Below are 72,089 nucleotides of genomic sequence, written 5' to 3'. Positions count from 1 at the left end.
AATCATTGAGTGGTTTCTGAAGTTCTCTTTGACAACTTATCTATCATGGCTCCTCCATTGAATATTCTAACACTGTGCCTGTTTAATCTTCTGATGTAAACAAAAGTTTAAGTTTTTTTATTGTTTTTGCTTTTTTTTACATCTCCTTCACTCTCTGAGAAAAATCTGAGACTGAATGTTGATTTATATTTGAAAAGCAACAATCCAAAGTAATGCAAAATACCCCCAATAAGCAAAATGCCCATAACATGATGGATTCTTTCGTTACCTTAATTCTCTCTTTCAATCAAGACCAATTCAGAAATATTTATTTAATAGTCACTATAGATAAACACATTGTTTGGCACTATGGGGAGAAACAAATGGGAATAAAAAGTGCAATCTGTTTCCAGATGTGATTTACTTTCTCCTGAGACAGATTAACCACACTTGCCTTTCCATATCTGCCTTATTAATATTATTTATATTTAAAAAGTGTACTATGTTGACAAAATCCTATCAACATTGTCTTCATAATCCCTATTCCCATTCCCCTTAATAAGCTCTTATTTTCTATTGATGATCTATGGTACTCTATTGTGTATAAACATGCAAACAATTGTAGATAATATCTATTCCTGCCTTTAAGTAGTTTGCAATTCGATAGTCTCGAAAAACATCTGATTATATAATTCAGCAACTAAAATAAAATGAAAGATTACCTAGTTGAGGTCCCCAAGCTTCTTAATCACAACAATCCCCAAAGTTTTCTGAGTTCCTCTGAGTTTGAAGTTACTTATCCATTTCACTGTTAGGTGAAGCTACTAGTTCATTCGCCACACTCTGAGTGCCAAGACACAAAAACATACTGAATCTGATTTTGTAAGAAAAAGATCCAATAGACTCTATTTTTTATAAGGACTCCAGGTTTGATCATTCAAGGTTCTGTAACTCTAACCTCATTTTTACAGATGAGAAAAAAAAATTGCTTCAGGCTCATTAAATCAGTGTTTTCCAAAGCTAGCTATAGATCAAGGTGGCTTTTTGAAAAAGCCCTACTTTTCCATACTGAATCATGCTCTCTGGGGCGGATGGCCTGAGAATTCCGTTTTTCGAAACTTCTCAGATTATTGTTAAGCATAATCAGGTTGGTAAATTGCTCCAGGATTTGCCCATGTCTATTATAGTGAGTCAGAGGTTGAGCTAAGGTCTTTTTCTCATGTAGAGGGGTAGTGTGCTAGGGTGCTTGGAGCCCATGGAGAGAAATGTGAATCTGAATCATGACTCAGCTGTATCATCTTTGCTAAGTGTGATAGTTACTGCTACTGTTATTCTTCTAGGCACAGAATGGAATTGCATTTCCTAGATCTTGGGACATGGGTTGGGCAAAATGACAAGCTATTTTTGTAGAGGAAGGAGAAAGTGAAATGTCAAAGCATTTTTCTAGCACATTTGTGTGCCTGACTGGTGAGATCTAGAGTAGGTAACCCCTTTATTACATGTAGTGTGTTAATAAACTTTCAGATACATATGTATGTGTGTGTGTATATATACATATACATATGTACATATATACACATATACATGTGCACATATGTACATATATACATGTATACATGTATACATGTATATACATGTATACATGTATACATGTATATACATGTATACACACACATGCTAGACACTAGACATGGCAAAGAATTCGAAAGTAGAAAGCTAAACAGCTCTGCATAATCAAAGAAGAGGGACTGATTTGAAAACACTAGACCATCTCTACTAAAAATACAAAAAATTAGCCGGGCGCCGTGGTGGGTGCCTATAGTCCCAGTACATGGGAAGCTGAGGCAGGAGAATGGCGTGAACCCGGGGGGCGGAGCTTGCAGCGAGTGGAGATCGCCACTGCACTCCAGCCTGGGCGACAGAGCAAGACTCCGTCTCAAAAAAAAAAGAAAAGAAAACGCTAGTGATGAGGAAAAAAAAATTGCACAGAAAGGAGAAGCAGGAAAATGAGTAATTTAGGTATCTGCCATATAACCTTTAGTAGATGGTACATTAACTACCTGTATGTGTGTATAGGTGTGTGTGTGCTTGGGTTTGATAGGTAGGTATTGGAGACTTGAGTCTAAGGAAATTAGCTCTAAGGACCAGAAAATATACAGATTGATAACTTAGTTCCAAATCTTCACAAAATCAAAGGAAATAAAAATTATCTTCTTTTCCTGCTGATTTCCCTGTATAATCCAACTCACTATGGCCTATAGACCCACTTATTTTCTTTCCTCCCATACTCAAAACAAACATCTGTCAGATATTCTGGGTCTTTTTTTCTACAACTTAGTTTTCTATTGTTCTGAAGTCACCTTTTTTTTGGGAGTGATGGCGGTTGAAAGTTTTTGTATTACTCCTCCAAGGGGATTTTCATATTGGGAAATTCATGAACCAACGAAGTTTTACAGCATATGGGACTTTGAGGGTGATATTATAGGTACTGTGACAGATAAGACAGATTGATACTTTGGCTTCGAAAAATATAACACAAGAATATCTAATAAAATTACTATGATGAATGAACTATTTTAAGGGCCAATACTAGAATCTTGGAAGTGGAAGAGAATGTCATTTCTGTGTCATCTCTGAGGCATTTTGCCGTTTATCACATGTAAACTTCTCAACGACCTGTGAACTTGGTGAGCTAAGTATTCTATCACCAATTTCTATATGAAAAAACTAAAAAACCTCTAAAAATGATGTGAAGAGTAAAAATATTTGCCACACAACATACTGTAGATGGTAAGGGGTAGAGCTCTGACCCAACATATGACAGCCTGTTTCTGAAGATCATTTTTCATTCGACCTCAGTCCCTGGAAGTCTGTTTTGCACCAGAAGGCAGATCTAGGAACCTGGGTAGAATTTAAAAGGAGGACGGTTTTATTAAAACTTTTTAAACGTACAGCTATCCAACAATGAAATAGGTTGCCTCAGAAGTAGTTTCTTCTGCCACACTGAAAGGATTCAAAGGGAAGAGAGATGACAATCAGCCTGGGGTATTGCAGAAAGGACTCCTTCTCTTGTCTGAAGTTGGATTAGATGTCAGCTAAAATCCTTTCTAAATCCCCAATTCTATGCCTCCAGGGCCCTAAATGTTCTGTAGTGTGGTGCAGAATATAAATGAAGTAAGAGAAGTGATCAACCAACAGATAGATATTTATTAGTTTTCAACAATGTACAAGGCACCAGGATTCTCATCTCGCACCGTGAAAACAGCTACTTTTCCTGCTTCCTCCCTCCTGTCAGTGCGTGAGAATCAGCCTTGGTGTTAGGAAAGAAGTAACCAAGAGGAAAAGCTGTCAGAAAAAAGACTTCCAAAAAAAAGCCAAATGTTAACTTCTCACCACTTTCTCAAGTCTGGTTCTTCCATGAGCATCTTCTTGGAGTTCTATGATGACCTCTTCCCCTCCCCTGGGTGTCAGAATGTGTGGGAAGAATCCGGCTGATTGGCTCATGAAACACATTACCAGAAGCTCTCTATTTTGACAGTTAAGGCCACAGAAGCAATTTGTACTTTACTTAGAAGTTTATTGCATTTTGATAATTGCTTTTCCCCTTGAACTGTAGAGTTTTAAAATATAATTTTTGACTGACTATAAAAAAGGAAAAAAAAATCCATATAACTTTAAGAGCATTTCCAAAGCTTTTAAAGTCTCCACTAAGCGGAAGCATCCCAAAGTTACCTTGTTGAGTTGTGTCAAGTTAGCAACGTAATCATTTTTTTAACCCTCTAACAGCTAAAGCATCCAAAGGAAAGGAAATTACAGAGACAGTATTTTCTTAAAGATCATTCGTCCAGAAGAACACAGCAAAGAGAAGAGAACATCAATGAGTTTGGCAGGACTGTACACACACAAACAATTAGTCTGAAGTGCTCATATTTATAGAACTCAGTAGTTAGTCAAACAATACTAATGAAATAAACATAATGGTTACATTTTCCTGTGGATGGTCGTTTTCCAAGCATGAAAATCCATATGGGCTGTTAATCAAAGGTGTATGCTGGTTTATAAACATTATGAAAATAACTTACCCAGACCAACCCCCTTACAGATTAAAATTACTGTCACAATTCTTCCGTATATATTTTCCACTGCTATGAAATATTTGCGTCGTATAGATCCAGGCAAACACTCAGGGATAATGAGTACTTAAAACACTGTATACCATTCTAAAATGCTACCTAGGATTGCTTTTGAAATTGCCCACTTAACTCTAGCCATGCCTGTATTAGACCTATATATAATTAAGTAAGCTAGCTGTTTGGTTTCAACATAGCAAATCTACACAAGTGTTGGTTAGCAAACAACCTGAAAATCAAGAGAACCATCAGGTATTTGTCCCTAATTATTTCTATTCAGTCAACTGTTTTCACAGTTTATTTATTTATCATAACAGTCTTTTATGGTGTTAATAATTCTGTTTTCTGGAAGAGGTCATCAAGTTACCTGAAAGGTTTAATGACTTGCTGAACCACATGGGTAGATAATAATAAAGCCAGAATAGAAACCAGAATTGTTATTTCAAGATTTAAATTAGAAGTACCCATTATGACACTGGTGAGGCAAATTATCTTCCACCAGAGTTGGGTCCACTTCATCCCCATTAGTGAACATAAAAGCCTCAGCTGGGTGTGAATTTACATAGTGAAAAGTTCACACACAGTGAGATAGGAGAGATTTTTCAAGAGAAATAGAAATATTTCAGGGAAGAGTCAATTTATAGAGGGCTTTCATTTTGGAAATGTTTTTTTCTTTTCCCGTGCCACCAATCTCTGGTTTATTATCCCATCTGTACAACAAATTCATGGATGATGACTCTATAATGGGTGATAAAGAAACATTAAGTTAATAACAATAACTCTCATTTATCTAATACTCTATACTTTTCAAAGTGCTTTCAATCATAAGTGGTATTTGATGAAATACCCTAGTGAGGTTGGCAAGGCAGAGATTTGTAGTGTTCTCGCAAGAGTGGAGCTAAGTGACATTATTTTGTAAAATTGAAAGCCTTGTGAATAACATATACCCTATATACATAAATGTCCTAAAAGAGGAATGATAAGCCAATTTAAAACAGAGACAAATGAATTCTTCAACCGAACCATGGTACCTACACACATACATAGTGTGTACTATCTTTATTTTAAATATAAAAAACAATGACAGAAAAGCAGACTTGATTACTCAGGAACTTAGTGCAGACCCACCAATAGATTGCTGGAAGCTTTGAAGCTAAGATAACTAGGGACAACCAAATATCTTTACATTTTACTCCCTACTCTCTCTGTTTGAGGCAAATCTTTGCTAAATGGGCCGTGAGTCTGACCACTGTAGAATTTCTTGTCATTTTTGATAGGAAGCCATATCTACTGGCATAAAATGCTTTTCTTTCTCCAGGGATTTTGAGGAAGCTTTTTCCCTCTTCACATCATAAGGTTGTACAATATTGTATTGGGAAGCACTTTGAACTCCTAGGAAGGTAAGTGCTATTTAATTGCAAAGTGTTATTAGTGCTGTGACTGTCATTATGTTTACCAGAACACTTTACAGTTGATGCATCTCAATATTACTACTGTTGACATTCTTCATTTTTTTTAACTGGTTCAACTGAAGGATTGGATGTCTCATGGGACTGGTTATTGGGAACTAGATTCAGAGTAGCTTCTAGATCTTTAATATTCAACACATTGTTATATTACCCCATGTCCAATGGTATTTTGACAGCCACAATACTATCTTCACATATGATTCACAATGTTGCAACATTAGCCATCAGGTTTACTTGACGGAAAAAGAGAAATTTGCAAAGTGAGGTAGTTCTTGTCCAGAATTAATAATTTCAACATTTCTACCTGCAAAAGTAATTGATTTTACTAATTGTGTTCCTTTTTTTTTTTTTTTTTTTTTTGTCATTCTGTATAAAAGAAACACTTGCAGGTTAAGTGCTTAATCTTTACTAACTTGAAATGCATTCTTATACTGAGACACAGATGTTGATATGGTTTGGCTCTGTGTCCTCACCCGAATCTTGACTCGAATTGTAAAAATCCCCATGTGTTGTAGGAGAGATGTGGTAGGAGGTAACTGAATCATGGGGGTGGGTTTTTCCTGTGCTATTCTCATGATAGTGAATGAGTCTCATGAGATCTGATGGTTTTATAAAGGAAAATTTCCCTGCATATGCTCTCTTGCTTGCTGCTATGTAAGATGTGACTTTGCTCCTCATTCACCTTTGACCATGATTGTGAGACCTTCCCAGCCATTGGCTTTAAGATCATTAAACCTCTTTCCTTTATAAATTACTCAGTCTCAGGTATGTCTTTATTAGCAGCATGGAAGCAGACTAATACAGATGTTCATGTCCAATTTGTCATCTGTTGACAAGAAAGGCAGTAAGGGACATAAAATACATTAGATATTCTTTCCAATTTTACCATCTAACAACTCAGTTTTTTGCCATACTATGAACTCCATGCTCCTTCCATTATTAACCTCTCACTCTGTATCATTAGCAATTATTCCTTGAATTGCCAAATTCCTTATTTTTTACCACACACAGGTCTTGGCTAATTAGATGGTTTAGAATAAGATTACTAGGAGTCAAGGAATTTTGGAGTGACAAAGGTAAGACTTGTGGGCAGAAAGAAAGCATTTACAAAACGGAAAATTAGATGAGCCACAAAGGTAAATATTAAGTCTCCCTCACAAAAGTTACATATAAGAACCACCTTTTATCCTTGATATTTATTTTTTTTTCTGTCTCTAAAAATATGTGCAAAAACTAAAAATATAACAAATTCTGGCAAAGAGAAACATGATATGTGGGGACAAAATATGCTCTGGAGTTGAAAAGAGTAATGGTATGTAACTTTCTTATAGGGATTTTATAATAAAATTATGTTCCTTAATTGTTGTTGTGCAACAAATATAGTTTAATTTCATTTGAATTGATTCATTTCCATATTCAGTGGTCAGCCATCAGGGTATAGCACGGTTCTTTCTATATTTGCTTGCTATCAAGGACCTTAAAACATCAGTGGATAAATAGAGCCTATGTACTGAAAAAATAATAAGTCAAAAGATATGGGTTAATAGATTCTATAGCTCAAAGCACTCTGACAAAACATACAGCATTATATAATTCACATAAGTATTATTATTATGACATAATAAATTATGCAGTAAAAGCAAGCTGTACTTCAGGGAATCTGAAAGGAGATTCTAAAGTGATTTAGATGAGAGTAAAAAAGCTTGAAGAAAAATATGTATTTTTATTTTGACTCTAAAAGTTATATTGGTCTTGAATATTTAGACATAGGAAGTTGATCCTTGTATTAGGTTGGGTTTTTCCAGATATGAGCCCTGAATAAGAATTCAAGTACACAAAGTTTATTTGGAAGGTGCCAGAGTGGAAAATGATATATGAAAAAAAACTTGGTAAATTCAGGAAGTGACCAGACCATAGTTCTGGTGGGAAACTCAGGAAAATATGTTCCAGAATTGTCTCACCCAAAATAAAATGGAGCTAGGTTATGTTTACACCTACTACAAAGAGTCATTGGTTGAAGGTTGCTGGTGAGGGGGTTAATTTTTGGGCACTTCTGGCCAGCCACAAGTTGCCTCTCAGAGTTCCAGAAAAAAAGCCTTCAGATACAGCCAGGCAATTTGCAGCCTGCCAGAAGCACAGACATGATGAAACCAGAAGAATATTTGGGAAATAACAAAAGTTTTTGTTAAGAGATTTTTAAGCAAGAGTAGAGAAAAGCAAGCAAACATACAACGGCAACGAAAAACTTCAACCAAACGAGGAAAGGTAAGGAAACTGTAAGAGGAAGGTGTATATAGAAACACTGAGGTAAGTGTCAATAATTCAAGTAGTTCACCTATATGTAGATCCTTAAAATCTTAGTTTTGAAGTAGCAGAAAATGTGAAACTGCTTTTTTAGAGGTCTATCTGCAGTTGATGCAATCTTCTACTAATTGACCTATTTTTAAAATCATATTTTGCATAAAATGAAATGATCAATTATGCCACATAGTCTATATCATATTTAGAAATATTGTGGGTGGTAGAGAAGGAGAAATATCTGGTTTAGCTAAAGTAAACTGATAAATTATTTTGAAGAAAACCAGAGATTGAATTTCTTCTTAGAAAATTGGTGAAGAATAAGCCATAGGCCTATAAGTGTAATAATCTAGAAAATATTAATCAGTTTCTGAAAAATATACTATGTCATAATTTTCTCAAGGGAGAGAACATTTAATGAGATCAATTCTTGTTTAAAAGAAATCGGAAAGGTAAGAAAAAGTCTACCTCACCTAAAAGGTGTTAGAAATCTTGGTCTTAATGGTAAGATTTACCAAACCTTCAAGGAAAAATAGCCCATTTCATACACATTTTTTGGGGGGAGGCATCTAATTTAACATTGATTCAAAGAAAGGACTAAGGATAGAATAAAAAGGCAAGATTTTCTTGCTTATGTATATAGACATACATTTCTAAATGAAATGTTAGGTAACCAAGTTTCATAAAAAGTACTTAACAATGGCACATCATTATAAAAAATAAAATAAGGGATATTCCAAGAATATAAAGATCATAGATGAGGGAAAAAATAATCGTGTTAGGAGTCACAAAAAAGCATGTGATAGATTCTAACATCACTTGTGATGTTTAATAGTGAGAGGTGAAGCCAGCTGGACTTCTGGGTCAGGTGGGGACTTGGAGAACTTTGTTGTCTTACAAGAGGATTGTAAGAATGCACCAATCAGCACTCTGTAGCTAGGGATTGTAAAACGCACCAATCAGCACTCTGTGGCTAGGGATTGTAAAACGCACCAATCAGCGCACTGTGGCTAGCTAGAGGTTTGTAAAATGGAACAATCAGCACTCTGTAAAATGGACCAATCAGCACTCTGTAAAGTCGACCAATCAGCAGGACATGGGTGGGGACAAATAAGGGAATAAAAGCTGGCCACCCCAGGCAGCAGCCTCAAGCTGCTGGGGTCCCCTTCCTTGCTCTGGAAACTTTGCTCTTTTGTTCTTCACAGTAAATCGTGCTGCTTCTCACTCTTTGGGTCTGTGCCACCTTTAAAAGCTGTTAACACTCACCTCAAAGGTCAGCCGCTTCATTCTTGAAGTCAGGGAGACCAAGAACCCAGCAGAAGGAACCAACTCCAGACACAATGGGAGCAGAATAAAACCTCCTTAGTATTAGTAAAATATCTAACATAAACTTTCCCAAATAGAATTGATGAAGACATCTAAAAGATGTGATTATTTTAAAAGTTGCTTTAAAATAGGATACGTGCTATCAATGCCACTATTCAATATAGATCCTGTGCAACATTATAGGACACGCAAAGGAAATAAAATATGTAATGGTTGCAAAGAAAGAAAAAAGTATATATTCAAATAAAATAACTGTGTACCTAGAAAACTCAACAAAATAAAATGGTAATCAGAAGGGGAATTCTAACTAGAAAATTTAGCAAGATTTCTGTATGTTACTCACAATAATCTATATATTAAAAAATCATCTATGATCAAAAATTTATAATGTATCTAGAATTTAACCCTAGTGAAGTGTAAAATAACTTTAGGCCTAATGTGTTAACACTATTGAAGAACATAAGGAAGACTGGACCAAAAAATTAAATGGAATAAATATATTGAGATATTAATTCTACCCAAATCCACATACAAATTCAATGCAATTCCTCTAGCATGATTGAAACTAAGAGCACTTGACAAGTTTATTCTAAAACATATAAGACAGAATTAAATAGGATGAAGACAATTCAGAAACAGAAGAGCAGAAAGTGAGGGTATGGGAATTGACTTCAATATTCAGATAGTGAAGTGTTTAAAAATCATTACAATTAAATCCTTAGGGGAACTTGTAAATGAATCAGCAGAGCAAATTTAAGAAGTATGGATAACATTAATATTAGTGCATAGGTTAAGTCACATCAAAATCGATGTGTAAAAGATGAATCATTTCATAAATGGCATTGGAAAAAATTTATTCCTTGTGGGGGCAACATAACCTGTCATTCCCACAACATAAAGACAGTTGGGTATTGAAAAGATTTTTAAAAGATCTTTAAAAAGATTTAAACTTTTAAGAGTAAAATTACACATTACGGAAAGAAAGTGGAGGAGAATATCATTATGACCATGGAGTGGAGAAAGATTTCTCATACAAAACAGAAAAAATACAGACCATAATAGGAAATAATGATGCATTTGACTGACTGAAATGAATAGTTTTTACCAAATTAAGAATATCACACGTAATGTGGAAGCTGAAACAGTGGATAACTTTTTCATAGTATTGAGCAGTTCACAAGAGCACCCATTCAAATGTCTCCACAAATCTTTGCTGTGCCTTTGAAGTGAGAAAATGTGTGGGGTTACATCAACGATTACTAGTGGAATTGGTGGAGAACATTATGTTGTATAACATCATGTTGAGTAGCATGGATCTTGCCCTCAAAGAGGCCAGAATTGAAGTCATGTTTCTGCTTCTAACTAGCTGTGAGAGCTTGAGCAGTTCACTTTGGTTTTCCAATTGTTGTTTTAGGGACCATAAGTGCTCTAAATATCCAGATCAGGACCCTTCTTCCTTTATTTCTAAAAAGGCACAGGACTGATATGTCCACAAGAAGGCTCTGCGCAGCCTTTTCTTAAAGTAATCCTACCTCCTGAAGGAGAACTAGAAGGCAGTGACCACAGTCATCTTAAAAATGTCTTTGAATTGGCAATACAGGGAGAAAATAGAATTCACTGGATTAAAATTTCAGTGGAAATGTGAATTGGAAATGGGCTTTATAAAGGAGAGACTGTCAGTTACACTAAGGAACTAATAAACTGATTTTCATCCACTGGGACAAAGGAGAAGGAGAGTAGAATGAATCACCGTTTTCCACTCTAACAATGACAGTTGGAAGACTGTTGTGACTCTTCCGATGATAATAATTTTCATTTCGATGGGCTTCTTTTCCAAGACATCTAAAGTATTTTACAAGTGATTTTTGCCATCCATCCTCATGTCTTCTAAAGAGAAGAGATACAAATACTGCTATCCTCATTTCATAGGCAGCAGATGTGTCTGAAAGTTTCTGAATACACTGTACTTTTTCCAAAGAAATTTTTAATAGGGTATGCTGTGGAAACTGAAGCATTCAGTCATATCTGGGAAGAAAAAAAAAGAGGACAGAAGCATAATATGTGGATATAAAATCTTCTACAATTTCTTATAACACATTACTGAAAGGGAGAAAATTAAAGGCTAAAAATAATATTTTCTGGATACATATTACATTGTAGCTTTTGATTAATATCAGTTTTCCTCCTGTAACATTTAGTCTTTCTATACTTCTCTGGCTTCTGTGATTCAGATGCTTTTCTTTTCTCCCTCATATCATAATAGTTCCTATTTTCTCTTTCATCTACACTAACATCTGGGATATCCCGAGTGTGCATTGGACGCTCTGTGAAGTTATATTTATTTGCTGAGTATACATAATATTAGACATGGAGTGGAGATCTACAAAACCATTCAGCATAAGAAATAAACTGAAGACTATATCCATCAAAGGGAGAGAAATATCCTGTAAATTGAGAGGATTTTCCAGATTCTTCAGTTTTCTTCTACTTTAGAATATGATTGCACCATGGACTTCTCTCTCTCTTCTAGTTTTTCACTCATTATAAAAGGAGGATTTCTGGTAATTATGTGTGATAGGCAGAATAATGGCTACCCAAAGATGTGGATATTTTAATCCTTACAATCTGTTCATAGAAAATGGAAATTAAGGTTGCACATGAAATTAACATTGCCAATCAGCTGATCATAAAATAAGGAGATTATCCTGTATTATCCAAAACAATCACAATGGTTCTTAATATATAGGAGAGGGGAACAGAAGAGTCATGTCAGAGTGATATGATATGAGAAGGACTCAAATCAGTCATTGCTGGCTTTGGCTTTCCATAAACCAAGGTAAATGGGCAGCTTCTAGAAGCTGGAAAAGGCAAGGAAACACGTTCTTCTCTAGAGCCTTTAAAATTAATGCAGTCTTGCTGACATCTTAATTTTAACCCTAAGACCGACTGCAGACTTCTGATCCCCAGAACTGTAAGACAGTAAATTTGTGTTGTCTTAAGCAACTCAATTTGTGGCAGTTTGCTAAAGCAACAATAGAAAACTAATATAGTATGCAATGCAAGTTTAGTAAATGCTTGTATGAATGGATGAACCAACTAATATAAGTCAGATCCTATCGTTTACTCACATTCCAAATCCTGAATAAGGGCTGGGACAACTAGAGCTCATAAAATTTCCTTCTTTCTTTTTCTTTCTCTCTCTCTCTTTCCTTCTTTCTTTCTTTCTCTCTCTCTCTTTCTTTTCTTTTGCTTTCTCCCTCTTTTTTCTCTCTCCCTCTTTCTTTCTCTTTCTCTCTCTCTCTCTTTCTTTCTTTCTTTCTTTCTTTCTTTCTTTCTTTCTTTCTTTCTTTCTTTCTTTCTTTCTTTTTCTTTTTCTTTTTCTTTTCCTTCCTTCCTTTCTTCCTTCTGTCCTTCCTTCTTTCCATCCTTCCTTTCTTCTTTTCCTTTCCTTCCTTCTTTCTTTGTTTCTTTCTCTTTTTTTTAAACTTTTTTTTCCCTCGAGACAGGGTCTCATTCTGTAGTCCAGGCTGGAGTGCAGTGGCATGATCCCAGCTCACTGAAGCCTTGACTTCCTTGGCTCAAGCGATCCTCTCACCTCAATCTCCCAAACAGCTCGGGCTACAGGAACATGCCGGCACAACTGGCTTTTGTTTTTGTTTTTGTTTTTTTTATAGAGACTGTGTCTCACTATGTTGCCCAGGCTGGCCTCGAACTCCTGGGCTCTAGTAATCTTCCTGCCTCAGCCTCCCAAAGTGCTGAAATTACAGGCATGAATCACTATATCCAGCAGTAGTTTCAAAAAATTTAGTTAAAAATGATGGCAATAGTAATGGTCATGCTATGCATTATTTTAATTTTTGCTTATCCCTTCACTTTCATCTGTAAGGAAGAGCATGGTGTTTAAAAAGTAATAAATGGTTATCCATGAAGTATCCCAAATAAAATTTGGAAACTGCTCCAGTGCTACAGTAATCATTATGCTAACCGTGATGGTTAATACTGAGTGTCAACTTAATTGGATTGAAGGATGCAAATTACTGATCCTGGGTGTGTCTGTGAGGGTGTTGCCAAAGAAGATTAACATTTGAGTCAGTGGGCTGGGAAAGACAGACCCACCCTTAATCTGGAAGGCACGATCTAATCAACTGTCAGTGTGGCTAGGATAGAAGCAGGCAGAAGAACATGAAGACTAGACTGGCTTAGCCTCCCAGCCCACATCTTTCTCCTGTGCTGGATGCTTCCTGCTCTTGAGCATCGAACTCCAAGTTCTTCATCTTTGGGACTCGGACAGGCTTCCTTGCATCTCAGCTTGCAGACAGCCTATTGTTGGACCTTGTGATCATGTGAGTTAATACTCCTTAATAAACTCCATATATATATGTGTAACTATATATTTTATATATATAAAGGCAAGTGTCTATGTGTGTGTGTGTATATATATGTGTGTATATATACTATTCTATCTCTCTAGAGAACCTTATTATACTAATATGATGCTTAATCTGTCTTACTATGTGCATTATTCAAAGCACTTTACATATACAAACTAGCTTAGTCCTCACAACGATATGAGAAAACTACTTTTGTTTTCTCTGTTTTATGGATCAGTAATATAAAGAGGCACAGAGAGGCAAAGAAGCTGGTTCAAGGTTACATGGCTAGGAAGTAGCAGTATCAGGACTTGAACTCTTTATCATGAAAACGTATTCCATATCAAAAATAATTCTCCCATTTCCCAGTGCCACTTAGAATAGGCAGTTCTTGATATGAGCATTTATTAATATGGTGTTTTGGTCCATGTGAAGGTTGGACCCAAAGATAATCTACAGTACAAGAGGAAATCGTATAAGAGTAAGAGCCAAGTAAACGTCAGAAAGAGTACTTTGCTAGTGCTGTTGTCTATGGCATATAAAAAACTATTGTAAAACGAAGCTAGAATGGTATTTGGGGCTTTTTTTTTTTTTGAGGTTCTAAAATCCAACATAAAAGATTGAAACTATATTCAGTCTTCAGTAGAAATTTTCATTTTTCTGTTTGCCTTTTTTAAAATTTGTTTGTTATAAGCACAGAAATGAAGCCATATGAATGTCCATGTTAGGAAGGTTAACTCACGTATATTGGTTTATATGAAAGGCTGACAGTAGAGGCAATGAGGCATGGAGTTTACAGAGAAGACTATTATAGCCTCACAAATGAAGGGTGCTCAGGATCCAAACAACAGAGGTGATATTGGAATGGGAAACGGGTTCAGATGTAAAACATGTTAGGGAGAAAGAACCCATGTGCAACTTTCTCAAAATGCAGGGGCAACAGAAAGCTTTGAGCCTTTGAGCCTGGATGACAGGGAGACAGATGGACATAAGTAGAGGGAAAGCTCAGAGAGATTCATAGTTTTGGGAGAACCCCATTGTAGCTGAAGGAATTATATATATGAAGTTTTTAACTTCATGAATAATAAGTACCTGATTTGTGATTGACTTTCAGATGTTTGCAGAGCCTTATGATAAGACGTTCACTTTGAAGCTATTAGTCTAAATCTCACTGATCATAACAATATTTACATCACATTAAAAAAATCACAGGGTCTCTCTCTGATTCTTAGATACTCCATCAACACTTCCTAAGACCTGCCACACTGCTACCTGTTTACACCATCAGTTTCAATTTGGTAGTTTCTCCACCTGCTGAAGGGAGTACCTCCTGATAAAAACAGATGTCTTGGAAATAGAGAGCAACCCTATTGAGTAGGCAGATGCAACCACACAATATACACCAGGAACAGAATTCTGCACTTCTCTCAGAGATCTTCAGAAGGTCCTCTGAATAAGATCTGGCTCCTGAAAAGCAATGTGTCAGCTGTGCTACATTTGATCATACTTCTTACCCATCTACTACAGATGAATCAGACCCAAAAGGACATTAAAATATTGCTTTTCTGTCACCACAGTATTAAAATCTATGGACCTTCAGTGCTTTCCTCTGGGTAGTCAGATGTTTCAAACATAAAAATAGGGGAGTATTCACCAGCTCACCTTACCCTCTGTCTGGCTGGACTCTGCTTCTTCACTGCTTATATCAAATTCCTAAGCCACGAACATCTGTAATGCTGCCTGGCAATCTTCTTTCAATTGACTGCCCCATTTCTATGTAGTTTAAAAATTCATCATACTTGAAAGTCATAATGGATGTGCAAATTCTCATTTTTGTTAGAAGCCACCATAGTGCCTCACAATCCATTGCAACAATTGCACTCAATCATTATAGGAAGGCTTTCACAAAGTTTATTACAATAACTTTAAATACAGCTTCTTCATTGGTCTTTAACCAAAGCAATTTTTTATGTTGGAGTATAGTTTAATGAAGCTTGTCGAATACCAACAGTTCTCTTTTAGATCAAAGAAATTTCCAAATGAGTATTTGGTTATTTGAATCTTTCTTGATCACCACCTCCCCCAATCTCAGTTGAATTATTACCTCTTTCTTGTTTATTCTGTTCTTCCAGTAAACCTTCTACATAGTTCTACTCTTGCACCTATAACAGCATAGTTTTTTTTGTTTTGTTTTGTTGTTGTTGTTGTTTACATTTTCACAGTTATTTAATCTTCTCACTGAACTATAAGATCTCTGAGGGCAACATGGTTCAGTCCATGAATACTGGAACCAGAGAAAGCTGATGTCCAGGTTTCATTAAATCTCTAGAATACATGACCAAATATCTATAATTTTTTATTTTCCTCATTTGAAATGTGGAATTGATCACAATATCCTTAGTCTTGTCTCATAGGAATGTTAGCAAATCAAATAAAAATGCTGCGTTAACTGAAGGTGCTTTAGAGCAACAGAACTGATTTTCACCTGCTAGCTCATTTCCCAGCCCCATTCCAGTCCTCTTGGCCTATCCTGTCCGGACCATTGTTGCCAGATACTAATATGATATATATTTTTGGGATAAGATAGAAGAGACTACTAGGCCAGGCACTGTGTCTGACACCTGTAGTCCCAGTGTTTTGGGAGGCTGAGTCCTGATGATTGCTTAAGGTCAGAAGTTTGAGGCCAATCAGACAACATAGTGAGACTCGATCTCTACCAAAAATTCAAAATTAGCCAGGTGTGGTGTTGCATACCTGTAGTCCTAGCTGCTCAGGAGGCTGAGGTGAGAGGATTGCTTGAGTCCAGGAATTCGAGTTTGCAGTGAGCTATAACTGTGCCACTATTCTCCAGCCTGGGCAACAGAGCAAGACTCTGACTCGAAAAAAAAAAAACAAGAGAGAGAGAGATTACTTAAAATGCATATCAACATTTTTAGATACACAAGCATTCACAATCACACAGTCACACACATACACACACACACGAAGAAACAGATAGCAACTTCTGCCCATAGTATCCTCTCTGAACACAGAGTAAAATGATATAAATAGCTCCTGTATGCAAGAACAGTGATACACACCACTGTCAGACCCTTCCCAAAGTCCACTGGGAAATTAGACCTCATCAGTGTCAAGCATCAACTCACAATCACCACAACAAAGTGGCAGAAGTTGCCAGAGTGACACGCTCTGCTGCTGAGGCCAGGACCCTTGTCACAAAGAAATGAAGAAGGACAATTATCCTGAGATTTAAGTCTGTGTAGACAGCCACCTTGTATCATTCAGGACCACAAATTTCACATTGTTTGAGTTCCCCAGTGACTGCCCCCAACTACTGCTATATCACTTCCTGTAGTTTACGTTACTTTTTATAGAGTAAACTGGGTCTGAACTTGGAATCTAAAGCGAGAGAAGAGCCACCACCAAGATTTACACTGGGTAAATCTTGACAGCTCCAGGCAAACCTGAGAAGCCTGGAGCTGTTGTCCCCCTTGGGGCCCCCATCAAAAATGACACATGTATCTCATGAAGATATCCTAGCAGGTAGCACTTGAAAATAAATGTCTCACTATAGAACACTGTCAGGTAATAAGAATTGAGTGGCTTCAGCAACTAAAGACATCAGCCTCTTGGGGATATGTTAATCTGCTTATGTCTGCTAGGAGGAAGGGTGAACCTGCAGATGAAAGTCTGAGGCTGTCAGTGCCTTCAGGGAAGTGATGAGTGAACATCAAACTTCAATTCAGATGAACATCTCACCGCCTGGGTAGGAATTTCACTGTCAGTATCCGTTGATTGGGAGGGGTCAAAAGAAGGCAAAATTCACCAGCACAGTCACAAGACACACACCTCACCAAGGAAACACGACTCTAATAGCGGTAGTGAATTTTCATAAAGGAAAGTGGAAAAAAAAATAGATGCTGGGGTCCAAGAAGTACATAAGATACACTCTCCATAAATGTTAAGGACAACAGGAAAGATGCTTCACAGCAGTCCCTTATGATTTCTGACCAAACATTAGTACAATACACTATCAAATAAAAATACCACTGACACGATATTCTTGGAAAACAAGGAGGGAGAAATTAACATTAAAGTAAAATGCATATCCTAATACGTTTAATATTCTGGGCAAAAAAGGACATATTTTGAATCACTGTCATTGGGGCAAAACATCTTGTTCTAATTATTGGCCAAGGCAAGAATTCTAACTAAAGTCATTTCTACTCCATTTCTTGGAATCTTTTTTTTCTCTTTAATATTTAGTGGTTGGATTTGTTCTCATTCCAATTTTCCAAATTAAACCTTTAAGAAAAGTGGTACCAGTTTTTAATTTATCACATGACTCAGATGGGAATCATTTAGAGATGTAAACTCTTAAATACTCACTTTTTAAAAGTGTCTTCCTGCTGTTCAATGTTGGATTGGCTACTGGATACAAAACTGTGTGCCATTACCACTGCAGAAATAATAATAAACATGTTTGGGGTGTTTTTTTAAAAAGTTATTATAGGCCTTATGCCCTGATTTTAAATGAATTGTGCCATCTAATTCTTACATTAACCATATAAAATTGGCATTATTTCCATTTAATAAATATATAAAGTAACACTTACAGAGCCTAAATAAAATTACGAAAATTATAAACTTAGTAATATATAGGGCAAGAATTTCAACCTAAGAAATCTAAAACCAGAGACTTTACTCTGGAGACTTTATTTTGTTTTCTTTCTTTAATTTATGTGATCAAACCTGGTCAAATTTTGGGCTGAGTTTTTACTTTGCGAGATGACATACATAGACTGGCCATGCAGTAGGATAGTATACATCATACCTTCCTTCAGACACACTCTAATACATCCAAGTTGTTAATTAAACAGGTTTAAAAGCAAGCAATTTAACAGAAACAACCTGGAGAGCTTTAGCTCGGGAAGTAATGAAAACCACTGTGGTAAAATCAAAAGCTATATTATGGCTTTTTTTAAGCTTGCTTAATTTGGAATGGAGAACAAAATGTATTTCACTGAAGAACTGTAGCTATGTGAAGAAAGGTCGTCCTGCAGACACACCACTCACAGGTCAGGTATTGCTACATATTTCTTGATTTCCTAAGGCGAGTCCAATTCCCTATAGTGTGTCTTTTTGCCTGCATTTTGGTCAGACCGTTTATACCTAAGTTTTATTTAGAAAATATCATCACTGTATATTTAAGAGTATCAATATTCCTTACTTTAAGAAGTTGAACATAATTATATTTAAATATATAGAATTCAATAATGTACACATTAATGCACAGGGATATTAAAGATAAATATGTCTATGCTTTAAGTTGTAGGCAGTAAATTTTAGATTTCTCCTGATTTCAATTATATAATTAAAGATTTTTTTTTGAGAAGCAAACAGAAACACAACTTAACCTGAAGACATAAATATGATGATACTTCAAAAAGCAGCAGATCCTTTAAAGGCATACATTGAAAATAAATTCATTTTTATAATAAAATGCTAATGGTATAATAAATATGTCATATTATAAATGTAAATTAGTTCTTATTCTTTTTATGTTTGGGAATATGTACTGAACATCCATGGGGAAGAAAAGGCTGATAGCCTTAGAGGAGAGAAGAGGAGAGGAGAGTGTAGCTTCTCAAAATCTTTGATCCCTGATATTCTACAAGCAGAGGACATGTCATTGTCTTTCTTACCCAGATCCTTTGCCTAGCACTTCATGAAAGTTACTGCCTTAAATTGAGCTAAACTTCTGTAGAGAGGAAATCTCATTCTCTCTCTCTCTCTTTCTTCATTCACACATACACATGCATATTCACACACATTCATGTATCCATATGCTTTAAAGAAAAAGAACACCTGTTTCTTCCCATATAAAAATAAGTCTGTATTCATGATATATAACCTGAAAATACAGAAAAAAAATGAAAAAAGGCATGAAATATAACCCGTAATCCTGACCCCACATATAATTAATTGGTCAATGTTTATTCTCTCTCTCTTTATGTGTGTTTGTATTTGCTTGGAAATGTTTCCATGATTACATGATGATAGTTTTCTTATGCATGTTTTTGAATCCTGTTCTGGTGTGCTTAATAGGATTTTAAATGTCAAAGAATAAATGGAGAAAGGAATTTCTCCTCTTATGTAGGAGACATGGGGTCTGTGGCAGACAAAGAGTTGTGGGGGACATACGGAGAGAAGAGCAGTAGAACATTCCAGTGTTTGGCAGAAGAGATGCTGTCAGAGACAAAGCAGGTAAAGGGAGCCAGGAACTCTGAACTTAGCTGGCCAGGAGATTGTTTACTGAAAGAAATAAAACTTTTCTATGTATTAAAGAACCATGATTACAGTTAAAGAATGTTCAGATCATCAGAAAGATAATACAGTAGACCATGTGTGAGAGAAACAACTGTATATATTTAGATATCAATAGAATTACAGTGCAATAACAAAATTAATCAGATGTCACTTAGGAATGTCCTTTGTTGTGCAACTAGATTTACACATGTAAATAAGTGTCTCCTTGATAGTTTCACTACATTATTTCAAATGTAATATTTTACATATTTTTCATGATGCTGAATGTATTAATATATTATATTATGCTACCTTTAGTTCCCAAACAAAAACCAAAAAGTTACTTACAACCCTAGTGTGCTACCTCCAAGAACTTTAAAATAAGGGAAGTAAAAATGTCCTCTAGGTGCTAAATTAATAAATACACAATATACAATTTTAAAAATGCACAAATTTCTTATGGCATTAGAATGCGTCCCTGGCTATGTATGACAGAATCATACATACTGACTGAAGAAGTATGTATGTAGCAGAATAAAAGGTAATCAGTGATCAGCAATGCAATCTCAGATAAAGAGAACGTCGACTAGAAATGTTCATCTAAATCCACCCCAGAGTGGAGGGCGCCCTTGTTCTCAGGTCTGATTAACTCTTCCTCACGTAAGGAATATTAACATTTTCTGTTTCCATGTTTGCTAATTAAATTTCTGATTATAATTTGACTTCTGATACAGCAGTACTACAGAGACTGGTGGTCAGGGCACATATTCATCCAGGCTCTTTGGCAGATATTTTACTAAGTGTCAGTTATATTGACAGAAGATTAGAGAGTTTGAATATGCACAGTTTTATCTCTTCAGCCCCAGAACACTATATAAGGTTTCTTTCTTTTCAAGGCTAAGGGCCATATCTTCCACAACATGATTAGTTATATGTCTTGTCTAAAAATACTTAGTATGTATTCATGACTTTTCTTGTCCACTCAAGAATTGATATCTCTGTGACAATATCATAAACTCACCATACCCCATCATTTGCAAGCCCACACAGATACGTTTCAATGCTACTGGCTTTAGTGATTGGGGTGATAAAAGAATAAGAAGTGGAAAAACAAAAATTAAAAATTGATTCAGTTGAGAGTGATATCTCAAAAGGTGAGTGATGTATAAGAAATTAAACAAAATCTAGGAAGATAAACAATACAAGGTTCAATGTACATAACAAGGTTGTACAGGATTAATGTCCATTCACACTGCACCAGCAGAGAAAAAAAGACAATGAAAAGAAACCCTGCTTCTGCTTATATGGGAGGAAAAGAACTGTCTAAAATACCCAGATGTCTGCAATTTAGGGCAAAAACTAATGATGGTTTTGGGCGGAAAGGACACTTGCAATGACAGTGTCCTAAGGCCAAAGGTTCCATGATACCCCTGGTTTTCAAAGACCTTTTTGAACCTTCTAATTAGATGATGCTTCATTATGTTCAACATGCCTCTTTATATAATTTAATTGAGTAAAGTATGTGGACCCCAATTCATTAATAGCATTCCTCTGGCAATTTCATATCCTATTATTATTCAAGCAAAATGCAATTTTTTAACCAGCAAAATCCTTAGGATAATTTACCAATATCTGTTTCTCCATAAAACCTATTTTCACATAATGATACTTATCGTGCTCTGTATTATCAGGCTTTGCTAATCTCACTGACTCATATTTACCACTTAACAGGGACTTGTTTAACATCTTTATGTGCTTAGGCAGGGTCACCCAGATGCACAACTCCTGGGACACCATACTTAAGAGTGGCACTTTGGAGTTGTATAGTATGCAAACTGCTGGCCGCATGTAGCAACTTCTACTTGGGCTCCGCTGGAAGCTCTGAGTGGCCAATGACCTGGGAGGCCTGATTGTTGCCTAAGATGTTGTAACTCATAAACCTCTGTGATAAGTTATGTTGAAAAGGCCAGCAATGAGAGTCAGTTTGGAGAATGAAGGAGGCAATACCACCCCTCACTATCTTATGTGATGACCAGCCTCCTAAATGCCTTGTAATGGTTCAAGAACTTTGCAAGTGTCATAGGAATGCTCCGAGACAGAATTTCCAGTTGTAGGTGAGACAGCTGTTTGTGAAAAATAGTTTTATTTCTCTCCATAATTGGAGTTCAGATATACTGAGACCTGATGATGATGAGTTGAAGAACACTAAAGAAAGTTGGATTACAGTAAAAAAAATAATAAAGAGTCGTATAAATGTATGAACAAGAAAGAGACTGACTAAGACCTAGTGGCGGGCGTGTGTTCAGGGAATATTGCAGGGCAGTCCTATAAGTCCTCACAGATGGCAGGGACATGTAACAATCTATTTGAAAAGAGAGGCTAGGCATTGCTATTCAGCTGCTGGATTTAAACAGCAAGGACGTGACTTGCTGGACATGACTTGCTGGACAGCAAGGACGTTTTATGTGGGATGCTTTGAAAGCAAAAAGATTGTGATTATAGCTAGGAAATAAGGAAAGGATAAACTGTCCTCTCTTCATTTAACCGAATATGCAGTATCACCAGAAAAAGAACTACGCAGTGTTAAGGTGGAGGTGAGCCTGCCTAAAACCCACACATTGGGACCACTGAGTCACATGTGTATACCGATTCTAGGCCTGTTTATTCTAAGATGTGTTGCTCTGCTTCCTGTTCCAATTATCAAGAGGGATGGCTCCGACAGGTTCGGATTTCTAGGTTTTTATTGCAGTTGGATTGCAGCTGGGTTTGGCCAATGTGAAGCAAAAGTGGAAGGTTGGAGGGCAGGAGGAAGAGCATTGTCAAGGTTCTTCCCCCTCTTTTTCCATGCATTAAATGGCATCTGTGGATTTGGCCACGTCTCTTAGACCCATCTTCCACAGGACAGGCTGCTGGATTTTGATAATGCTGTTTTTTTTTTTTGTTTTTTGTTTTTGCTTTCTTGATCCATTGTATGGGTGGCAGCTTCTTCCTAATGTAACTAATCTCTTGGTTGCTTTACCATTTCCATCGGCCTCTCATATCCGCCACCAATTATGTATTGAATTCCCTGAATTAAATTCCCTCCGTTGTAAGTGCTGTGAGAGGTTTCTCTTTCTCTGATTTAGGCATTAACTGAATGTTATCTGAGACTGAACTTTTTGATGGAAGCAAGTCAGTTCTAAACATTCTGAGACTTGGGGTGTTACTATATATTTAACAACTAAGATGGCAAATAAAACCTGTGACATACTGGTTAGAGCACTACTTAATTAGGAACAAGGGAGATTTCAAATTCTCTTAATAAATATCCCAATCCTTTTAGTGTGCTGAGAACTTGGGTGTATTGCCAGGTCAGTACCCTCAATGCTGTTTATTTTGTTGCTATTTGGTTTTTGGTTCCTGCTGCTTCTGAAGATAATCTTGAAAGGATTTGGAATCATAAGGAAATTCCATTTCTGTATATTTCATTTTTGCTTATCATAGTAACGACAACAAAATTTTTCTTAATTTACTGCTCCTCTTTTTTTCTAAAAACTTGAGAATTGGATATAATCTGTAGTTCTATTAAAGAAATAACATTTCTAGAGACTGTATTAGGTACTGTACTTACAAAACTACAAGGTTTTCTATTATTACAGTGGCATCTCTGATATCAAATATACTTGGATAACTTGCACTAAAACTTAGATAAATCTGATTCAACCCATTGTTAGGGGGAAAACCCTGAGGTTTACTGGGCTAATTAAGAGAATCTTCATCTCAACTCAAAACTTTGAATTTGTTTGCCTGTTTTCTCTTTTCCTTGAATGTTTTTTAAACATCAAACAAATTCTTCAAGAGCTACAACATTAGTAATTGACTTTTCACTAGGGAAATACGTCGCAAACAGTTCAATTTTATGATGCATCTACAACTTTAGAAAAATCAAGTATGCAGCTTCAAAGAGATAACAGTTAAAAATAAAATTTCCTAGGGAGGCTACCTTATTGATGGGCAAAGCTCTAAAGTTTTTGAGGTTCAGTTCAGTGAAGTATCCACATGTTAGAATAACCTCTAACTTATCTAAATATGTTACAACTGTAAATTGAATCTGAAAATAACCTCAGGATATTCTTTATTTTGAAACTTGTCTACTACTAGCTTTTCTTCTTCCAAATCTAAAGAGAAAAAACAACCAACCAAACCAAAAAGCCCACATCACTCTTTACTCTCCTCCTATGCTCTCTGGGTTCTGATGAGGTCCTGTTGCACAATTGAAGCTAAGTGTTACTAAGCTTCATGTTCAAGTATATGATTCATGGCATTACATTATACCTAGACCTAGACAGATAGGCATTCAGAGAGGCAGGAAGGAGCGAGACTGAGTTCAGATGTCAAATAAGACCCAAATACATGATTGTTAATTACATATTACAGTCTAGGAGATGGAAGAAAGAGAAAATTGGAAGGGTAGAATGATATGGATTTAGGGGGAAAGATTTGCAAATGAATAGATTTTGCTGTGATGTGCTTTATATTTTATTTTATAGCAAATTGTACACAAATACTTCTGGAAGAGAAAATGCAGTATGCATAGCCTTTTAGATTTCTGCTCATGTTTAAAAAAATAAAACTTTTTTTTTATGAAATGAGGAAGATAAGAAAATACAAGCAGTACATTCAATAAACCGTAAAAGTGGAAGAGATGATCGATTTTGCTATCAGTTCTTCTTATCATGTTAGTAAAAAATCAGTTTTGAATCTTGAGTGACTATTAGATTTGTGACAAGGCATTGGGAAGAAAACACACTGTGTCTCAGAGAAAATCAGTTTTTATAAATTTCATATAAGGCAAGATTGCATCTGGGGATTTAAAAAAGAACAGGTGCTCACATCAAAGCTTTTAAATTCATATTTCAAAATTCTGAAAATGTATGCAATTCTATTTTAAAATAAGAAAATATCTATCTATAAAAATATTGAGGAGTATTCCACACTGGGAAATAGAATGGAAAGTTTAGATTGTGTTATTTTAAAATAAAGATAGGTTGGAAAAAGAGCAAAAAAAAAAAAAAAAAAAAAGAAGATGCAATGCTCTTATATTTTAAACTTAGGGTGTCTAAATCTTGGCTGAAGTATTGAGAAATGAATATAGAGAGTCCAAGCCTTAACCAAGGATTTTTCTCAAAATGAAATGGTATGATGTCTATTTAATTTTTAGGGAACAGAAGAAATGCAAAAATCTGATATTTTTAATTTAAATAATATTTAGAAACTTTTCTGTTAAAACATAAAGCATTTGACTATGTAGAATTATGTCTCTGAAGGAAAAAAATGTAACAATGTCCTTATGAAAAAAACATTTTGGCTACAGGCCTTGAAGATTACCTAGAAGTGGGCTACTTATCATTGAGCTTTTTAAGGAAAAAGTTGGTAGACTTAGTTGAAAATATTGCGATAAATGTTGCTAATCATTTAAAACTGGATTATGTAGGATTTGTTCTCAAGAGAATTAAGTACCTGGAAGGGAATGGCTTGTCCTTTAAAAGGAGGGACAAATGTAGCTTTTAACAGTTCCTCTGCCTTCTTCTGCAAAATCTCTGCTCCTTTGCTGTTTTTGCTAGAGAGAAGTAGATTGTGGTTAAATCATGCTTCGGGTATATGGCAACTTCTTTCTTCTTTTCTCGGAAAAATTATCCAGTCCATAATGGGCCTGGTACAAGGCACTGAAAACAGAATATTTGTATTTGCCGAATTGCATTACCAGCACCATTGCTAACGTGGAAGGGTGTGAAACTCACCCCTCCAAGATGGAGACAGCTGTGCACACAGGTACACAGCTGGGAAAGAGAAGCAGAGATACAAATTTCAACTCTCACTTTTAGCTCAGCTCCTTTGTGTAAAATGGGAAACAATTGTAGGATCCAGAGTGACATGGTAAGTCCCAAAGGGGAAATACAGTATATGTATCAATCAGGGTTGGAAACAGGAATCACTGAGGAGAAATTAATGGACTATTTGCAAAGGCATAAGTAGAGTTAAGAGAAAGTAATGAGGGTTGGCAGAGCACTCGGAGGCGTAGCCCAGTAAAGATAAGGGAAGGGAAGCATGAACAGGACTCAAGTGTAGCAACAGCTTTTACAGTAGTTGCAGCTGTACCCAGCAGGTAGGCATAAGCCTACAATAGCTATGACCTCACAGAAGAACACAGCCATTGACGACTCATGTTCTTGTAGGGAATAAGCTAAGTAATACCCAGAATTTTGTTCCTCTCTCATTCGCCAAACCCAAATAGAAGTGAGAAAGCAAAGAAGCCTGGTTGATACAATACAAAAGGGTCTACCCCTTTGGGCAGAGATCCAAAAACAAGTGAAAAGACACATCCTGGCATGAGGCTATGTTTCATTATATAGAGGAGTAAGAAAATGCCGGTAACATTTTGAAAGCAGTAAACCGTATAGCTGATTTTCCTTCTTGGGACAGTGAAGTTGTACTAGTCAAGATAATTCACATTATTTGCCAAAATACACAAAACTTAGAACTCTAGTAACACAGTAAGATTTACTTTTCCCTTACATCACATTCTGATGTCGGTAAGGCAGTTCTCCTCCATCTTATAGCAATGCCATTCAGAGCACGTGTCTTCTAAGGTTACTATGGCAGGAGAAGAAAGAAATGAAGCTCAAACACTGGTTCTGGACTGCCTTGGTCAGAAGCATCCCTCATGCCCATTGGCCAGAAGTAGTCACATGGCCTCTACCCAATGGCAAGACAGCCTGGGAAATTCAGGGAAACAAACAAAATATTGGGCAAGTAGTGTCTTTTCCACAGATAGATCACTAAACATTCTTTTTCACAATTAAATTTGTTTAGGAAATAGTGATTGAAAGTGAGCTGGGAAATCTATCTTTTTAGGAATAAGAAAGCAATTATAAATTAGGGTTTAATTCTTCCATGGGGACAGCCCTTTCATTGGATACAAGAATAGGAGTTAAGCCACAGACCTAGGTGCAGCAGAAAATCGTTTCTATAACAACTTGACAGAATGCCTGTTTGGAGTTTCTAATTTCCATTATACTTTAGCCCAACTGCCCCATGGGTCATTCTGTTACTGGAAAGGGGTCCTGATCCAGACACCAAGAGAGGGCTTTTGGATCTCACACAAGAAATAATTCAGGAAAAGTCCACAGTGAAAAGCAAAAACAAGTTTATTAAGAAAATAAAGTAGTAAAAGAACAGCTATTCTATAGACAGAATAGGGTGTTCCCCAAAGTAAGACGAGGAACGCATCCACCCTAGGTACAATACTTGTTTATAAATGGGATTTAAAAAATCATGGGGAGATGTGCTCTGCTACAAGAGTTTGTGATATAGGATTAATTTTCTTAATCACTATATTTTGCAAGAATCGATATTATCTTTAAAGCAAAATGAAGAATGCTTCTGTCCTCAAGATATTGGGATATCAGGACTCTCCTCTTAAGTCTGGGTCTGTTTAGTAAATGTTGTCAATCTGTTCCCTTAACCATGAACACCTAGAGGCTAGAAATGCCTGACTTTCTGGGAATGCAGCCCAGTAGGTCCCAGCTTCAATTTTGCTAGCCCTCACTCAAGATGGAGTTGCCTTGGTTCAAATATCTCAGAAAATTCTTCAAACGTAAGACTTCAAGTATAATTTAGTGTAAGTAGCTATTTTAAGGAATATATTATGGATTTTGCTTTAACAGAGATGCAGGTATCTTATTTAAGGAGCAGACTGTAAAAACCATTCATGATCCTCTAATCAATAGAACATGTGAGGATAAATTTGGTTTACTAGTTCTGTAGAAATTAAGACAAAAGTGGCATTATATATTTCAACACAACATGATTTTCTCTTTAAATTGAGTAGGCATATGGCTTTCCATTACAATTCAACAGCCATGTCAAATCTTGAGGTCTAATTGTAGCTCACACTCTCCCCTTTAACATGGCTGAGTTGGGCAAGTGACCAACAACAGAAGCATCAGGCAGGTGTTCCTAAATCGTCTGCTGGTTTCCATTTGGTTATTCTTGCAAGCCCTTTGGCAAGGCTACATGCTGATAAACTCAAACCTGTTCATTGTTTGGGATTCATGGTTCAGGAAATGAATGCTTTAAAGTGGATGGTTTCATGTGCAGCTGATACCCAAGGATTTCTGTTTACCTATGTGACTATGTGGGCACCATTTCATTATGAAACATATGCTGAAGCAGCAGGGTCTGAACTAAAAACAAACAAAAGTCTACCATTTGGCTTGTGCATATTGATAAACAAGAACAAACTCTGCTCCCAGATGATACTTAGGTTACAAATGGATCAATGAAAATTCTGAGGGGTATCTTTGGGAGTCAAAATGGCCCACAGTTATACTCATGGGAGGTAAATTAGCAGGAAAGAAGATGGGATTTGGAGGCCGACTTGAGAGCTATCTTGTTTGAGTAGAATCAAATCCCTCGTGTTTAATCAGCATTAGTGTCCAGATTTGGGTCAAAATAACGTTTTTTGGTTATTTTGTTAAAACTTGCTTTATCATTTTGAAAATAATTTCCATTAAAATATTTATAGATTCTATAGGTAAAAGAAAGTTCAGCCTTTTCTGAGTCTATTAGCTTAAATTGTTTCATGAGTGAAAATTGTACTTATCAGTATGTGTAGGGTTCAGGGTACACAAAACTGTCTGTGTTGTTACTCAAGAGCTGGAAGACTCGCCCCCTTTTTTAACAATAGACTGGACTCTAATGCAGTGACTCTCAATTTTATTTGCACTTTACAATAATCTGTGATGCTTTCTAAAGTTTGGTTTGCCTGAGTACCACCACTCCTCCTGGGTTTAATTGGTCTGGGGTGTAGACTAAGCATTGAGAGTTTACGTGCTCCCCAGATGATTCTAATACACCATCATATTGAGGACCATAGTTCAACATTTGTTGGGGGCAATTCCTTTTTGTGGATTAACAAAATGTCTTTAAAAAAAAAAAAACAATAACAGGGTAGAAGTAGTTGGCAGATTCATTGCCTGGCATGTTTATAAAATAACATTGTTTTATGAATGTGCATGAATGAAGAACTCAATAGGGGCCCAAAGCAGAAGAACAAGAAAAAGTGAAAAGTACATTTAAAAAAAATACTCCAGTACCAACTTTAATCAATTTCATATTGGGATTTGTTCATTTCAGTTTATGGGAACAAGGAGGGTTCCCATAAACTTTCTAAGAAATAGCATGTTGTACATGTGTATACATTGGAAAGAAGACAAGCAAAAGATAAACCTAGTGACATTTATTTGTTTAAGTCTCAGTGTCCTTATCTTAGAAATAGGTTAATAATAAAAATCTCATGAAATTCTCTTCTAGGTTCAAATTTCTGTGATTCGAAGATAAACCAGAGTTACTTCCTGATTTGGATTCTTTCCACAATTCTCCTAAAACAAAATACAATTTTGCAAAAAATTATCCATTTAACCCTTTCTTTTAAAATCACTTGTTGGGCACAGGGAATTGTGAAGTTCAAAGAAGGTGTATACTAGAGTGTAGTTTGTATGTGAGGTACCACCTGGACCTTCACAGTGAGAGGAACTCATCTGGATATAAGCATTCATTATCATCAGTGATAGTTCAGAATGGCCTTAGCTAGGCCGTTTTTGTGCAAGAACCAGTGTATATAGCCCCAGAGAGGCATAATGCTGTCAATGAAAACAGTACAAAACAGCAACAACAAAAAGCTACCTTAAAAAACAATTTATTCCCCTTACAATAGTTGGGATTTTAATTATAAAGTCAGAATTATCCAAAGAAAAGTCAGAGAGAATAAAGAATAAAATGTGTTTGCCATGAAGGTTGCAACAACATGAAAATCATATAATACTGACTTTTGGTTCATTAATTTCTGTTCAGAAACCCTCTTGGTGACATATGTTTATTAACGTATCATTTATTTGTTCAAACACTCGATTTTGTTTAAAGCACTTTCACAAGAGGCCCTCATTAAAACCTTGTTTAAAAAGAAGAACAAGTAATTCACCATTGGATAGGTGAGAAATCAAGATGGTCAACTAATGTGATAATGAAGTTCAATTGGAATCTTAGAACCTAAAAGTGAATAAGTGAATCAGTTGCCTTTTGTCCAGATCTTTGTTCTTTTTAAAAAAAGTACCCTAAGGCCAGTAGAAAGAAGATTTTACCTAATGTCAATCAGCTAGTTAGTTACAGCAAAGGGTGGGAGGTTAGAGTTCAATCCCTTACTCTCTTCAATATTTTATGTTGGTTTCTTTTGGATAAAACTACATACACAATTAGGATTAGTGCTAATTCTAAAATTCAGTCCCATTTTAGGAACATCACTACCTCCCAAGTAACATGAAATTTCTCCTAGAAGTTCTTTTGAACTCCCTTCCTGGAATGTCCACATAATATGATATGATAACAATGTTGCAAACAGAACTTAGGAGATGTTAAAACGAATTCACCATACCATATTCTGGGCAATTTAGACTAGGGTATCTAGGATATACTTGAGAGATAGCTAAATGGTACCTATAACTGATTTAATGATCTAAACAGATCTGAAACAATGTTGTGAAAATATTCATAGGAGGAGCGTTGTTAAAAGATGAATTCTGCCCAGGCCTAGTGGCTCACCCCTGTAATCCCAGCACTTTGGGAGGCCCAGGCAGGCGGATCACGAGGTCAGGAGATCAAGACCATCCTGGTTAACACGGTGCAAACCCCATCTCTACTAAAAATACAAAAAATTAGCCTGGTGTGGTGGCAGGCGCCTGTAGTCCCAGCTACTCAGGAGGCTGAGGCAGGAGAATGGTGTGAACTCAGGAGGCGGAGCTTGCAGTGAACTGAGATCTCACCACTGTACTCCAGCCTGGGCAACAGAGTGAGACTCCATCTCAAAAAAAGAAAAAAAAGAGAAGTGATGAATTCCATACCATCTAAGTGGTAGTATATTTCTACCCCAGCTATCTCAGATAGACACAGGAAGGCAAGCACTTCAAATTTGACTTGTAGAGTTCTAAGTAGACGTGGTACTAACCACAGGTTCTTAGGCTCCTTTGCAATAGAAATTAACTTGAGACCAAGCAAGTTTCCCAGAAAAGACTTTATTAAGATTTATGCTTGAAAAGGTTAGGCACAAGGGACACAATAAAGCGGGAATTGTTGCCTGGCTGGCTACCCAAGAAGAGTGCATTGCAGTGTTTTGAAGAGGGTGACAGGAAAAATGTCTGAGGTAAGTGAGCATCATTACATGTGTGGTAGGAGTTCTGGATGTGCAGGTGCAGTAAGAAATCATGTTAACACGTCTATTGCATGATCAGAAAAGGGTGAATAAGCTCCTTCTTCGGTGGGGCTTTAAGTATTGTAATAAGGCAAAGGTTGTAGTTGGCCCTTTCCCGGTCTTGTGCGCATGAAGGTGGTAGAGTCAATTGCTTTGCGTAAGATTTGTGCTAGAATGTTGCTTATCTTAACTTTTTCAAATAGCTTGCAAGGTCTTAGCAGGTTTGGCACCAGTGGGGAAAGTGGTGCAAGGTCTGTTTGTTAGAGGGTATGCATAGAAAAGTATATTAATGTAGGTGGATACCAGTCTCTCTTGTTTCCACTCTGTCTCAGACATACCAAACTTAAATGTTCTCTCAGCCTCAACACCTGGTCTGACATAAAGTAATTTTCTGAACTCACACAATTAAAATAATAAAGGAATTGAAAATAGATATCTTAGAGCTAATTCAGTTCATTTCCTAGAATTTGGTGATGAGGAAGTGTTATGTCCAAGGTCTCAGATTTAGCTGGTTGTTTACCAGAGATGTGAATCCAATCAAGTCCACACAGCTTATTTTGTTACAGCAATCAAATGTAGACTGGTACAGCCTAATCTATGGAAAGTATGTTTTGTCTTCTTTAATGGTTTACATTTTGAATATGTGATGGTTCCTGTCCTGTTAGATTTTAGCCCATCAGACACAAATTGTCTTCTTTAACAACTTCTGCAGACTAAGACAAACAATGCAAACCTCAGGAGACATCTAAAATCAGTTGGTCAATCTATTTTAGTCAATTAAATAATTGTTTCATGAAGATAATCGAAAGTTATTTTGGGTCAAATGACACTTGTTTTGATCTCTGACACTGCCTCATCCCCATCCCCAGTTATTTCAGTGTCAGAATTGCTTTGGAGCTAACCTGGAAATGAATCTCTGAAGCAAAATAGAAGGAAGGCAACAGCCCAGGTGTTTGGAGAATTGGAAGGGTGTTGGCTTAGTGGGCAGCTCTAATTTGGATTTTAATAATGGCATTCCCAAGCAATTAACTGAACACACAGGAGAAAATTAAGGAGGAGGTGGAGAAAGAACAGCAATTCATGAACAGCAGCATAACCGGTAGCTAAATGGGACTCAATTTGGTTCAACCAGAGGTAAAATAGGCAGGAGCATTAGGCTACAATGTTGCCTTTCATTGATTTAGTAAAAGATGGTTGCATAATCTCCTGCAGATGTTGCAAGCATTTTCCCTTTGTTGAAAGTGAGTGAAAATTGAGAGTCGTGCACATTTACTGTTCTGTGACATATCTGCTCTTTTTAATAGACTACACTGTGCCTGCTTTTTATTTGCTTTTGTCATTAATCAATTAAGATCAATAGAATGATTTGTACATATTTCTTTAAAATATTTGATGGAATTTTTTGCAAGAGCATGACTGCAATTTCTTGTTTCCATGCACAATTAGTAAAGCTTGCCCCTAACTGTGTGAAGAGAAACCAAAGAATAACTGGCAAGAGATTGACTACTGGAGTAAACTTTGTTAAAAGAGAATTGTATAAAGCAAGAAGAAAGTGGTGGAGAGCAAGGAATCTGTTATCATATTGTTCATTTCTTTATAGTTGCATGTTGGAAGCACTTGGAGTCCTGGGAGGTGTGGATGGGAGTGTAGAGTATACATCTGTCAAGAAAGAATGTAACATGCTACTCCCAAATCCTGAAAGGATTGAAAATGATATTGCATTACAAATCTCTCTCTCTAATTCTGGAATGGATTTTTCAATTGTCCTTTTAGAGAATCAGACTTTTAGTATGGTAATTAGCTAGTTTACTTAACTGAGAAGCAAACATCTCTGTGATCACTCAGGCTGACAGAAAGAGAGCAGGAGAACTCATCCATATTCTAATGACTGCAGATGTCAGCGCCATCATACACTCATCAGTTTCTAGGTGGAAATTTTCTTATTAATACCCAAACATATGTCCATTTCAGATTGGTGGTGTTCTTTTGTTTTTTTGGAGTTTTTTGTTCGTTTGTTTTTGTTTTGATGTTGTCACTTCTTTCCCACTGGAGTTGGCAATTAAAAACTCTCCAGAGCAGATTATAGTTGTAGTTAGTCTAAATTAGTTCTTCCCTCCAGAGCTTTATAATAGTAAAGTTACTACATTGATAGCTGTATATACTGCCTCGTGAGCTCATGTTTTATCCATTTCCAAAATAACACTGCTTTTTCTTAAGCTAGAAACCCTACACAATATATAGAAAGAGATTTAGCAAAGTAACAAGGATTGGCGAGCCACAGTTCTACAGTTTGTTTTTTGTTTTTGTTTTTGTTTTTTGTTTTGTTTTGTCAGCAGTATCCAGAGAGTGTGGTCATTTTGGCATTTACTTGTAAGATCAACTGCAATAGCAATAATGGCAGAACTCAGTTGCCAAATTCGTCTTTTGGCTTAGTAACAAATTGCTTATGGCTGTCCAATCCTGACGGCCACCTTTGTGCTTAAGAAACCCATTGAAAATGTGGGCAGCTGAAGCCAAGCTCATTGCCTCATAAAAAAATCAGCCTACCCTAAGCACATTACAAACCCATTTGCTGCCTGTTTTGATGGTCTCCAATGATGATCTACTTATTTGGGTTTAATGCATTAAATGAACATGTTAAGTTCTGTAATTCTGATTTTTAAGACTCTAATGTAGTGAATTAAAAAACATTAAGAAAATGAGTGTTTGTCCTTTAGTAAAGATATTAAAAAGGAGAAATATCACATTTACTCTAAAGAGAGATCCTATTATACTTTTCTACATTGCATGTCCCCATTCATATTTGTATTATTTGTTTTTGTTTTTAAACACTATTTTAATGTAGTTGGCATATAAAAAGTTGACACAAACTTGGAAGCATAAAAATGAGTTCAAATTTGATGGATTTTACACAGGGGTTGATGTTCCTTTTAGTCAATATCGCTTTGAGCATTTGGGTCCCTGATTAAAAGGTTAGTAGTGAATGACTGCTTCTATCAATGTCTTTTCCTTTCTATTCAGAAACATTCTGCTAATCTATCCTCTCTGTTACTGTGAGCGAATAAAAAAAAAAAAAAAAAAAATCTCCTTGGCCCATTCAAGGAAGAAAGGGGCTACTCTCCTTTCTTTCCATAAACCCCAAAACAAATACTCTTGGAAGTGTGAATGGCTCTGTGTTCCCACATCTGAGTTCAAAGAATTCAATTCATTTTCATACATTAAATTATAAGATGTTGTTTATGTATGGAGATGCCAATTCGTGGCCTGATTGAGCTGTGTGTTTTCTATTTTCAGAAAAAGATTTGTGTTAAGGATCATGAATTTTACTCCAAAAGGCACCCCAAAGTGTATAGGTAGATCTGTCATGAGCCATTCTCATAAAATCATTTGAATATCCCTGATTACTTAGGAGATTTTCTGATTTGGCTTAAGGGGGATTCACTTGGATGGAGGGTAGTGGTCCTTCAGCATGACTGAATAACCATCTAATTGTATGAATCCCTCTTCCACTGAACTTAAATTTAAAGTTCTTAAAAAGAGAAAGAGACTATAACACATTTGAGTCGATTTTTTTTAAAATCAACATAATATATCTGGGAAATTCCTTTAAAAAGAGATGAATGAAACTATTATGGTTAAACTATAGTGAGATAATTATTTTCAGGGTTAATTCCTAACCAATGTCAGATGTTCTTTTTTATTCTACAGGATACAGAATATATTAATTGTCCTGAAAGACTTCACATTTTAAATGTCACTAGAAATTTAATCCAATCATTTTAAATAATTTTTTGAGACGTATGAAAAGGGTTTGTTATTTACTAACCAAATGCCTTAACGTACTATTATTATTTTTATCCTTGCTGAATTTTCCTGTGGTCTAGTATTCACACATTGTGACCATTTTGCAATTTTTCTAAATGGTAGTATTGTGTGGGTAAATTAAAATCTTTTAAGGTAAAGAAGATATTTGTATCCATTTCCATGGACAAATATGTTTTGTTTGAAGGCAGATGTGATTATATTGTGGTAGTTCAATTTCTTCTCTTCCACCCTGAATTTCTAGTCATCAGAACTTTGTTTCCTCAAACTCACAAGTGAGTATCTGCAGCTCCTCCGCTTCTAAGTACAAGAGTCAAGAAAGAATTTAAAATAATGGGTAATAATAATACTAATAAATCCAGCAGTTTCCTTAAAACTGATCACAAGGTCAGGAGAATCTGGCTAACACGGTGAAACCCTGTCTCTACTAAAAAAAATACAAAAAATTAGCTGGGTGTAGTGGCGGGTGACTGTAGTCCCAGCTACTCGGGAGGCTGAGGCAGGAGAATGGCGTGAACCCGGGAGGTGGAGCTTGCAGTGAGCTGAGATGGCGCCACTGCACTCCAGCCTGGGTGACAGAGGGAGACTCCCTATCTCAAAAAAAAAAAAACAACAACAACAACAGCAACAACAAAAACCTAATGTTTAGGAGTAGGTTCATCGGTCTATAAAGAACAGATCAGAGTGGGGAGGAGAAAATAATTTTATCTTATATTTGTATAGAATATGACATAACTATTTTATAGCATTCTTACATTACGTCTTTTTAGAAACACTGAGAAATATCATTCCCATGAGAATAAAGTGTAGTAAGTAATTGAATTTACTAGTTGTGTATAAGTTAGGCAAGGGTTATCAAAGTTAAACTTAACAGATAAGGAGAGGGAGGCACAGAATAACTTTGGTGTGCCCGGCCTCAGGGATTGTATATAGCAAACCCAAGACTAGAATCCATATCTTTTGGCCCTAAGTGATATTTTTCAAGAAACTAAAGCATTCTCAAATCAATAATCTGGTGATATGAGCCATTAGCAAAGTAAAAACAATCATAGAATTCCCTTTGAGAATCTCCTGACCTTGTGATCCGCCCACCTTGACCTCCCAAAGTGCTGGGACTACAGGCGTGAGTCACCACTAAAATCAAAGGGGTAAACCATTGAGAAATTCCAGGGACAACTCCTTATGATACAGATTTTCAATTCCAAAGTTTGGGTTGGTGGCATTTGGTTATATGATTTAGGTGCCTAAAGAGCACAAGAGGATGCTACTCTCTAAAGAGAAGAGTTATTTTATTTTATTTTATTTTATTTTATTTTATTTTATTTTATTTATTTTTTTGCAGAGACAGGGTCTCACTATGTTGCCCAGGCTTCTCTTGAACTCCTGACCTCAAGCAATCCTCCTGCATTAGCCTCTCAAAGTGCTGGCATTACAGTCATGAGTGATGGTGCACAGCCTAAAGAGAAGTTTTGAATATCCCATCCAGTTTAAATCTCCATCAAGTTTTTGAAGCTTTACAGAATCTGATTCTGAGGCGGGGCCCAGAAATCTTTATGTTAAACAGCCATTCGAGGTGAAACTGATGTAGGTGATTCCGGGACTCCATTTTGTTCAAAGCTAATCTCAATAGATTATGGATTTTGACTTGATTTAAGGTAGCAGATAATAAAATATAGTATAATAAATTAGGTAGGTGTATTATTAGGCATTGCTTAAGATAAATAGCAGTGCTTTATTTATTCACAAAACAGACTCTGTTAGAGCAGAGGGAGTATGTTTCCCCACATCATCAGACCAGCTAACCTGACCTAAAGGGATAGCTTCTAGATGAGGTTGTAGCTAAATTTTTATGGCCCATTTAGTTCTTGGCCTCTTTGCTTTGCTGGCCAACAAAGGGACCAATTAGTGAAGATGGTTTCAGTACTGTTTTCAGACACAAATCCCTTTCCACTAGGGAATGATGTAAGCCCACCAGCATACTTTGCATAAAATGAAAAATCAGTTCTAGAAGGGGCTGAAGAGTCTGACTGTGGGCTAGAGGAAAACAAAGCCATTAATCTTTTGTAGGTGAGTAAAAGGTCGGCCCATGTGGGTAGGGACTAGCAGGAAGTAGAATCAGACCTTTGAAAGGTGGTCACACAGCAAAGGCAACTTTGTGTTTTAACTATAATGATAATGCTGAATTCTTACATTTTCATTCCCGAAGCATCAAAATAATTCTGTATATATTTATTCAGTGCTGTTTGGAAAATACCACAAAATGAAGAAATCTAGTTACATAAAGAGGGAAACAAACCATAATTTATTCTGAATTTTTATAGCAGTATTTTATAAAATACTTGTGTTTCAGGAAGCTTTTAATCTATCACCCAATTCCTGAACTTCCCACTGAAAATACATGTTCATTGAATTGCATTTAAATGATTTAGCTGTTTTTATGGGCATAAGGTAATCAGATACACTATGTATCACACAGTTCACAAAATGTCCATGATGGAGGCTGTCTTTCTGCTAATTAAATCAACACCACTGTTGAGAGAGGAGAAAAGAGTTTGTGATTTGTTGTCTTTTGTTTTCCTTCCTCCCTCCCTCCCTTCCCCCTTCCCTTCCCTTCCCTTTCCTCCCTTCCTTCTCTATTTTTCTACCTTCCTTTTCTATTTTTTTATTATGCTCAGCCTCTTTTTTTAAAAAAAGAAAGTTAAAGTCAGTTGTTAATTAGCTACTTTTGAAAAGTATCCATTAATATTACATAAATTACCACCTATGAATCCAATTAGATTCTTAAGTCTTACTGGAACTAAATAGATAATTTAATTTCCAGGGCACATTATGAAATGAGGCCTATAGAAGAAATCAATACAGATATAGGAAAGGACTAAGTTATTTGTGTGTGCGTTTGTGTGTGCATCTTCAGGTTTTCTATATATATTTTCAATTGCTAAGCTGCTCTGTGATTAAATGGAAGCACCCTGGATGATCAATTCATCCTCTAGTTTACTGCTAAGACCAACAGCCAAAATTTACTCAGGAGTACCTCAATGTTATTAAAAGATAGTAATAAATCAAGTTATGGAACAAACAAACAAAAAAGAAATTTAGAAATGCTTTTCAGAAATTTAGAAATGCTTATAATTGAGTACAAGAAATGGGCCATTCTCAATATCTATACACCAATCCTCTGATTTAGGCCTTCAGAAAATATTTGTATGCCCAAGGTTCAGTATATATGTTAGTATATATAATGATAATCAAATTCTGTCAATGTAGTAGAAAAATTACATGTTTAAAGGAAAGATACAGAGTAATGAAATTATCAACCCCTAAATCATCATCTACTTTATACATTTCAATAAATATTTTCCTTGTTTACCCACTATACTATAGACCTAGAAAGCATTATTAGTTTGTTAGGCTTTGGTAGCCTAGAAAGCTAGAGCATGCTATTTGACCTCACTGAGTTTGTTTCCCCATCTGAATAAAAAAAATTTTCTGAAGATTTGAAAATTAAATTTAAAAATGTTGAAGCACATAGGCTTTTGCATGAAACAAAGAGGTGGCTAATAATTGGTAGCCAATGTGTTTTTTTGAAAAACAGCTTTGTGGAAGTCTTACCTGTAATGAAATTTGCTTATATTAAGTGTGCAATTCAATGATTTTTAATAAGCTTACCAAATTATGCAAACATCACTACCATTTAGTTTTAGAAAATTGCCATCAGATTAAAAAGATCTCATTCTCCATTCTTGAAGTCAGACCTCTTTTCCATTTACAGGTTTAGACTACTGATAATTTATTTTTTGTCCATCTGGATTTGCCTATTCTGGCCATTTCGTACAAATTGATGCATACAATATATGTTACTTTGTATCCAGATTCTTTCATTTAGCACAATATGTTCATATTAGCACAATATGTTCATATTTTGCATATGTTGTGAAAGATCATACTTTTCTCTTGGAATTACTTTGACACCATCAGAAATCAATTTACCATAATACAAGTTTATTTCTGAACTCTTGATTCTGTTCTGTTAATCTGTGTGCCTAGCTTATGCCAATAACATATTGTGTTGGTTACTGTGGTTTTATAATATATTTTAAAATTGGAAACTATTAGTTGTCCAATTTTTTTTTTTCAAAATTGTTTTGGCCATTCTAGATTCTTTTTATTTACATATAAATTTAGGTCAGCTTGCCAATTTCTGTAAGAAAAATAAGAAAGAAAAGACAAAAAGGAAAGGAAAGAAAAGAAAAAAGAGAAGAGAAGAGGAGGAGAGGGGAGGAGAGGGAGAAAGGAAAGGAAAGGAAAGGAAAGGATGGAAAAGAAAGGCAGACAGGGCGCTGTGGCTCACTCCTGTAATCCCAGTATTTTGGGAGGCTGAGGCGGGCGGATTATGAGGTCAGGAAATCGAGACCATCGTGGCCAACATGGTGAAACCAGGTCTCTACTTTAAAAAAAAAAAAAAAAAAAAAAACCAAAAAACTAGCCGGGTGAGGTGGCGGGCGCCTGCAGTCCCAGCTACTGGGGGACGCTGAAGCAGGAAAATGGCTGAACCCGGGAGGCGGAGCTTGCAGTGAGCCGAGATCACGCCACTGCACTCCAGCCTGGGCAACAAAGCAAGACTCCGTCTCAAAAAAAAAAAAAAAAGGAAAGAGAGAAAGAAAAGAAAACGAAAGAAAGAAGGAGAAAGAAAGAGAAAAAGGAAGGAAGGGGGGAAGGGGGGAGGGGAGAGGCCTGCAAGTGTTTGGATAGGGATTACACGGAATCTATTGAGCAGTTTGGGGAAAAATTGCCATCTATATTGAGTCTTTTAATCCGTGAATGTAAAATGGCATTCCCTTTATTCAGGTCTTATATAATTTCTCTAGCAATATTTTGTAGTTTTCGGTGTAAAAGCCTCACCATTTTTTTCTTAAATTTAATGCTAGTTGTTTAATTTTGTGGTCCTTTTGAATGAAATTATTTTTAATTTCAGTTTTGGATTGCTCATTGCTAGTATATGTAAAACAATTGATTTTTTGTATTGATCTTATATTTTGCATCTTCACTGAACTCGTTTTTTTTTTTCTTTGTTTTTATGTGGTTTCCTTAGGATTTTCTCAGTATAACGTTATGTCATCTGTGAATAAAGACAGTTTTACTTCTCGCTTCCTGGTTGGTTTGTATTATATTTCTTGACTGCAAGGGCTCAAACATCTAATATGATGTTGAATAGAAGTGGTGAGACTGACATCCTTAACACGTTTGGTGGGAAAATATCTAGTCTTTCACCGTTAAGTATAATTTCAACTGTTTTCTAGGTGTGTTTTATCAGAATGAGGGCACTTTCTTTTATTTCTGGTTTGTTCAGAGTTTTTATCATCAATAGATGTTGAATTTTATCGAATCTTTTTTCCAGATCTATTGAGATGATCATGTGGTTCTTGTCCTTTATTCTATTTCAGTGTCTTGAACCTGCAGTGGGTATGATAGCAATCCCAGGCTAAAACATAGAATATCTTCTGTATTCTCACTAAACCTTAAACTTTTTGCTTAAACAAATGCTTCCCAATTTAAAGTATACCCCTTTTTAATGTCCAGTGTCCGAAAGTTGTTTTGACAGTCTATTTCTAGTTTTATTATTGCTTTATGGGAGTGGATTTGCTGTGCTTATCAAATTCATCCATTTCAGAAGTCACTATACCACCACAACATCGGTATTATTCTTGATCCAATTATTTAATTTTACCTTCAAATTTACTACTTCTGTAAAATGGGACTAATAGTCATCCACTGGGTTGTTAGAAAGATCACATGTATAATATATTTGAAAGCTCTCATTGAAGCATCTTGTATACAGCATATGCAATACATAGTAATTGCATTTGGAGCTCAGATGGATATAATAGAACAAGATCATTAAGAGGTAACTGAAAAGGACTTTGTGGGACTTCAGTATAACTTGGGGTGCTCTGTGGGATGCCCTAGTCAAACTAAGAGAGTATAGATTCAAAAATCAATATTTACTAATGTTTCTTACTTATTTGTTCTCATGAATAAATCATTTTATATTTCTTTATTTTCTACTTCCTTGTTAAATCAGGGTTACTTTGTGATAATCTGTTTTTCTTCTTGCCTTAGAATATTTTACATTCAGCTTTACCTTAGTTAATAGTGTAACAGTTACTTTGGTGTGTATCTGAATTATTGAGCCCCTTTGCAAAGGCCCGTAGCAAAACCTTTGATACCAACTTACTATAATAGCACAGATCCTTTAAAAAATTAATGTTACTGCTTATGGGCAGGTACTGTGTATCACAAATACCTAATATTAATAAGGTGAAGATAAAGAGCCCAGAAATTCAGATAAAATCAAATTTTTTATCTTTAGCTTTGTTTTTGCTGCTTCTCACTCAAGAATTTGTTTGCTATAGAAAATGTGTTCTTATCGATTGGAGTAGTGATAAACCTGTAGGGAATTAAGTGCCAAGGAAGGGACTAAAACTTTATATGAAACTTTTATAAGGTGCACTAATTTCAGCTATGATTCATGCCTATCTAACAAGATTACACAATTTCAACTGGCCATTATGGGATCAAAACCATATTCTGAAATTCTCCAAAATAGATGGTTCTCTTCCCTCCTGCCCTCTATTATTCATTAGTACAAATCCATCAATAATGGCTTCTTGTGGGCAAAAGTTATGCAGGTGGTAATACTACATTTATGACATATGTATATGAAATAATTATAAAATTATCATCACATAAAATTATACATATATATTTTTCGATCCCAGCAGAAAAAGAGCATAAGCAAAAGTGTAGAAAGGGAATATAATAAATATTGACAACTGGACTTAGCTATTTTCACCTTGCATACATATTTTTATCCATTCTTTATTCTCTTCCCTTTATTCCTACTCTTTTCATAAGTTTTGTCAAATTACTTTCTCTTATTTCTCATATCTACTTCCCTTATAATTTTTTTCTTCACAAACGCTGTCTTGCTTTGTCTCTATTTTTTTTCCACAAAGTGCCTCACTCACACTTCATTCTCTTTGTCTTTTCTGTTCCATTACAGACATGTCCAAGTATATTGGGAGCAGTTTATACTCCCCAAATAATCTACTCTAAGAAGCAGCTAATTTTATCTTTCAAGCAAACAATTTCAATCCTAGTAGCCATAAATATCTCAACGATGATTCTCTCTACAACATTTTCATTAAAGCTGGGGCTTTGTTTGGTGTTTTGGTTTTAAACAAACACTCGTCCCAGCAGTGCAACTCACCAATATAGAACAGAATTACAATGTACTTCCAGCCAAATTCAGTTTATTGTCAATTTCAGTAGTGTTTCTTATGGTAGCAATTATTCTCTGTAAGCCTGCAAGCAAGCAGCAGAAAACTGAAATCATCAAAGAGTTTTTATCTGCAGCAATTCCAGAAATGGCAGGTAGCTGATAGTTTAAACTTTAGTTCTCTGCAGTGGAATAGTGCAAATAGGAGAATGCCATCTGCCTGCTCCTGGAGGCTTTCTGAAAAATATACTGAAGTTAATAAAGTTTTTGGGTGATATTTGATAACTTTAGTTACTATTCCACTAGATGTTCTGTTGCATACATGGCCCTCTGCTGCTGCCCCAGACATCCCTGAGACAAACTTTACAAGTTGGAGAAGCATTGCATACATATATATGCAATATATATATTGCAATATAGATGCAATATATATTGCAATATAGATGCAATATATATTGCAATATATATGTGTGTGTGTGTATAAATTAGATATTTGGATGTTTGTTTCAATTTTCTAATTATCTGAACCTTTATCTCCTAAATGTTAAGTTTCCTGATTTAACCTGAAAAATAGGATGACTGCTGAGGTTTATATGAACAGAAACAAATACAAGAAAGGGCAACCAGCTTTGGACTTATTCTTCAGAGAGTTGTTCTTAGGAATTTTCAAGATCTTAGACAGTTAAATCTTAAAACAAAGGAGAGTGAGTTAAGGGATGATTGTAAAATGTCATCCAGTTTATTCTTCCTGTTGGTGATAATTCCCTTAAAGCATGTTAAGACACAAATGGACTGCCATTTTCTATAAATATTCTAAACAAACTTTTGAAATTTATTTCTTTAAATTATTAACTCAATAAATATTTGTTGCTCTCTTTCACTTTCATGCTTTGGGGAAAATCGTGGTAGAAAAATTCTTCAGACTAAACCAGTGAGCAAGACAGAACTATTCCTTTAAGCTTACATACCAGCATAGAAAAACACTAATTGTACAATTGCTTAAGTCGAGTAAGTGTACGAAGGAGTCAAGTGAAGGATACTATAAACAAAGGGCTGTCCTGTTGTTTCTAGAGGGTTCCTTGAGAAATTTGCTGAACCATAAAAGGTCAGTTGGAGTTAACTTTTTAAGTGAGCAGAGAGTCAGTCCATGAAGAGAAACAGAGTGAGCAAAGGTCCTGAAACAAGAGAGAACATAAAATGACTTTAAAACCAAAAAGAAAGCCAGTGTTGTTACAGGAGGGAGAGTAATGGAATAGGTTCATGGTGAGGTTGGTCAAGTAGTCAGGGTGGTTACATATTTGGATCTGTTTTTTAAGAACAATGGAAATATACTTTAAAGTTTTAACCAGGGGAGCAGCATGGGATTTGTTCTTATTTTAAGATAATGTAGTATGTAATGCAGAGAGTCAACATTCAAGACTAAGAGTAGATGTTAGGTGGTGCCGATCACAATCCTGAAAGACACAGTCCAAGGCACCATAATCATGAATGCAGTCCTCAAAGATCAATATTCCTAAAGTCTAAAATCTTGAAAATTACAATCCCAAATGCTTAAAATCCCAGTTGTTGAAACCTTGAAAGCTGAAGTTTGGCTGGATGAGGTGGGGAAGATCTGCCCAAAGAAGTCAGAGAAGTTACTGACTGATTCAAAAATAATTTTGTGCACAATACGATAAGAAGATACTTACAAAATGATATTGCATAGTTGCTCTTAGATTCCCAGTATTGTTTCTGCCAGATATATGGTCTGTATATGAGTCAATGTGGAGTAGATTTCTACATAGCCAAGGCAACATAGAGCCATGGCACAGAAAATGGGAAAATTTAATAAGGAATGCTCATGTCAGTGTATATCAAACCACAGAAGAATTTCAAAAAGAGGAGTGCCAACTAGAAAATGAATGTGAATATATTTTCTGACGAAAGTCATGCCCCACAAGAAGAAAAAAGCAGCTAGTTATCACGATGCAAGACTGCAAAATATAGTTAATGAAGGTGAAATTTGGTCAGCTCTTATAGACCACCTCTTCGCAATTGCCCATAATCTGTCCTATAATATATTTTCATATATGACTCTTTTGTTTTTAATTTTTAGGGTTTACTTTTTTTGTGTGTTTTTTCCTAGTATTTTAAATTGTCAGTATTATTTTTTACAGTTGGCTCTGTTATGTATTTTATTTTCACATCATTTCCAATACTGGAGATATAAATGTGTAAGGACTTTTAAAGAGTTCAAATTTATTTTATATATTTTTTGTGAATTTGTCTGTATGAAAGTGCATTGTCACAAATTTGTCTTTGTGTATAAGCCTTGTTCAAGTATGTAAAAGTGTTGACACCCTCTCAATAAGTGGAGAGATGTTCTTTATGTACATCTGCATTTGTGAAAGACAAAATTTCTCAAGACCTCATCTTGTAGAGTGACTGCAAATATGGTGGTGACCTAACATGGTTTTTGATCAATCTTGTCAAAAAACAGGTTGTTCACTGTGGTATTTCACATGACTGCAGTTATAAAACTGGTATACATAATTACCAACCGTAGTGATATGTGTTTAGACATTTAACTTTTGATTTCTTTATTAATATAGTTCATCTGCTCAAAACTGTTATACCTGTGAGACTGCTGTTAGTATAGCTGAATGTTTATACATACAAAAATATGTATGTTATCATTGCTTATTTTATTGTGTAAAGTGGCCTATGAAGTTGTCCTGACATGTTTTATATTTTTCTCAAATAAATCTTCTTTTTAAAAATGTACGTAAATGGTTTTTAAATAATTAAAAATATTTTTCCAGAATTATATTTTTGAGATTTCACTCTTTTGGGATTTCAACATCAGAGATTATGGCGTTCAGGATTGTGTCTTTTGGGATTATGGTCCAAACTGGTTAGTAGGAGACATACTAATTTAACCCAGCGCAGAAGTAGAGATGAAAAGATGTGGGTATTTAGAAAAGTGTTTTAGGTAAGAAAGTGACATGAATTGGAATAAATGAAATATGGCACGTCCCTTAGTCTATTTGGGCTGCTATAACAAAATGCCATAAACCAGATAGCTTATAACAACAAAAATTATGTCTCACGGTTTTGGAACTTGGGAAGTCCAAGATAAGATGCCCACAGATTCTGTTTCTGGTAAAGGCCTGATTTCTTGTCCATAGATGGCACCTTCTCACTGTGTTCTCACACGGTGAAAGGGGCAAGTTGACTCTCTGGGGTCTCTTTTATAATGATACCAACCCCAATTAGGAGATTTCTGTTCTCATGACCTAATCATCTGTCAGAAGCCCCTCTTTTCAATCCCATCACGTTCAAGGTTGGGTTTCAACTTATTAATTTGAAAGGGACATAACATTAAGTCCATTGCAGTATATGAGGGAAAAGAAAATGCCGAGACTGATTCCTATGACTTTGACTTGTATAACTAGAGCGAGCCAGGTTCAAAATTAGTAAAGATGTTATGCAGACATTTGGCAATTCACAGGTTTTAAACTGTATGGAGTAATGTAGGTTGGTGCAAAGTATCGGAGAGGCTTGGCATACATGTGACCATGGAGGCCATGGCCAAAAGCACCTGAGGAGAGAGTAAGAAATAAGACAAAGATACATAGATTCTGGTGTTCAAAAATTCAGTGTTTAAAGTTTCATCTGAAGATGATGAATATCAAATAATATATTGGCAGAAATGTAGCCAAAAAAAAAAAAAATAGGAGAATTTGATTGCCAGGAAGTTAAAACATACTATTCTATGAATAAGATTGATATCAGTCATGTACTGCCCCCTAATTAGAACATTTTTGTAGAAAGTGCACTTGATTCTAATCAACCACAGACACTAACAGTGCTTGGACATGCACTATTTTCTCTTGGAGGAATGCGTTAATGTAAAATGCTTACTCTTGTTACAAAATCTTGATTGCAGTTGGGTCTACACTATACAAACACACACACACACACATATGTATATATAAACTAATAGTATATGTAAGAATATATGCAAGAACTCTTTTAGTCTAAAATTTTACCATGACAATAAAAATAATTTTGATATTGATAATATATGTGTATTTATTATAAGAAAAAAATTAATTGCAGTTATTTGAACATTATAGAGTTTACCAAATACAAATAATATAGGTAAACTATACAGCTCAGTTTTCAAAATCTTCACTCCTTGGCTCAAGTGATTCTCCTGCTTCAGCCTCCCAAAGTGCTGGGATTACAGGCGTGAGCTACCATGCCCAGCCAATGTTTTACATCTTACTAAAACTACTTGGAGTGATTACTGTATAACTGTATCTTAGTTATTGTATGCAAACTACATAAACACAAGAGTGATTTTGTTTACATTCCCTACTTTGAACTGGATAGGCATCCATAGAAATTTAAAAATGGATATTTTAATGGAACTATAATATGAATTCTTATTCTACTAATTATTATATTCCAGAATGCAGAAAACTTCAGAAAAATATTTTGAACTTTGAACTTTAGAAACCTCTTTTGCTATGATAATATTGGTTAGTTTCTGCTAGATAATTTATAGATTCATTCCATGAGGAATATGGAAGCCAGATCACCTATGCACATGAATCTTGCCCTGGACTCAGGATCCTTAAAGTTGTTGAAACAGATTTAGCCTGTTTTGAATGAAATTCTATTAAGGGGTTTCTAATAATTCACTGAAGAACAGATTGTGCTTTCTGCTGCACATTCTGCTGTGTACAGTGATTTGAAAGGGACTCGATATAATTTGGCTTCTTGTGTAGAAATGATACATGGCATTTTATATTCAATTCTTTAAATTTTTATGTGTTCAGTTTCAAAAAATTTAAAAGTTATTTGGCCATAAATGAAATAGTCACTTTTGATATTTTCTAGATTTTTTTCACTGATCATTTTAAATGTGTCTTCTCAAGTTCTTTCTTTCTTATTTCCCTTTTAAATAATTTTTTTTCTTCTGTAACTACTATCATTTGTGTCTCTGTTCTTACTATCTTGCCTGTTTATAGGACTTTATACTTCACAAAAAATGTATGATAAGTATTGCTTTAAGCCCCACTCACTAAGACCCATTGAACTACTTCAGGCATAGCCCATTAAAGTTAATTAACAGAAAAGGCAACTCTCTCTCTCACACACACACACACGCATATGCACAAACACATAAACCCACGTACATACACACACATTGACACAAATTTTTGAAGGTGACTTTGAGAGACTATTTCAGAACCTGGAGCTCAACTTTCTCTGGATCACCAACACCTGATCATCATATATTCCCCTCTCCAGGAATCACAAATCCTTTTCCCAAGACAAACTCCTAAAGAGATTTGAAAATCTACTACATACGTGGCCCTGATCTGAGTAATGTGGATGCGGAACAGACATCTCTCCTGAACAAGTGTATAAGTTAGACATAAGCTATACAATCTCTTCTTAAAAGCAGCCATAATGAAGGTCAGTGAGCACACTTGCATAGGATACTCTTTCAGAAGGCTTGCTGGAAGAGGTGATTTTTACATAGGTTTATTGAAAGTAAGAAACATAAATTTGAAAGTGAAGGTAATGAAATGCATATTGCATAGGAAACACCATCACACAAACTTTGAGGTTGATCTCAAATCTCAAGGTCTCTTTGTGAAACTCCATGTTTCTATATGACATATTGAATGCTTCTTCCTCTTCTGTGGAAACATAGAAGAGTGATTATAGAAACATAAAGGTCTGTAGAATCATAAAGGAAGAATACACAAAAAAATGCACATTAGACAATGTACACATTTTTCAATATAAGACTTTATTCCATAAATATGAAAACCAAACCCTGGTTTTTAAACTACTTATTTGACTGCATTCTAGCAAAATCAATATTTAGAACCTGATGGAATCATAGCACAAAGGTAATGTGCTTTTACAATGATAAGACTGATTGGATTTCCTCCCAATCTTGAATGATTCTCTTTTTCATTTACTAACAATCTGGGTAAGTGCTAGGACCAAATGTGCTACCCACCTAATAGTCACAGGACAATAAAATCACATTTACAATACTGTTTTCCTTCTTCACTGCTGGCAGCCAGAGAAGAGAGAGATCCAGTCCAAACCCATTTTCTCTACATTTCGCCTTTGTAATGTCTCTCCAGTATAATGATTAGCAAAGGCTTGTAAACCATTTCTCTCCCCAAAATAAGGAAGATCTGCCACAGTGAGAATTAGGAGAGATATCACTCAATTGCTTTTGTCATGAAGTGTGATGATCATAAAGGAAAGCTACAAAATTGGATCCATGTGTCTATAGAGAATGCCTCAGTCTAATTAATAAAACTTGCATTCAAATTCTTCTCCGCTAGTCAATATTTTCTCCACTATTTTTCCCTTTTCTTTTCTTCCCTCCTCTCTTTACTCTTCCTGCCTTGCAGTTCCTTTACTACTAACACAGCTGTTGTGTTGAGATAGCCACTGTGTGTTAGATTCGGGAGATATAAGTTGCCCTTGACCTCAAAAAATCGTAAGTACTATGTGGTTACAATGGATCCATGAGGATGTAGACAATATTTGTAGAACTGAAGAATGGGACGGCGGAAAGAGTTCAAGTAATTGATGTAACTAGCACCTCCAGAGGTTGTAAAATAAAAAATACATTATGCAGAAAAGTTACTACAGAAAGTTTTGTTGACAAGACAGTTTATAACTTTAACTCCAGCTCCAGTAAACACATTAAAAAGGCAAACATAAAAATAAGGTAATGATCATGTAATGATCATGACATATTAACACAGTTAGTTGACCAGGAAGATCTATTTAGAAAAAAGATGAACAGTAATAGCACAATATTCTAAGATTTCCTTCATGTTGTTGAAATTTTTGTGGAACAATAAGCCAGTTGAAAAATTTAGGCTTCATTTCACACACTGTAATATGCAAGTCATTGTCCCAGTCTAGGCTGCATTGTCTAAGAAATACTTGGGGTCTTGGAATTCAGATTAAAAGCATAGTACATCAATATCACATACCCATTCTTTCAAAAACTATGATAGAGATTAATTTAAGAAATCACTAACTGTTAGGTATTTGAGAGTTGGAGACACAAAATAAATTTAATTTTATAATTAAAAGAGTTTGGGAAAGAATTCAGGTAATTAGCCTAAAAATAATGTCTCAGGAACAACAATAACAGAAAATATTCATTCACATGTGCCTAATATGGGTGCCTGTCTTCATATATTTTACGTATTAATGGAAGTGACAAGTTATAAACAAGTGGAATTAGAGGATGCTTGTCTCACTATTGACTTCCTGTCTACTTCTTGTAGCAAATACAAAAAAGATGACTAGGATGATCCCGGGTCTGGAAGTTACATCTTATGTGTAATGGATAAAATAATTGAGAATTTGGGATATTTAGCATGGAAAAATATATCCTGGAATATGGGAGATTTATTATCAAAAGGTTACATTTTGCCTAGATTAACAGTGATGACCAGACAAAGACTGGTCTGTTGCTAAACCTGTCCACAGTATAGGCACACGAGACAGAGTTGGGAGCAAGGCTCTCTGGCAAGTTAAATCAATATGGGCCAGCTAAGCTTTCCAAGGGATCAAGTCAGCTTCCTTTCAAGCTCAGACAAATTATTGCCCTGGAGTACATAACTGGTAGAGCAGTTATCAACCTAAAATACCTTATGATGATTAAAATGGTGTTCAGAGCAACATAAGTGAACCGTAACTTTGAAACTTACAAATAACTATAGGGCACCACATTTTAATTAAGGAGCAGGAAAGATGACATGATATTGAAATCATCCTGATGAGTGAGTTTGCTAAGATTAACAGAAATTGGGACCTTATCTTTGGAAATTCAGACAGTAATGATTTGGGAAATCACTCATGAATTGAGAAACTGGAATAAGAGATAATAAATTAAATGTGTCTCTGTGTGTCTCTGAGTGTGGGGATGAGATGGGTAAGGAAATGACAAAGGTGATGGAGAAACAGAGCTGCAATATGTATTAAACAGAGGGCAGAAAACACATAAGGGCAAACTTCAGCTCCATTTTTCCTTTGCATTCATTCATAGTCCCCTGTAAGAAAAATCTTTGATTATTTTTATGTATTACTATAGACTGATAGATTCTTTTTTAAAATTATTTGACACATTTTAACTCATTACTATTTATTTATTTTGATGCTCAGATTGTTCCAGTTGTGCTTCGTGATAGTCCATCTGTGTTTTTTTCTTTCAATTTTTAATTTATTTCTAAAGACGTTTCATTATTTTATTTAAGAATGTCAACTTGACCTAATCAAATTTGTTGACAAAAAGGTTTTCTTCTCTTATTATCTGTTTAATATCTATGTATATTAATTATAGACTTTGTTCAGTCTCAAAGTTGTTTATTCATTCTTTTTCCCAGTTTTGTGAATCAATATTGTTAATACACTTTTTAAATTTTATTATATATTTTAATAACAAATTTTTGGCTTTGTTCATTTTTGCTATTATTTGTTTTTCATTTCATTTATCTACTTTTAATTTTCATCTGCTTTTGTTCTGCATTCTTAGGACATATTCTGCTGTTCTATTCTACATGTTTAAGTTATATCCTAATGAGGCCCATATTAATATTCAAAATAAAATTATTTTGTATTCTTTTTATTAAAGTGCAATGACTATATACCTTATCATGTAAGTATCATATTAGAAGTGTCTTAAAATGTCAAAGTGTGTTATTACCTTTATTTTATTATTTTTGAGAATTTTTTGAAAAATTATTCTAGCTTTGTCTCACTTGTGTACTGCACTGAGACTAAGCTGAATCCTTGGTCATAGTTCACTTTGTAGTTCATTTCTCAAAGCATTCATCATGCTGATTATTGTCAATTTTGCATATGTATTACTTAAGACTTTGCCTAGGACTTGATTCACAGATTTAAGAAATCCCCTTTTCTACATCCCTCCTCTCCACAATTTTCTCTCACTCTTTAGATGAAAGGAGAGAGCTCCGACTTTCTGTTGTTGTTCACTTAATGCAAAAGGGCAGGGATAGATTACAGGGCTCCACAACACAATCTCTGCATTGATTCCTGTGAGGGGGGATGGTCCCATATCTGGTCATTCTCTTTTAAGCATTATTCACTGTCACCTGGCTTGCTCTGCTGTTTTTGAGAAATTAGCTGTAAATATAATAAATACTATTTTGTAGGTAATCTCTGGCTGGTTCTAGGATATTTTATCTGTCTTTTAGATTCTGTAGGTTCACAGGTTCTTAAAAAATTGATTCTGCTTGGGATTCATTTCCCTTCTTGAATTTAAAACCATATATCATTTATTAACTATGAAGAACCCTTATTTATATTCTCTTTGAAAATTGCGTCTTCACCTCTTTCTCTTTCTGTAACTTTTATTAAATACATTTTAGACTTTATCACTTTGTCCTTCCTTTCTATTCACTTTTATATCATTTTTGTTGATTATCTATACTGTATTCAGACATACTGTAGTTGATCTATACCAACTTTCAAGAGCCAATTTTTAAATACTCAGAAATTTTGCGAGCCACTTTTTAAACCAGCATTAATTTGAAAAAGGCTATGGCCAGAATATTTAAAGCTGTCAAATGTTAAAAATCAGAGTTAGTTTTTTGGAAGGAGAGTATTACTAGCACACCACTGATGATTCCTTCAGATGTATCATCCAATTTCCCAATTGTCTCTTTAGCTACATCTAATGTATTTAACCATTAGAAACCATTAGTTTCTAATTACAATGATAAATTCTAAGTAAAAGTTGCCATTGATTCAGTTTCAAGTCAACTTTGTCATTTTTAATAGTGTCTTGCCCTCATATTACATACATTGTATGTACGTATCTTTATTTCTTAATTACAATGGCTATTACCTTTTTTTGTAGTTCTGATTTTTCTGTTTTTAAAGTATGTATGATTTTGTTTATTATTCTTCATGTCCTGTTAAAACTCTCATTTTTAGGCCATAAGACTTATCATGTCATATTTTATGAATAAGTTAGAAATATGCTTTTAAATATCCAAATGAATGATAGTTTTAAATTTTGTCACTGCATTTTTTCAGGGGGTGGGTGGGATTTCTTGATACTTTCTCTACAGCCTTACCTAGGAACATGCTTTAAAAAGATTATTTTCTAATTGAGTGAAATGTTCTAGATATATTCTGAAAAACTAGTATAATTTTTTCTTTGACAGTTGCCCCAGTGAATTCACCAGCACACACTACCCTCTATTAGCAAGTAATCATTCTCTGTTTTGATCTCCAAAAAATTTCTTTTATTTTGAAGTGGTTTCAGGAATACAGTTAAAATGATAGCTATAAAAACACTCTTTTCCAGAACCTTTTGGGTTCGTTTGAAGAAGTTTTATTGCATATGTATTTTAGTACATTGTTAACAAGTAAAGCTGATGCTATATTTAGTGTTAATTGGGGCGATGTGTATAAATTGCTTAGACATAATGTAATTGATTATCATTGAAATGACACATATACTATATTATGTATATGTATAATGTATTATGCATATCATAATTTACATAAATGATAATCAATTACATAATGAAAACATTATGTAATTGATCATTGATTTTGAACTAGTGCATTGGATAATGTTAGAATAAAATTTACCGATCCATAATCCAGTGGTGTGGTAAACATGACTAGTTAATAGCAAAATTCTAGGTTTCTTCTTCCAAGAATGTCTCTCCTTGCCTTTTTTTATTTTGTTTTATTTGAGATGAAGTTGCACTATGACACCCAGGCTGGAGTGCAGTGGTGTGATCTTGGCTCACCTCAGCATCCGCCTCCCAGGTTCAAGCAATTCTTGTGCCACAGCCTCCCAAGTAGCTGGAATTACAGATGTGCACCACCATGCCCAGATAATTTTTTTGTATTTTTAGGAGAGATGAGGTTTCACTATGTTGGCCAAGCTGATTCAAACTCCTGACCTCAAGTGATCCACCGGCCTCGGCCTCCCAAAGTGCTGGGATTACAGGCATGAACCACGGCACCTAGACTCTCCTTCACTAAAGTAATAATCATGTGATTCGCTTTGGTCAATGAATATTAATGGAAGTGATGTGTGTCATTCCTGGATAAAAAAGTATTTCAGAGTTAGTTTGACATTATCTATGCTTTTTCCCCCCTTAATCTGGAAAGATATGTTGATATGAAGATACTGCAAGATTGAAATAATCTAGAATGAGAGCCCACCATATAGAAGACATCTGCCTTTGAGAGTTACCTAGTTCCTTGGTGCACATTGGCAGAGTAAGAAATAAATGTAAGTCATATATATTTATTTTAGTGCTGCATAACATAGCTTAGCTCAAAGGATGCTGTGTTTTTGCTATGCACTATGCTCATAGTATGCTAGTTTCTGCATTCTTCGTATTTATTACATATTCCTACTGCTTCATATACTACACTTATTCCCCTTTATCTAAATAAGCTTTTCTTAAATCTGAAAGTCTTTTGAACCCTTTCACTTTTATTTAACCATGGTTTTTGTTCAATATAATTTAAACTTTTGGAGATGTTGATAATATATTAATGTTTGTGTTTTTTTTTTTTTATTTTACTAAAGTGCTTAGCTTAATTTGCTATCTACAGTCTATGTTCAATGGTTATTTTTTAAACAAAGTGTTTCAAATAAAAAATAAATTTATGATCATCTTTACACCATTTCCAAGAATATGTCCAACCAGTGAAATACTAAGAGGATTAGAGTATAATGTACAGACTTTTTCTGTCACATAGAACATTATAAGAATATGTTAAATAGTCACTATGGTAATATATTTGTAAAATGTGCAATTTATAGGAAAAGTAAATTATTTGGATTAAATGATCCTTTAAAATAGCAATAATCATCATCATAATAATAAATAGCAGGTTGTGCTTATGTATTTGGCCATTCATTCTCTCACTTCAAAATAATACTGACTGGTTTCGGTCCATACCCCAAAGCTATTACACATGTTTTGTAACAGATGTTTTATTGCCTGGCACTTTGCAAAACTCATCCATCCAAAATACTATAATATGCCCCCAACCCAACCACCACTGAAAATAAAACAGCAAGAATGCAAAGCAACCGAAAACAAACCCCCTTAAAAGTCATTTTGGATCATAGGAGCTCTTTTGTCCTTGAGTTTCTCCACATGATATGTTTCCTCTTTCTTAATTAAACTTTGGTCTTAAAAATTGAGAACTGTAGGGTTTTGTTTTTCTCTTTTTCTTTTGCACCAGGGCATCAGGAGTCACGATAATGAGTTATGTTACTTGTAAAATATGTACATTTATCCTTCCTTAAATGCTTAAGATTTATCAAACTCACCTACAATTCTTAACATAATGGCAGAAGATGGACACAAGAAGAAGGCTATTCTACTTTACTGTACACTTTTGTAGATTATTTGACACCATGTCTGCCTGCCTGTTAGTCTCAATCCATAGTTTGTAAATGCAAATGCTTCCAGCGTTTAGACAAACAAAGCCAGTCAATGAAAAGGGTAATGGTGGTTAGGAATAAAGTATTAATAGTAGAGTGAATAACAAATTTAAAAATCCCAAGGAAAGCATATCCAAATAAAACTGTTTTACTAGAAGAAAACCCAGCCTCTGGTCTTCCAGTCTGCCAGTTTGCATTTCTTTGTAACTAATAGGTAGCATCACTGTGCTACCGAAGTGGGGGCAGGGAGGTGCTGGGAAGGGAAGGGCGTGGTTCCTCGCTAGGGCTCCACCCTCAGGCCTGTGTCCACGGACCCAGGTGAGGACAGGCATTCTTACGTTGGTGCCCAAATATTGCATTTCCCAAGATAATCCTGGCCTGCCACGCCGCCATCCTGTGCCTATAAAAACCCTGAGGCCCTAGCAGGCAGACACAAGCGACTGGACATCCAGAGAAACACATCGACAGAGTCACACACGAGCGGCTGGACGTCAAGAGGACCTCGAGAGCACACTGATAGGCACTGGGATACCGGCAGGCCATCGACCAGCGGAACGATGTGGAGTTTGGCCGGTGTGGTGAGAGGAGAGCCCAGACCACTGAGAGGCCCAACTCCAGGGGAAAATCTTCCCACTCCATCCCCTTCTGGCTTCCCCCATCTGCTGAGCGCTACTTCCACTCAATAAAACTTGCACTCATTCTCCAAGCCCAGGCTTGCTCTGATTCTTCCGGTACAGCAAGGCAAGAACCCGTAGCTGTAGACGTTCACCCCTAGATGCTGCCGTGGGGTCGGAACCCCACACCCTGCCCATCTGTATGCTCCCCTAAAGGGTTGAGCGGCAGCAGCGGGGCACTGAAGAAGTGAGCCATTCCCCCTGTCGCACGCCTTCCAAGGGGGACAAGGGAACCTTTCCCATTTCAGCTGGCTATTGCTTGTATCTAACTTATATAAAGATTCATACTGAGAAGAGCAGTTTTCATTGAAATCTTTTGGTTTGTGGTACATTGGTAAAATTAGTAGTGGAGTGCCCTGAAATTTCAACACTTAATTCCAAAGCCTCCATACCCTTGCGTCTTTTCATATGCTTTCAACTATACTTCATAGCAAATGAACCCACAAACAGCAGTTCTCTATTTCCTTTCCTTTATCTCTGTCAGTACTTCCTCTCAATTTCTGTGACCTCATCCTACATCCCGTGGACATTATCATCAAGTAAAAACACGCTGAAGATGTTTCTATGAAAACTCACTGATTGTGCATTTTCTTTTCTTTTAGGACAAATTAATACAGCAAGTCAATGTTTATTATTATTTTGAAGAAGGTCCAAAAAGAGGCCAATCCATTTTAAATATAGTGACTGGAGATTTTCCTCTTGGCATCTGCTCTATCTTTGGAAGCAAATTATTGAAAGGAAAGAGAAAAAGAAGCCCAGTAGCCACTATTTTGTTTTGTTATCAAGTTATAGGGAGATCATGCTCAAGCTCCAAAAGATTTAACTTTTTGTGTGTGTTTGTGTTGTTGTTGAAACAGAATCTTGCACTGTCACCCAGGCTGGAGTGCAGAGGCATAATCACGGTTCACTGCAGCCTCAACTGCTCAGGCTCAGACTCCTGAGTAGCTGTGACCACAACTGTGTACCACCATGCCTGGCTGATATTTTAAAAGTTCTTTGTAGGGATGTGGTCTCGCTGTTACCCAGGCTGGTCTCAAACTCCTGGCCTCAAGTAATTCTCCTGCCTCAGCTTCCCAAAGGACTGGGATTACAGGTGTGAGCCACCACACCTGGTCTGATCTTTCTTATATAGTTGTAGTCATTATATTATAGGAAATATTCTTACAATAAGTGTTTGTGTATTACCTATTGGTCTGAAGATTGTTTCCATAAATTAGAAATCTTTATAGTATTTGGAGATGTCCCTGTCTACATGCTTGCTTTGTGGTTACTTTGTAACTCCCAGTAAGAACTTCTGGTATGACACTGTCTCCAACTAGTAACAATATCATCAACGTTAACCTGCATTAGGAACTCTGATAATTCTGTTTGTTACCACGTTATTAAATAGGATTGAATTACTTAATTATATCAGGTAATTGAGATGAATCCTCATATTTTGGAATACATAAGAGTTGCTAAACTGTAGCACATGGTAGAAAGCTTCTGAAAAGTTCGTTCTTTGTGAATACCTGAAAGGAACCTGAGCAAGCTAGGGTGGGAAATGGAGTGATCATAAAGTACCTAATTTCCTTTGAAGAGGACATTACACATTAGACAAATTGGTATTCACATATAAATGTATGTATATATTCACACACACACACACACGCATCATCCACAAGGCACTTGCGTGAAAAACCTGATGTAGAAAAAAGTTCATACATAATTCTTTTTGGGGGGCCTTTTGTGAATCTGGAAACTTCCCAATAAGTTCTAACTGTGTGAGATCATAAAAATTTCCCAATATGCATTTGATTTCATGGATGAGTTAAAATTTGAAAAGTACCCATAGGAAATATGACTATAAGAATTCCATTGTTAATCATATTCACTTAATTTTAAGTTTTAGATATAATGAAGAGGCCCTAAAAGTTAGCAGCTTTCTCATTCTTCCTACCTTTGTTTACTTCAGTCATTCCAAATTATGTCTATTTACATTCCCCATGTTAGAATTAGCTGCTGGGTTCCTTGTGCTTCCAAAGTCTCTACTTGAGAGCTAGTCCTAGATTTCATTATATCAGAACCACACTCTGAACCCCATGTAGCTACAAATGGCAGTGCTAAGAGAGAAGACAATTTGCTGGAAGACCCCAGGTTTCCATTGTATTCACTTTCCCTGGTTGACAGAGGGACCCAAACAAAGGTGCTATTGTAAAAGCTACTTGTGGTACTGCCTAGTCAAAGGCCAGAAAAGCATTTCTTGTCCCAAGAAGTGTAAACACCAAAAATATAAAAATAAAAATGGGATGTGGGGCTGTGTGGGGGTCAAGTAACTGAGACAGAGGCTCCAAGAAAGTGACTTTGGCATTTTTGCTAATTATGGAGTGGCATGCTTGCAAAGGATCTAGATAGAGGCTATAGTGGGGGCAAGATTGCAGGAATATAGTTCATTCTCATTATAAGTGGATTTCGTATTTGTAGATTCTGTATTCACAAAGTCACCTACCCAATAAAATATATTTGTAACCCCCAAATCAATACTTGTGCAATTTTGTAGTCATATGTGACATGCATAGTTCTGTGAAAACTTGAGTCAGCCAGTGCACATGTGCCTGCTTCAGGGTAACAAGGAAAGCTCTGCCTTCTTATTTCAGATTTCATACTCCAAACAAGTGTCCTTTTGACAGTCTATTTAGTGCCACTTTTTTTTTTTTTTTTTTTTTGGCATTTTTTCTGCCTTTTCTTGTCGATTTTTCTGTTTAAAATGGTCCTCAAGTGTGGTGCTGAATGCTGTCTAAAGTTCCTAAGTGCAGGAAGGCTGTAACGTGCCTAACAAAGAGAGAGAGTAAGATAAGCTTTGTTCAGGCATGAGTGCAATGCTGTTGGACCTGAGTTCAATCTTAATGAATGGACAATATGTATGATATAAAGTGTCCTTAAACAGAAACACACCCATATTTTGGTTTTGTATTGATTGGCTGATGAAAATGTTATGATGGGAAGTTCACATATAGTTTAGGATTTGCTAATTCAGTGTTCACGACAACTTACGGAATATAACGGTCACAAATAATGAGAATATATGAACTATAATTTGTTGTTTAACTTCTGTATTTAGCTTTTGTTCCCCTCGCTGGAGAATGAATATCTGCCTGGTGCAATAAACAAGTGATATTTTTTTCTAAAAGCACAGAATCAGCTCTAGTCCTACCTCAAATGTTTCACTCACAAATATAGCCAAGCCCCTTGGATATGACATGTATCCAGTCACACCCTGTTCCTTTGTGAAAAATGACTTTGGGTTTTATGCAGACGACAATTAGCAGTGGGTACCTGACATACTTCAGTGGTGGGCAACCCCCAGCCTCTCCAGCTCCAGACATATACTTAATACTGAAGGAGTGAAGCCAAACTCAAGATGAGTCTATCTTTCTCTTTCTTGATATTTTCCTTTTCCTTTTTTGTTTTTCAAGAATATCTCAAAGGCAGGTTCTTCTTGTTTCTAAATATACCATGAGCTAGGGAGATGACCACTTTCATCACAGATATCCTTATGTGATCACCTTTTTTATTTTCTTCAGAAGTTATGTGCTTGATGCAAAAAGAATCAAAATTTCACCATAATTTTTGCTGATTTTAAACTCAGTCTGCTTTCAGTAGTGAGGGAAATTTAAAATTAGTACTAAGCTCGAAGAGAACAGGTTAGCAGATGCATGTATGTAATTACCATTCATTCCAGAGGCCCCAGCTAGTCAGAATTCGGACACAAAGCCTTGCAATAAAGCTGCAAAATATTCACTTGGAATCTTGGAGTTACTAATTCATTGTTATAACATGGTTCTCATAAAATTATGTAAAAAACTCATTGTACGGTTGTCAGGGGAAATAACTACCCAGATAAATAGGCATGAAAGTACCATAACTACAGCAGAGAAAGCCAATTCAAAATTGGGCCCCAACTCCAATCTCCTAATTGGCTTTATTATAGTGTCATATGAATGAAAAGTTCTATTAGCAATGGTTTTAAGTTTAGTCCACTGTTCTATAAAATATTTTCCTATATGCATTTTTACTTAGTTTTGTATTATGCTATAGTATAAAAACATTTTGCATTGATTCTTACATGAATTTGAAGTGCTTGGGCCAAAATGGCATGAATTTCTGTTGTTTAATTATCATAAGCATTTCTATAACTTATTTTATGTCCAAAAATACATTTTCATTTTAATTAAGCAAGCATCATATTGTAGAATATTTTTATATGTAAGTTTTCTCTTTTCCAGGGCTTCTTATCACTTGATTCCATACCCTCAAATAAATGGAAATAAGATAGAACACTTTTGTTTATAATTTCTTTTAAAGACAAAACATAATAGCTGCACTTCTGAGTTCTCAATCTGAAAAGAGAGAGAGAGAGAAAGTGTGTGTGTATGTGTTTGTGCAACTGATAACTTCAAACTTGTAGGATGCAAATTATTTTATTAAAAATTATGTACTGTGATGACTTTTAACTTTAATAACACATCATTACATGCATAATATGAAACTACACACACACACGCAGCATAAAAGCTAAAATGTAATGTTGAAATTAGAATAATGACAAATTATTATACACATTGGTGTGAATGTATGCACATAACTAAAAATACAACTGAATAGTAGCAGCTCTAATATAATCCCATAAACCAGGATTTCCCCAGTGAATTAACACTCATATCTCATTTTTCTAGGACAGAAGGATATATTCCCTGTTTTCCAGGAATTGGAAGACCTAGGAAGAATGTTTTGACTTATTTTCACTACAAGAGCTTTTATAGGATATGCCAATTAATTAAAAACTTATTGTCCTATAGATATGATGATCAAGATTCAAAGTTGGCCAAAAAGTTAAATCGCATTTCCTATCTTCCATTATTAACTGATTTATCATGAAGAAAGAATGACTCAGTCACAGCTGGTGGAATGAAGCATAGGTGAGGGAAAATATTTCTAATTTAAGAAAAACCAAATGACGATTATGTAATGTCTCTCTGTTGATGATTCTATGCATGCTAAATGTTTGTGTCTTCAGTTTGTCCTAATCCTGGCTAATCTGGAAAACAAGAAAAATTCAGTTCACATCCTCATTGTATTCAAGTATTTAACATTATATTAAACTCCAAGAATGTGCTAAGGAGCGTAGATAACGCATGCTATCTGCAGTATTTTCTCAGGAGAAACTCGAGGAGGATGAGTAGGGGGTGAAGGGGAGCCGGTGAGCTGGTGAAACCACAGTTCAGAACAGCTCATCTGAGGACAATAGACACAGCTAGAGCCTTTATTTATTTATTTTAATTACTCTTCTCTTCTTCCTATAAAATGCCTCCTCCTTTGTTCTTAATTTGAAAGCATTCCCCATCCTCTTTTAATTACTGTGCTTTTGATTGACAAGAGCAGAGGACAGGAAAAAAGAAAGCTGTCTCCTTCATGTCCTATTTGACACAATATAATGAATGTGTGATGGCTAGTTTATTTTTTCCTTGACAACTTAAATATTTGAAGATGAAATGTGGAATGTAAGAGCATAATGCCAGAGAGCAGAGAGAAAGAAGAAGAAAGGAAGTTAATTGGACCAGGAGCCAAATACAATACTCATTTGTGCGTTTGCCTAATAGTTTAATAACTGCCAATTTGGTGCAGGGATTCTGCGTAATTATAATAAGAATTTCATCTCAGCTCTTCGCAGGCAAAGAGGAGTCAGCAAATAGACTGTGTCCACCAGATGCCCTGGTCCTATGTTTTATTATGTTTACTTTATAATCCCATCATCCCCACGCCACCAGCATGCTTGAGGGGTAGTCAAGGCAGCAGCGGCTGCTCCCTCTCGGCCCCCTGTCTTTCAGAGCTACCCTAAGGTACTTAAGAATGACAGTATAAAGAATATCTGTGCAGATGAGCCTGTAGATTTGGGGAATTGGCTGCTTATAGACAGGGATTCTTTTGGTAGACTTAATTCCTTTAGCAAGGGTGAAGTACCATCTGTGGGGATTCCTGTCATGTATAAGGAAGTTAGTCATGCTCTCTGTGGAGTTGAGTTTCTTGAATTTTAATGAAACCTGTGTCAATCTGTCTCCTCTATACCCTAGTGTTAAAATCAGTGGTCAGCTCCTCAACAATCACAACAGTAAATCACAGTAGATAAACCAACCAGGACAGCTCTGAAGAATTTAAGGTTGTGCACCCCCTACCCACCTCCCCTTCACAACTAGGACACTGAGAGAATGCATAATGAACTGGTGGTGTTTCTGCTTTAAAGAGACAGCCTTGTGTTCAAACCAGGAATCCAGATTTTTTTTTTTTTTTTTTTTTTAATGTCTTTCTTCACTGGGAAGTTTTTCTTCTCTGTTATTATTTATACTCCCTTTAATAGATCTGTTACGGGTTCTGGGGCTTTTGTACAGGTTATGTATGACAGAGCTGTGCTTTTACAAAATGCTCTGAGAGAAATGCTGATTCTAACCAAAGAAAATGAACTGTTATGCAGAAATTAAGAGAAAATGTTGTGCATGCCACCTGAATATAAATTAACTGTGGATGATGTAACTCAGGGAAGCAGGTGGCAGTTCTATATGAGATGTTTACAATTAGCTGGATGCATCACTCTGAGAGCACAGCATAGGAAATATCTCACCCAGATTGGATTGGCTCACAATGGGTTATAATAGCATTACAGCCCTCAGTGTAACTTTCTAATTCTTCTAGGATGTGTCACCACCATCTCAAAGGCAAGGTCATTGGAATGTAACTTTCATTGTCACTTTGTTTGCATATACAAGCCAAAAATGTTTCTATGGAGAGGACCGACAGAGCAAGTTGGAACTGAAAGTTCTTTTTGGCAGAACTGTCCTGGCACAAAATGGAACTCTAACTGGTTTCTTAATGGTAAAATCTACAACCTCCATTTGTCTTCTTGTTTGAGCTGGTAGCTGGAATTACTAGCTGGCTGTTTTCACAGATCTATTGTCTCTAACCAGTGTCGTATTTCTTCTTGTTTTCTTTGTCTTCTTGTGGGTGATGGTGTATTCCACTAAAGCAGGCTTGGATCAAAACAGACACCCTCCATTTAAATTAATTAATGTTTCCATATTAATAACATGCTTAAGTTAAGGAGTGCACATGCAAGCCCACGTTAAATCTCCATTTAAAACATTGCAGATCTTGTTTTTAAATTAACACGTGACTGGGTGCTAGGTTTTCTGGGTCATTTTTCATGGTTTCACCAATTTACTGTCATTTGATATTTAAATACGTTTGAGACCACTGATTCCAGTAATATCACATCCCACTTATGCTAAGTCTTAATGTACAGAAAGAGGGCAATGTTGAGAGAAACATTTTGCTCTCTTTCAGGAAATAAATAAAGACATCTTTTTGCTTTTTTAAAAGAAAAAGCATCTCAGATTTAGCTGTCAACATTTGCTGTCTGATTATGTCTTATACTTTTTTGGTTTTCTCAGTAGAAATCATATAGTAGATACTCAGTAAATGTATCTGATTAATGAAGGTATATTATCTATTACACAAAAATCTAGTTCTTTATATGTATTTATTTGCAAACTTGGTTTTATAGAAATTCACAAATTTTCACCTTGCATACCAGCCAAGTCCACAGATACTATATATTTATTAGTCATTAATTAATTAATTTAGTCATTTGTTTCACTAAGTATTTGTAAACATCTACTATGTCTCATTTGTAGTTCCAAAGTCCTGGCAGGCAGGATGACAGTGAACAACACAAACATGTCTTTTGTCTCTCAAGAAAGTTCCCACCTGGGAAGTGCCATCCATATATTATCCAAATTATTCTACATTCTTAATGTAGATTTTAGGAATGTATCCACCTTTCAACTATATTTTCAGCTTTTTTCATGTTCTTTTTCACTCTCCTCTAAAAACCCAGTCCTATTTTTAACATTAGTTGAATTTACTATATAAAGTAGCTAATCAACTTTTAGTCACTGATCATCTAATTTGTATTAAAAATGCAGAACTCTACTTAATTCAAACTTTTCTAGGCAGGTATTATATTATTTGAATCCATCCTGTTGATATTAACAATACCCAACATTTTGAGAGCTTACTATGTACCAGGTGTTGTGCTAAGTCCTTTCCTTGACTTTTTTTTTGTTTTATTTAGTTTCTTTAATACTGAAAGTATCCTAAAAGAAAGATTACACTTGATCAAAGGCACATGTTTTATGATATCAGCGTTGGAGTCCTAGAGTTTCACATTTCTAGACTACATTCATAATTATCAGAATACATTTCCTCCTTCAAACACACTGTCTTTAACTAAGTGGTTCTTGTGAGTTTTGGCCTATAGTAGATGCTGTAGTATGTTACCCACATTTTCTCTTCAGCACTGAAGCACTTATTCCCCCAGTTGCCAGAACCATTAGCAACTGATTATTCCAATTTGCATCCTGATATGGTTTGGTTCTGTGTCCCCATCCGAATCTCTTGCTGAATTATTATCTTCAGGGTTGGAGAAAGGGCCTAATGGGAGGTGATCGTACCATGGGGATGGATTTCCCCCTCGCTGCCTTGTGATACAGAGTGAGTTTTCATGAGATCTGATGGTTTAAAAATGTGTAGCACTTCCCCCTTTGCTCTATCTCTCTTGCTGCCATGTAAAGACATGCCTGCTTCCTTTTCACCCTTCTGCCATGATTGTAAGTTTCCTGAGGTTTCCCAGCTATGCTTTCTGTACAGCCTGCAGAACTGTGAGTCAATTAAACTTCTTTTCTTCCTAAATTTCCTGATCTCAGGCAGTTTTTATAGCAATGTGAGAACAGACTAACACAGATTTTCTCTGGAAATTTTTCTCCATTAGAATGAAAAATTTGTATTCTGTTCTTGGGAAAGCCCTCACCCCATTGACTGGAGAATGTGGGATTCAACCATCTAGCACTTTTTTTTCCCCCAAGTTTGGACATTTCTGAAGTGGCACACAACTACAGAGCTTTTGTGGGATTGGCCGAGCCTCTATTGCAAATGGATCACTGTTACATTTCACCTTCTGTCTAATCTTGCCTCTATCACTTGCATCATGGAAAAGTCCCCAGAGAGTAGTCTTCAGTAAACCTTTTATATGAAAATTTCTATTTCTGTTTCATGTGGAAGTCAACCTAAGTTAAGGGCTTGGAAGCTGCTAATGATCAGGTGCAGTCTATGAGTTCCTAGCCGTGATACAATCTTTGATCAAGAGTGTGAAGAAAAATTTAAAACAAGTGGCATTTGAGATATAAAAACAGGTATAAAATAATCTAAAATTGGGTCCTCTGTCATTCTCTATTAATATTAAAATACATAGAATTAAATCAGAAGAAATATTCCTCAGTTTTCCCCTTTAAGATTTTTTTCACTTAAGTTTCCACACTAATGGATTAAGAAGAATTCTAAGTAGACTTGTAAATGATGCAGGTGAACCCCCAAATTGGGCTCAACTCAGGAGAGTTTTTGGCTTCACCCAGGAAAGAATTCAAGAATGAGCTGACACTGAAAGAAAGCAAGTATATTAGAGCAACAGTGTGCCGCAAAATGGTTGCTCCATAGAGAAAGCAAGACTATCCCGTAGTCATAGTGGCCCAGAGTAGCACTTACGGCTTGCTGCTCAGCTGTATTTATACTCACTCTTAATTATATGCCAAATAGGAGTGGGTTATTCATGAACTTTCTAAAAAAGGGGCGAGGAGTTCCCAGAACCATGTAAGATATCTTCCAGGTAATTGCTGTGTCATCATTGGTAAACTAGCATGGTGCTGGTGGGAGTGACTTATGCAAATGTATTATAATTTATATTCCTAGCTTGTTTTGGCTGATGTTTTTGCTACATCCTATTTTGATGAGTAGGGTCATTAAAACAAGTCCTACTGATTCCTACTTCACGAATAATACTCTCTCTTTGACCTCTATTGCTCATCTAAACATTTTCTATTCCATAGTAATTTCAACTACCCTGAACATCATAAAACATCTATAATCTATGTAAAACAATTAACCTTTGTTGTTATACTCTGTTGTATTGTTTGCTTTCATTGTACATATAGGTGCTTTCCTTTTCTTCCAATTTAGCTTTTTTGAAACCTCTGTGAGGACAGTTGCCATACTTTCAACATTTGTATTTCTGCACTTTGCCCATCCTTTCTAGTATTTGATAGAGTTCAGAATATATACAAATATCTCCAATCGAGAATTATTAAAGGAAAGAAAAAATTCAATGTGCTCCTTTTTTAGAAGCTTTAAAAAATATTCATATAATTGAAGACAGGGATTCTATTGAAACTTGGACCCTTTATGTTTCCTTTCTTTCTGCTTTATATAGCTAAACAGTTAGCTATATATATATTACCAGAATGCCATCTTGCAACTATGAGTTTTGAAACTGAGTTCTAATATTGTATAGAAATAACTATACTGAAATAGTGACATAAACCACAGAAAAATCAAAGATGAATGAAAACCATTGAAGAGTATATTGCCTGGTTTATTAGTATCATATAGTAGAGATAAACCTGATATAAAACAAAAATAATCTAAATATTTCATTCTATTCAGAAAACATGACTATATGCAGATAAAATTAACCTAAAAGAATATTTTCGTGAATATTTTTCTCTCTTCAGCTTCTTATTTTTCAAAATGTGGATTTCTGTGCCTTGACATCGCCTACATGCTGTTCTTGTTGTTCTTGTTGCTCTTTTGACTGTTGCTGTGGTATTCTTCATTTATTTTTTTCTACTATTGTAAAGAGGCTAGGCCACAGCAATTTCTGAGATACTTGAATGCTCCTCATCTTCAGAAAGAAAATTCATTCTCTGCCAGAAACCCATTTCTGAGGTTAGCTAGAATGGCATTTGATCAGTTGGATGCAGTCAGATATCATCAAGATCCTTTTCCTTTCTCTGATATAATGAATTGGGTGATTTCTTTCTCATTTTATTTTGGAAATCTCAGTAAAAATTAATCAAGCATGTTTTACTAAACCCCAGTTGTTAAGCCTCACAATTGATATATTCATTGCCTCCACTTAAAAGGATGGGGAGGGATAGGGCAGAAGGAGTATTCGTTCCTTTTCATTAATGTACATAAATAGGTTGTAAGAATTTCAATTATGCTATTTGCATCCATGGCTTTATTTTTAAGATCGAATTTGGTGCCCCATGATTGCTTATTTATTATTCATAAAGTATATGTTACTTTGATTTGTACATTAATGGTCTTTTCAGTAGCAAAGACATCACATTCAAACCACTTTTTCCATTTTTACTGACATTCATGAAAGACTACTTTTAGATGTTTCAGGTTTCATAATTTTCTAAATATTGTAGTTTCAAGCCAAAAGAATACAAGCATTATATTTTTTGGAATATAGGAAAAATGTAATTTCACGGATTAGAATATTTAAATATGAAACATAAGAATTGATAGGAATATGCTATAGCTAATACAGAAACTGTTAGTGGATATTGGGATGCATTTGGGGCATTTTATTAAAGCAGCTAACAAGGCCAATCTCATTTTCACCTCTATTTACATATACATTGTCAATTCTAAATAATAACTTTTTAACTTTTCTATCAAGATCCAGATAAAATTATTATTTTTGTGGGTCCAGTTCAAATTGAAAACTATCACTAATTCCCCAGGGTGAACAATTGCACTTGATTTTATTTATATACCTTTCAGGATCTACTATCGAGCTAGATTTAAAGGAGGCACTCTGTAAATCCTAGTTATTAATACAATAATAATACAAATATTATAATGATATTGTGACATTATTTTAAAATACAGAAATGTAGGTTAATTCTTTCCCATCTTTCTCTTGTTTTTCTCTAAGCTTCCCATTACCCTTTCTTTCTCAGTTCTAGTTTTCCATTTAGTGTCCAGAGTAAGACAGAGGAAAAAATAAAGCCAAATGATCCAATGATGTCAACTGAGTATTACGTGGAACCTGAATTAAAACAAATACCAGTGAAAAGTCCCATCCCACCAAAAAGCAAGCACTGGATCAGCCATGGTAATCACTGTTGTGGTAGAATACAGATATGAAAAGTCAAGATTCCTGATTCAAAGGGTTTATCATCTTAAGAGGATATAGACATTTATCCTCCTAACTTTCTAACTCTAACAAGTGCTAAAATTGAGATATCAAGTTTTGTATGCTATTGCCTAATAAAGGAGCACTTAGATTTTATTTCAGAACAGTAACTATCTCTTTGGAATTTATAATCTGGCATGGGAGATCACTTACATAAAATATCTTACATATCTGTCATATACTACTGTATAATGTAAAGTGAAATTTTCAGCCTTAATTGTTTTCCTAACTAATGAGTAGTGTAAGGTCAATAGTTTGCTAAGCACTTCTTCCTGATATGAAATTCAATTGAGACCTTGGAGATATAAATTTACTTTCTTGCTCTAAAAAACATTTTCAAGTCAGCAATCCGTATTAAACAAACAAACAATTAGCTCCTGTTATCCTTCAGTACATCTCAGAAAGAAAATAGAAAATAATGTGCCATCTGAGATACCAACATTCTTCCAATACTTCTGCACAGAATGGGCACCACTTTAGAGTGCTCTTTTAAAGTCTCAGTTTAATCACACAGTGTTTTGCATCCAAAGTTCACTTTCTGACCAACATAATGTACAATGCATTCTGCTTTCAATTCTTGATTTTGTTCTAGGGGGACGAAGAAAAAAATCAGTCACTCTAATTCAGAGGTGATTATTTTTCAAGTCTGTTTCTATTACAAACTTTATTTCCTTTTCAACAAATAATTTTAAAGATCATTCTGAAAGCCTCAGGGTAGAACATCAAGCTCATTTTTTTTCTTTTTTGTTTTTAAGATCTTCTTCAGAATTTACTATAGGGCTAGAACCACAGAAGATGTTGTAAATCCTAGTCACATGTAATTGGATTAGTAACCACCCAGTAAAGTGACCTGAAATGAAAATGGAGAGGTGAAAGAAAGAGGTAATCATCTTAATGAAGACTTCCTATTTGTAAATTCCAACCAACAAGGTCAGCATGGCTGAAATTTAACAACTCTCATTACCAGGGTTACCTTCTTTTTCTTTTTACTGAAGAGATCAATGACCTTGTTTTGCTTTATGAAGACCTCTCTGAATTGTTGATTGTCTTTATCAATTCAGCTCACAAGCTAAAAATTCCTCCTTGGTCATCAGAGAAAGTTAAAAACAAGCCAAATAAAACTACCAAAAACAAAACAAAACCATAAAGTGCCAAAGAGCAATGTTTATAAGTTTTCAAATAGAAGCTGAAAAAGACCAATAAAGTTTGGATTCAGCTCAAATGTACCATCAACCTCAGGCAGCTCCCCGCGCTGCCCCTACCCCTATTTAATGGTCCATTTGTCTAGTCCTCCTGGAAGATCTATAGAGAAAATTACCAGGGCAGAATGTAGATCCAATTGCACATCCTGCTACAGGAGAAACAATTCCTGTTCTCATCATTGGGATCGATAATTTGCTAACACAGTATTAGCAAGAGCAACAACTCCACCAGGTTAAAGGAGTTTTACACTGAATAATGACGGCCTAGGAGAGAGAAAAGCTGAGCGAGTAAATCCTGGCAGCCTTTTACTATTGAGAGAGCACATGCCGGTGAATCAATAGTGGCTCTGGTGAGTCTGGGCTGTAAAGATGCTTTATTGTTCTGCCTAAGTACATTGGCAGAGACGCTCCTCTTAATACCTGTACACAGGAGCTACTGGGATCCAGACCTGCCCTATTAACGAAAGCATTTTTCTCTTTAGAAGACTGGAAGTTCCTTCCAGGGACCCAGAGCATGGCTGCATCCTATATCTATAGCAACCCCATGTAAAAAGCAAAAGGCTGGTATGAAAAGAATAATAAGGGGAGCTCTTAACAGACTGTAAAAAAAAGACCTAAAGCTAGAGAATGTGACTCTACCTCAATAGATTCCAAAGACTGATCAGGAAACTTTTCCTCCTTGGTGTTATCCTGAGTCACTAACCTGGATCTGTTTGATAGAAACAGAGACTGTTAAAATCAATATGTTTCTTGGTTGTTCCCTAGGACAAATAAATAATCTCTTTGTAAGAAAACACATTTTTGGAACAGTGATGTGATTTACCCAAGGTCAAATGCAGAAGAGCCGGGATAAGAATTGAATGCCATATGCTGACCACCAGGATAAAGTGGTCTTCTTACTGCCTCCAATGGTAACCTACTATTTATGTCTCATGGATATTATTATGAGTGAGTCTTCTCTTAACAAGCAGTTAAGGAAGGAATTCTATTCATCAACTTTTACTGGCTTTCTACTTTTCAGGCACCTCAGAGGATGTATTTTCTGTCTCCTCTCTACTGTGGGTGCAAAAGCTATGAGACAAGTTCTGTTAATGAATTGTGATAGAAGTCTTTCTTGGACCGGAGCAGTTCCTTTCTTGGGGTCATATTTGAAGTGAACAACATAGCCAGGAGAAAAGAGGAATAAAGGGTGTCATTCCATGGTGGCCTGGCAGGCTAAGAGTTACCCATAATTAAGAGAAAGACAGGAATATAGATGAGAATGCAGAGAAAGAAAATCTATCTATCTTCTAGAGGAAAAAAGTTATGGGTATGGCTTTTGTCACAGGAAGTTTGCTGCAGTTAAATAGATGAGAGAATAACTAAGTTTCTCAAAGAGTTGCACTTCCAAAGAACTACTATCCTGAACTAACAATCACGTCAACTATTTACGATTTAAAGCAACTCTTGGGCTGCCCGCTATCTTTGGGTAAAACACAGGCTGAGAAAGCTACTGAAACCTCCAGAAAGGTAAAATTGTCAAACCCATTTCCGTTGCGTGTGTGGATAAAGAAAAACGAAGATCCTCCCAGAGTGGAGCCCAGAGCCACGTAGAATAGTGGCCTGGGTGATCGTCTGATCAAGCTGATTCAGGGCCTAATCAAATGTTTCCCACTCATGGAACAAAGCCCTCACTATATCTGCAAGAGGATTTTGGAATTGCTGCAAACCAGAGGCAGTCTTGTGTTTTTCCCTTCTGAATGGGAATGTTTCTGTGATTAGTTTATTCCTGTTTCATTAACGTTTGTACACTCATGAGACTGTTAACGTGTCTTTCAAATACATAGGTTTCCTAATCAAAAAGGGTTTCAGGTGAACATGATTAAATACTCACCTATAACCTTCTGATATATTAAGCCACCACATTCCTTATGACCTTGGATTTTGATCTTGATGCCTGGACAAGACCTTTAGGGTGGTCTCCCTTGAGGAGCTGGTAAATATATATTTGTCTGAGGAGGGAGTGTAATTTGAATGTTGTGTGACCAGAAGAGTAAACTTTGGAAAAAAATTAATTCCGTGTATCAGATGTTTTCTGTTCTCTGTCATTGATTATATGTTTAAATGATGCTTTCTGGATAGTTTGTAGTTGGGAAAGGCCATGTGACTAGCCAGTGGGCTTTGAACAGCTGTGATGTTTGTTCCTTCTGAGCCAGAGCATTTAATTAGTAGTTTCAAACCCTCCAGGACACTCTTTCTATCGGACATCTTTTGAAGTAGTGGCTGTTTGGTAGATGGGGTAAGAATAAGGAGAGGTAGAGCAGATTCTAGTCAAACCACAATAGACTTGTAGACAAGCAAGAGTAAAAATGTGTTGCTATAAAACTTTAAGATGTGAAAATTTTAGTGACTACAGCCTAATTTTGCCTATTCTGACTGGTTGAGAGTTCCTACCGTCACCTTCTCCTGCATATCTAACACATGTAAGCCAATGCTATGTTCAGAATAGGTGGTGACCATATAAAAACACAAATAAATAAAAGTGGAATATAATAAAAAATATTTAGAAGGAATTGTCCACTTCTCCCTCCAAGATTTTTTTATTCTTATGTCCTGAGACTGAAAGTCTGAGTAACCATAAAAGTGTGTGCAAACTGTGATGTTTTTCTGCAGTTAAAATTAGTTATTTCTACTTTCCTATAGCAATTGTTCTGCACAATTTTCAGAAGGTTTTATAATGACCTCTTCAAACTACTCCAGAAGTAGATATTCTCAACCTGCAAGCAAAATGATTTTAATAACATTCATTGGATTGTAAAGAGCACTACTAGCTGAAAATATTCCCACACAGCCCACCACATCCTTTCAATGATGTCCCTGAAAATTATTTCTTGAGGATGTCTGCCCTAATTTGAGATCCATGTTCATAAAATGACATCCAGATATCAGGCACTTGATATGCTTCAAAGACTTGGGGATTCAATTCTTTTCTCAATTTTGGGATTAGATTTATAGCTTCTTCAATGTACATATATATTTAGAGTTAATTTTTGACTAAGGGACTATCCTTGGAGCTCTACTGCCAGTTTTAAATCTCATGGGCTGGGATTTTCTTGAAAGAGATACTACAGTTATAAATGTAATGGCCCTTCATGTTGGAAACCAGATTAGATTTATATAAAGCCATTCTCATATTTGTTTTTCTAATGTGCTTATATTATATCATTGCCTAAGAAAAGTGGTTATTTGGGGGCAGTATTTTCCAAAGTAATGTACCTTCATTGGAGCACACCATCTGTACATTCCAGAAACGTTTAGAGAAACATTAACTATATTCAATAGTACATG

This window comes from Papio anubis, chromosome 19 (genome assembly GCF_008728515.1).
Source record: "Papio anubis isolate 15944 chromosome 19, Panubis1.0, whole genome shotgun sequence".
NCBI classification, from domain to species: Eukaryota; Metazoa; Chordata; class Mammalia; order Primates; family Cercopithecidae; genus Papio; species Papio anubis.
Note: the sequence above shows the minus strand (reverse complement) of the source record.